A 60,948-nucleotide genomic window follows, 5' to 3' on the forward strand; every position below is an offset into this window, starting at 1 on the left:
CCTAAAATATTTCTCTGTGTGAGCCATTGTTTACCCAAGAATTGTCAATTGGGCTGCGTTTATTTTTATTTTGGATTGCAGTATGAAAAATACTTTTTGCAAACGTTCTTTATCAATGAATAAAAAAGTTCAGTTATTTGAAGCTCATCAAGTATATCAAATTTTTAACACAATACCAATATATATATATATATAATTTCTAATATTGCTATCAAACGAAACTCTTTTTCTCAAGTAGATGGTAGATACAGCGATTCCCCTCTCCTCTCTACATCTAGATATAACGCCCAAACCTAAAAACCGTATATACTTGATTAAGTTACTTGCGTAGAAAGAATTAGAAAAATTCTAAATTTCTCATCCAATGAGGTTCAGCCACGTACTAACATCAAGAGAATCATTATATTAGCGATTTGGGTTTCGTGAAGAAACGAAAACGTAGCGAAGGAAAAATATGAATTTGAGGGTGTGTTTGGTGACCACTATGAATTTGAGTACATAGATTATTTAACAAACAATTTACCAATAAAAAAGTTTAGGGGTCAGCAATTTTATTACATTTTGGTCAGTATGTAACCAATAGAAAAAAATGAACTATTGAATAAAATCTCACACCATCAAATCATCATTGATAGTTAATTGATGACTACTAATCACAAATGTTGCTGCCTTCTAGTATTGCTCTCTACCAAACTTAAGCAATTGACTGCACCCAGTTTATTATGTTACGACACTTTGACTATGTTGATTATTACAAATTTGCCATAACCAACATATCAAACGAGCTAGATTTTAAGAATTTACATAAATAAAAAATTGACGCATACCATGTTAGAATAGTTTCTCAATAACTTTTTGGTTGAGACTTTGATCACTCCACGCTTTCAGAATTAAAATGTATAACAAATCATGTGTATCCAATTAGCGATTTTGCTAACATGGAGAAGAAAGAGTAATATTGGATGTGTTGTAGATTTTTATTTTTTTATTTTTGTTTCCCGACATTGACACCTTACCAAGCTCCTTCAGAACTGGGGGCTGGGCTTCTACTATATGCGTCAATTGTCACAACTGAGGGATGCCATGTGAAAAAGCATAAGAATAATTGATGAAAAATTCTTTCTTTTTGTCTTCTTTACTGCATTTATTATATATAATAATGCAATAATATCATAAATCATAATGTATTCGGAAAATTGATTAGTAGCTTTGCAATTTCTTTTGTCGTATTAAGCAATTTGCAAATGTTGACGCTCATGGTGTGTCAAGTACTCAAGTTAATATGATTTCCACATTTCATCATGTACATATATAAGGTAACTACTGAAATGAAGATGACAAAATATCTTTTTATAAAAATATTTTATTTAAAAGTGTAACTTATTTATTTAACATTTTAAATAAAAGTAATATTTTTATAAATATCAAAATCTAACCATATAATTTATCATTCAAGAATAAAAAAAAATATTTTTACATAAAGATAATTATAAAATTTTTATTGTAGTAACCGCCTATGTATAATTATGTCCTAAACAAGCAAATAAGTGAGTGATTACAAGTCTAGTTGAGGCATGGTAGAAAAGCATGCATCAAGATATGCTAAGCCATAAGGTCATAAAGAGCTAGCAGGGTTGTCACAACTCCCCTCACCAGCAAGGATTAAAAATTCCAACTTCTAAAACTAAGCAACCATATATAGTACACTACCTACAGCCACCAAATAACATAAAGCATAAACATTTCAATCTCATTCTCACACTCAGACTCACTCAAACCCTTCCCTTCTTAATTACATGGTATATATATGTATATGTATATATAACACTCTATTCTTCTTTGTCCCATGACCCATGCAATCATGTAAGTTCCTTTAGCTAGCTACTATAATACCACCCCAAGACTCTTCATCACTACTCTCACTCTAACTAAACATTAACACACAAAATGTCTGACCCAACAACACAACCAACTATGCTCCCTTTCTTCAACCAATCCATGGAACTCGTCCAACTCCCCAACCCAACCGCAACCCGAATCCGAAGCCGAACCGGTTTCTCCCCCACCCTCGGCGAGCTCCTCAAACACGTAGAAGATGCTCAAAACGACAACCCTAACGCACCAACACAACATGTTCTCGATCTCAATTCTACTCCTAACTCCTCTCACCCTTTTGTTCTCTCCTTCGCCAACTTAACCTACAGTGTTAAGGTCCGTCGCAAGATGATCCTGTCTCCATGCTTCACCTCAAACCATGACTTGCTGCCGGAGAACGACGCAACGGACGCAAAAACCGATAACGCCGCCACCAAGATTCTCCTAAATGATATCTCCGGTGAGGCGAGGGACGGCGAGATCATGGCGGTACTCGGAGCCAGTGGCTCCGGAAAGTCTACCTTGATCGACGCCCTTGCAGACCGGATCTCCAAGGAGAGCCTCAAGGGAAGTATAACGCTAAACGGAGACGTTTTGGAGTCCAGGATGTTGAAGGTTATCTCCGCTTACGTCATGCAGGACGACCTCCTCTTCCCCATGCTCACCGTGGAGGAAACCCTAATGTTCTCCGCCGAGTTCCGCCTCCCTCGCTCCCTATCCAGGTCCAAGAAGAAGGCTCGCGTTCACGCCCTCATCGACCAGCTCGGCCTCCGCAACGCCGCCACCACCGTCATCGGCGATGAAGGCCACCGCGGCGTCTCCGGAGGTGAGCGCCGACGCGTCTCCATCGGGATAGACATTATCCACGATCCGATTGTCCTCTTCCTCGACGAGCCAACCTCCGGCCTTGACTCCACCAGCGCCTTCATGGTAGTGAAGGTGCTTCAGCGAATCGCACAGAGCGGGAGCATCGTAATCATGTCAATCCACCAACCAAGCTACCGCATCCTCGGCCTCCTCGACCGCCTGATCTTCCTGTCCCACGGCCAAACCGTATTCAGCGGCTCTCCAGCGAGCCTCCCGCCGTTCTTCTCAGAGTTCGGCCACCCCATACCGGAGAACGAGAACCGCACGGAGTTCGCTCTTGACTTAATCCGCGAGCTGGAAGAAGCTCCCGGCGGCACAAAAGGCCTCGTGGACTTCAATAAACAGTGGCAACTCAAGAACAAGAGAATTTCCGAGAAAACCATAAGCGGAATACCGAAAGTGTCCCTGAAGGACGCAATCAGCGCAAGCATTTCCAGGGGTAAACTCGTCTCAGGGGCGCCAGCTGGCACCAGTACCAGTAACGACTCCACCCAACTCGCAGCAGCATCATCAGTCCACAAGTTCGCGAATCCACTCTGGATCGAGATGGCGGTTATAGCAAAACGGTCTCTAACAAACTCACGGAGGATGCCCGAATTATTCGGGATCCGCTTGGGTGCAGTACTAGTGACTGGTGCCATCCTCGCCACCATGTTTTACCACCTCGATAACTCTCCCAAGGGCGTTCAGGAGCGGTTAGGGTTCTTCGCATTCGCTATGTCCACCACCTTCTACACCTGCGCTGAAGCCATCCCCGTCTTCCTCCAAGAACGCTACATCTTTATGAGAGAAACTGCCTACAACGCCTACCGCCGCTCGTCCTACGTCCTCGCTCACTCCATCATCTCCGTCCCTTCTTTAGTCTTCCTCTCCTTCGCCTTTGCCGCCACCACCTTCTGGGCGGTGGGACTCGCCGGCGGCACCAGTGGCTTCCTCTTCTACTTCCTCACCATTGTGGCCAGCTTCTGGGCGGGGAGCTCCTTCGTGACGTTCCTCTCCGGCGTGGTGTCTCACGTGATGCTTGGCTTCACGGTGGTGGTTGCAATTCTAGCGTACTTTTTACTCTTCAGTGGATTCTTCATCAGCAGGGACAGAATCCCACCGTACTGGATATGGTTTCACTACATATCTCTGGTGAAGTACCCGTACGAGGGAGTGTTGCAGAACGAGTTCGATCTGAATCCGCCAAGATGCTTTGTTAGAGGGACGCAGATGTTCGACAGCACGCCGCTGATGGAGGTGCCGGAGGCGTTGAAAGTGGAGCTGCTGAAGAGTATGAGCAAGACGCTGGGGATTAACATCACGAGTTCCACGTGCGTGATTACCGGAGCAGATGTGCTGAAGCAGCAGGGTGTGACGCAGCTGAGCAAGTGGAACTGCCTTTGGATAACGCTCGCTTGGGGTTTCTTCTTCCGTTTCCTTTTCTATTTGACTCTTCTTTTTGGAAGCAAGAATAGGAGAAGGTAAGATAATAGAAAACGAACTGAAGATTTTTCAACTGAACAAATAAGCAACATATTAAAATTTAGAGAGTAAAACAACAACATATGGGAATTAATGCTTTTGTCACCGTGGATTGGAGTGCTGTTGAATTGATGAAGAGGTAGTAATAATAAGTTACTGAACAGGCATTTGTATTTTAATTAATTTGAAAGAATTGTACTTTAAAAAAAATGTGTATGAATGAAGGAATTAGTTTGTGTACACTACTTTTGTGTGGGTAATTGACTAATTATCCTCAATTACTGAAATTAAAAATTTCATGAACACATACATTCCACATTTTCTACCGACAACACTACTCCATACAAATTGCAATGCCTTTTGGGAAGCCCTTATAATTTTCTTTTAAAAACTTCTGTTATTGACTTATATTCACCCCATATCATTTTCGCGCTGCTATAATTATGCTGTGTTATTTTTATGTTATTTCTATATATTCACCCCATATCATTTCCTCGCTGCTATAATTATGCTGTGTGTTATTCTTCTGTTATTGTGATATATTCACCCCATACCATTTCTACGCTGCTATAATTATGCTGTGTGTTATTTTTCTGATTCTCTTGTTTCTCTTAAAATATTATCTTTCTAAAATTATGACATTCTCTAAACTTATGAGCTATGATTGACGCTATTTGTTAAAAAAATTATAATTAACGAAGGAAAAATTATATGAAACTAAGAGCTTACCAGCTAAAAACTAAACAAAACCACATTAATTTATATTAATATTAAATTTAAATTTTTTAAATTTAAAATTTTAAAAATTTAAAATTGATTAAGTAAATTTAATTAAAACCTATAAAAATTTTCTTCTTCTCTCACATTAACCTACCCACCTCCAACAATCACACATACAAACCTCTCTCTCACTGTCAAGTTCTCGCTGCCTCCCCACCACGACCCACTCCTCCGATCGCTTCCGCTCCCAGCTGGAACTGTCGGGAGTTTGTGATGATATCTCAGTAATGTCTGTGCCACTAAATTTATGTGTATAACGAGTAAGAGCAGAAAGATCGACGTCTTTCGAGATTGGTGACTTCCTCAAGCACACCTTGAAAATGAACTCTCATCAAGTATTTTGGCTGGTTTTTTACTAATACTTTTTGGAAAAGTATAAGGAACCAAAAACTTATCAACCAAAAACTAAACAAAACTATATTAATTTATATCAATAATTAATTAATTTTAAATTCAAAATGTAAAAAATTTTGAATTGATTAAGTAAACCTAATTAAAACCTATAAAAACCTTCCTCTTTTTTTTACATTAATCTATCCACTTCTAACAATCACAAATTTGAAAAATATATAAAAGAACATCCATTTAATATGAAAAAGAAACATTCTAATATTTAGTAGAAAAACATCCATATATATTAACTCGTAAAAATTTTGAATTCATCCAAAGATATTTGGCTGAGTTTTGGCTGATATGCTTTTGGTTCATAGCTTTACTCATACTTTTTTGGTTCCTAACAATGTTCATTAATGAATTATACATAGAACAAGAAGATATAATCAGTAGTTAACCACAATAGTGAAATGAAGTTTTAAAATGATTATGTAATCTTTTAAAAATTTAATCAAGATCATCATCACATGTATAATTAATTCAGTTGAAACAATAGTAACATGAAATAGTAAAAGAAATGTTAGTTAAGCATCCTAATATAAAAAGTAACTACCCATCAAGTATTTGCATAATTCCTTACAATAATTTATTAACGTAGAGAGTTTATCCAAGTAATAATGTTTCTCTTTTCCATTGTATAGAAATTTGGCAAAAGGTACTTTTTGGTCCATTTAAATCTAAATATACATTATTAAAAATGTGTTATTGCAACTGTTAAAAAAATAATTTCATAACTAAAAATAAATTACAGAAAAATTGAATACATGTATTCTTTTGAAGAAATAGTCTTAAAATTTTAATAATAATAATGGTTATACCCTTGCCTAAGAATAAATAAAGTTATGGCTCAAATAAACTATCAATTTCACAGGAGATTTAAAAAAGTCTAACAGTTTCATAGAGAATATGCCAGTTGTTTGCATGGACCACTTGACCGACCTATTTGGGACACAAATAACTTGACTGGTGATAAAAAAGATCTTGTCTGAGATATTTATCCACAACTCATCTGCTATTCCAATGTAGAATAACTACTCAAATATTGGAGAATAACTGTCCATGACTATAAGTGATCAAATTCATGAGCGATATGGTTTAGTCATCACCTACTTTTATAAATACTCCAATAAATTTAAGTATTTATTAATTTCAATTCACTTAAATTTACCTAAAAATTTTGTTAATTTAAATATCAGAGTTGCTTGTAAATACCTTCCATCATCATCTATTTAAAAATGACATTGGACAACTTCACTCTTTTGATATATAACTCGAAACTTTTATTCAAAGTAGTTTAGACCTCACATCCAAACCTAAATCACCTTAATTTCAGATATTCTCTCATAGCATTAGCGCCGTTGTGGCAGATGACCAACAACAAGATGGACACATATTGAGATTATCATACGCCAAATAACATTAAAAGTATTGGTTTCAGAAGATGGAATGTCTAATATTTTTTCACCCAACGAGCTAATTGGATTGTTTCGAGCTGAACGAGTGGGACATGCCTTAGAAGAAGTAATTTGTTACCGAGCTCTATTATTGGGAATAACAAAAACATCTTTGAATACCCAAAGTTTCATATTCGAAGCGAGTTTTCAAGAAACTATTAGAGTTTTAGCAAAAGCTGCTATCCGAGGTCATATCGATTAGTTGAAAGGTCTAAAAGACAACCTCTTCTATTAATTCCTCAGGATTAGATCATAATTTTTGAGGGGGCATTCAACTCTAGAAATGAGTCGAAAAATGAATTTTTAAGCTCAAAATGTAGATTTCAGTAATCATTTATTTGGTACTCGTCAGGAAGTGGAACTGCCATTCTAACATTTCTTGAGGATTCCATCCACAAATACTAATTCAGGATCTAAAAGTGGAGATCATCACAATGATATCGGGCCCTCTAACTTCATCAAGATTCCAAAAAAATTCAAAGGAAACAAGGGGGACCAAGAGTGCGTTTCCAAGTGCACATCCCAAAAGGACAAGGAGAATGGAATGCAGTAGAGATTATGGGACTGGTTCATGGTTTACTACAAGAAAAATGTTGAATACTGTCAGATTTATAAGCAGAATAACAAAAATAATCCGTCGATAACCATATTACCAGTGGATTTATCGTCGGACACAATCCAATGGTATAACCCTCGCCGATAATCAGTTACCGTCGGGAGCAACACATTCATTCATTGCATTCGAAAAAGCTAGTGGGTTAGTGTTGAAGATACAGAAGGACCGGTTGTATTGAATAGTTATTACTTGAATTCTATGATGGTGAATTATTCTGGTACTAAATTGTTCAGGTGATGATCAAAGATTGGAACAAATTTCAGTTGTGTGTGAGTTTCCGGAGGTGTTTCCCGACAATATTGATGAATTTTCACCTAACCGAGAGGTTGAGTTTGCTATTGAGTTGGTGGCTGGGGCTGGACCAATCTCGAGTGCTCCTTATAGGATGTCACCGCTAGAAATAGCCAAGCTAAAGTCTCAGTTAAAGGATCTGTTGGGTAAGAACTTTATCCGACCAAGTGTTTCCTCGTAGGGTGCACCAGTGTTACTGGTAAAGAAGAAAGACGAGAGTATGCGGCTCTGTGTGGATTACAGGCAGCTGAACAAGGTCACGATAAAGAATAAATACCCACTGCTGAGGATTGATGATCTCATGGACCAGTTACAAGGAGCTGGGATTTTCTCCAAGATCAATTTGTGATCCGATTATCACCAGATAAGGGTGAGGGTGAAGATATCCCTAAAACTGCTTTCAGGACTCGTTATGGTTATTACGAGTACACTGTAATGTTTTTTTTGGTTGACAAATGTTCCTGCAGTATTTATGGATTATATGAACAGAGTTTTTCGTCCATTTCTGGATAAATTCATTGTTGTCTTCATTGATGACATACTGATTTATTCCAAGACTGAAGAAGAGCATGCAGAACACTTGAGGACTATGTTGCAGATACTAAAGGAAAAGAAACTCTATGCAAAACTATCTAAATGTGAATTCTGGAAGAGTGAGGTGAAGTTTCTGGGTCACGTGGTGAGTAAACAAAGGATAGTCGTAGACTCATCTAAGGTGGAGGCGGTAATGAATTGGGGGCGACCAACCTCAGTAACTGAGATAAGGAGTTTTCTGGGTTTAGCTGGCTATTACCAAAGATTCATCAAGGGCTTTTCTCAGATAGCGTTGCCATTGACAAGATTAACCCGCAAAGACGCACTATTTGTTTGGACTCCTGAGTGTGAATAGAGCTTTCAGGCATTGAAGCAAAAGTTGACCACCGCGCCTGTGTTGGTGTTACCTGAGCCAAATGAGTCATTCAAAGTGTACTGTGATGCCTTACTGAAGGGACTACGATGCGTGCTGATGCAGCATTGTAATGTGGTGTCGTACGCCTCACGTTAGTTGAGACCTCATGAAGTTAATTACCCTACGCATGATTTGGAGCTTGCTGCGGTTGTGTTTGTGCTGAAGGTGTGGAGGCATTACCTCTATGGAGTTAAGTTTCAAGTTTTCTCTAATCACAAGAGCTTGAAATATCTCTTTGATCAGAAAGAACTTAATATGTGGTAGAGGAGGTGGATGGAATTACTGAAGAACTACGACTTTTAGTTGAATTACCATCTGGGAAAGGCAAATGTAGTGGCGGATGCGTTGAGTCGGAAGTCGTTGTATGCTGCTTGGATGATGCTTCGAGAAGAGGAGTTACTCAAGGAATTCGAGAGTCTGTAACTCTGTGTTTGAGTCGATTATAGATCTCAAGTGATTTTAAATCCGAACTCCTAAAGGCCCATGAAAATGATGACGCGTTATCTAAGGTGTTACCAGCTATTGAGCAAAGGAAATAGTGGAAAGTGTCGGAGGATCAAGATGGGTTATGGATATTCAAGAGTAGGATCATTGTGCCGGATGTTGACACTTTGCGGTAAGATATCTTAAAGGAAGTACACAAAAGCGGATTCTCTATTCATCCGGGGAGTACTAAGATGTACCATGATCTAAAGGTGATGTTTGGGTGGCCGAGTATGAAGAATGATGTGGCGGAATATGTTTCAAAGTGTTTAACCTGTCAGAAGGTGAAGATCAAACACCAAAGACCTTCTGGGACATTGCAACCTTTAGATGTTCCGCAATGGAAGTGGAAAAGCATTGCGATGGACTTTGTGTCGGGATTGCCAAGGACTAGGGCCGGTTTTGATGCTGTCTGGGTGATTGTGGACTGACTGACGAAGTCAGCTCCCTTTTTACCCATTCGGATGACTTAAACCCTTGAGGAGTTAACCCGGTTATACATAAAGGAGATTGTGGGACTTCATGGTGTACCTGCTACTATAGTCTCTGATAGAGATCTTCGTTTTACTTTGAGGTTTTGGGGTGCATTTCAGAAAGCTTTCGGAACCCGATTAAGCTTGAGCACAACTTACCATCCTCAAACAGATGGTCAATCTGAGAGGACGATCCAAACCTTAGAAGATATGTCGAGGGCTTGTGTTCTGGATCAGCCGGCAAGTTGGGATCGATATATGCCGCTAGTGGAGTTTGCGTACAATAATAGCTACCATGCGAGCATCGGAATGGCTCCGTATGAGGCTCTATAAAGAAGGAAATGTCAATCTCCGCTTTGCTAGTATGAAGCTGGGGAAAAAGGCTTGTTGGAGCCAGAGATGATAGTTGAGACCACTGAACAAGTCAAGAAAATCTGAGATAGGATACTTACTGCTTAGAGTCGTTAGAAGAGTTTCGCTGATTAGAGGCGAAACCCCTTGGAGTTTGAGGAAGGAGACTATGTTTTCCTTAAAGTCACTCCAACCACAGGAGTAGATAGGGCAATTAAAGCGAAGAAGCTGAATCCTCGATACATTGGTCCGTTTTAGATCCTGGAGAGGGTTGGACCGGTGGCGTATCGGATGGCTCTACCACCCCACCTTTCGAACCTACACGACGTATTTCACATGTCGCAGCTTCGGAAGTATACTCCTGATGCTAGCCATGTGTTAGAACCTGAATCCATTCAGTTAAAAGAAGATTTGACGCTTTCTGTAGCTCCGGACAAAATTGCTGATACTAGTATCAAACGGTTGCGTAGAAAAGAGGTTTTGTTAGTCAAAGTGGCATGGAGTTGAGCCGGCATTGAGGAACACACTTGGGAACTTGAGTCGGAGATGTGAACTGAGTACCCGCATTTATTCTCAGGTAATTGGATTCGAATTTTGTGGGCAAAATTTCCAATTAGGTGGGTGGAATGTAAAACCCGATTAATTAATGACTAATTAACCCATAAAATGAGAATTTATTTTAGAAAGTCAAAATGTGATTTTTATGCCTTAATACGATAGAGGAGATTAAAACGAGGATTTCGATACTAATTTTATAGAAATTGGACCAAGATTGAATCGAACGGGCCAACCAGGCCAACCGGACCCATATTGGGCCCTTGATCCAACCAAACTAAACCTAAAACCCTAATTTTCAGCACTCTCTCTCCTCTCTAAGACACTAAACACGCTGAAAATGAGAAAGGGAGGGGAAGAACACTCTCTCAAAGTTCTAACCCTTGGTTGATATTCAAACCACCATAACTTTTGATCTAGAGCTCCGATTGCCGCACCGTTTGTAGCCATGTGTTCACCGCGAAGAGATCTACAAAACCCACTACTTTGTTCTTGAGGTAAGCCACGATTTTGGTTCAGTTATTTATCCCTTAATTTCGAATTTCATAGAGAAAAGTATTGAGATTTTAGATTTTTTGATATTATAGGACCCAACTCTCTTGAAGGAGAAGATTAATCTTATCTCCTTGAACCTTGGGTGTGGTAAGATTCTCAACCCTAGTAGAATTTGTTATTCTATGATGTTTGGGTATTGAGTTGTTGTGTTTGGTGTATGATAATTGTGGCTTGGGTAGTGTGTATCTGAATATTGAAGCTTGATTGAGATTTCGAAAAGCTTGAAAAAAAAGATTTGGTGTGATAAAAATCTGTTCTTGGAGGTTTAGAAGCCTTGAGAGCTTGTGAAAAAGTGATTTGGAAGTGCTCCGGTTGAGCGAAGGAAATCGGCTAAGGTATGGTCTCGGTTTCCTGTATCTATAATGTAATATGGTGTAAAAACTTAGGCTAGAGGCCCTAAGATAGAATTTGAATTATTGATATTATTGAATGGTTGGGATAAATTGTGTGGTCATATATGTGATTATGAATATTTACGTTTTTGGTGGTATGATGCATGAAAGATATGCATGTTATGATATATGCTTAAAGATTGGTTGAGATTGAATTATGGATGAAGACATATTGATGGTGAGGAGGATATTAATTGTATGTATTGGTGGTTGATGGGATTGGTTTGTTGGAAATTGAGATGAGGAAGGATATATATATATATATATATATATATTGTGTTTGAAATTGAGTTGTTTGGTTGAGATTGGTTAAAATGGTGGGATGGTGGTTTGTGAGTTTGATAAAAATGTTAATGTATGAGTTGAGGAGGCTTGAGGTTGATTTCGGTATGTTTTGGTTGATTTTAAAAAGGGTTGGAATTGGCTTGTTTTGAAAATGGCACTTTGTGGTTTTGTATAAAAATGTGGTTTTTGGGTATAGTTTGACGGAGTATAACTTGGACTCCGGATCCACCATTTGTGCCAAACTAGTTTAGAAATGAAATTGGATTCGGGATATTTATTCCGTTTGAAGAATGGGTGAAAAATGAGTTGAAATGGAGAAGTTATGCCCGTCGGAAGATTGGGGTTTGAAACTGTGAATTCTGCAGCTTTTAACTTAGAAATATTTTTGGTAGAACATGCACCAACGCGTAAGCGTGGCTGACGCGTACGCGTCATTTTCACTACCCACGCGTGCGCGTAGCCGACGCGTACGTGTCGGTGTGCTGTACCAAATGCCCAGCCAACTTTCCGAGAGTTGTGCGAGAATTGTGCTGATTTTGTGCGTGGGGCACAAAACGCACTCACGCGTACGCGTGGCTGACGCGTAGGCATCGCTTGGCTTTCTTCCATCCACGCGTGTGCGTGGGCGACGCGCACGCGTGACCCTTTTTTCTCTCCAAAGTTGGTTTTTGAGTTTTCAACGCCAAATTTCATACTTCTAAGCCTCTGATCTCACCCCTTATGTCTTAAATCATTATGATATGCCTAGCAATGGGAAAGAAGCTAGGGAGTGTGGTAACTTGTGAACGAAGAAAGGGGAGAAATAACGATTAATGATGATCAAATATGATTGTATGAGATACGGAGAATGGTGGTGGAAGTGCTTTATGTGCCATGAGCCGATGGGCTGTATTTATTAATAAATTGGCTAAATATGGATTGAATTATGAGTCGGATGGCTGAGTTATTGCCGAGTTATGGCAGAGCCATTATTGAATCATGGCCGAGTATAATTGCATATATGCTTATTGCATGAAATGTGAATGTTGCACTTCCACTATCTGAGATACGGGTTTCCCTGGGAGAAAGCAGTGGCTAGCCACAACGTGCTCTAGGTGGAGACTCGATACTCTGCTGACCCTATGTCGTAAGTGTGGCCGGACACTGTGAAAGTTCTGGATGAGCTTGCCCCTGTGGATAAATACTAGTGTGGGTGTTGTATGATTATGATTATGATCATGATTATGTTGAATATATCTCGAGTTGGGGATGCACGACAGAGGGACAGTCCAATGGTTAGCTGCCAGGACTTGTCGGATTAGCTTTATAACCGACAGATGAGACTCATTAGCCATTAGGACAAGCATACATCATATGCATATTATATGAATTGTTTGAGACTGTCTAATTGACTGCATATCACTTGCTAATTGTCTAAAGGTCGTATCTGTTTCCTATTTGTATATCTCTTATCTGATATAACTGTGTTTGCCATATTATACTTCTGCTGGTAGTTGGAAGGTCTGAAGGATTTGAAAAGGGAAGTATTAGTTAGACTGAAGATCTTTAGTCAGTTGCCATTTATGATTTAGCCTGTTTATAAGCTTTGATTTATCTGTTGGAAGTTCTAAGATAGCCTTCGGCTTTTCAGGACATTACATGTTAGATATGTGGGCACTGTTACCATACTGAGAATCTCCGGTTTTCACCCATATGGATTTTGTGGTTTTCAGATGCAGGACGAGAGGCTTCTCGCTGAAGGAAGCTGGAGACTTCTGGATTAACGAAGATCCTTGGTTCTCGGGACTCTATTTTGGTTCATATGTTTTGCTTAGATACTTTTAACTCCACTAAATAATACATACTGTGATGACTTCTCTTAGAAGTGACTTTGGAGAATAGGTTTCGTATTTCGCCCTTTGGGGTTTCCTTTGAGTTTTTTGCTTTATATATTTGTATATACTTTTATGCTCGGACCGGTTATCTTCGCAAATGGATCTTGAATCTTGATGTTCGTGTTTTTGACACTCTTTGTATATATATAATCTCGCGTTAGCTTATTTCTTATTCGTTACGTTATGTTATCGATAGGAGTGTTCCGCTTTTCAATTTACGATTTTTGTTTTATCCCTTTTTCTTCAAAAGTTCCTAGTTATAAATGTTGTTTCCACTACTACGTATACTAAAATTTTTAATTTTTAAGGTCATAATGCCTTGTCATCCCTGTTTTATGACTTAAGCATAAAGACTCTGTATGGTAGGATGTTACAGATATGGGACTGGTTCATGGTTCACTATAAGAAAAATATTAAATACTGTCAGATTTATAAGCAGAATAACAAAAATAATCCGTCGATAACCATATTACCAGTGAATTTACCGTCGAACATAATCCGACAGTATAACCCTCGTTGATAATCAGTTACCGTTGGATTTTTCAATCCGCCAGTAATTACCATCGAATTCTACGGCAGATTCTTCGAAAACTGTTTGATTATCGATAGAATATTTTTGCCTACTCTGCTGGTAATGTTGGCGCCACACTATTTTTTTTTTTGCTTAATTACTGTCAGATTTTTCTCTGATAAATCTGATGGTAACTTCAATTTTTTATTTTTTATTTTTTTAAAATTAATTTTTACCCAATTAGTAGTCAAACTCTAAAAATTAGAAACGAAATAACGATTTTATTAAATATCAAGAGTACGAAAAAAAATAAAAAGTCAAATAAATAAAATACAATGAAATAGTTTAGAACAAAACCCAATTAATCACTATTGATCTTGATAGTGATCATCGTCGTCATCCCCCTGCTCTTGCTAATGTGGTAGACTAGGTGGTAATGTTGGTACCTCTCCAGCAGCACTGCTGCCACTAGTGCGCCTGCTCCTAATACACCGCCATTTGTTGCTCTGTACATCGTAAATTTTTATACTAAAACGGTGTTTTTTGAGATCTTATTTTTCAATGACTAGTTTTAGTTTGACGAGTTGGTTCCGAATCTCGAGATAAAATAAATAATAATATGATATTATTATTACGTTATTATTTTATTTTATATGTTATAATCAAAATAGAGTTTAGATAATAATAATATTTTCGAGTTTGATATCTGCCGATATAAGTGAATATCGGTACTTTTTAGTAGACTTAGTTTCGCTAATGCTTCACCACAGATTTTAGATCCTTGCAATCACCAAGTTACTAATGTCATTTATATTAGTAACTCATATATATTTACCTTCATATGTATTATTACTTGTGTTTTAACGCATCTAACTTTCGTAATTATCCGTTTAAGATATTTATAACTTGAACTGCTAACTCAACAGCTTGATAACACGGCATGTCGCACATTATTGACACATACCCCATAATTAAACACAATATCACCATCTTCAACACCCAATCTCATATTCTTCTCTCTTAATCACCAAACTAAAAGGAAAAGAAAGAGAGAGAACCGTGAAAACCATGAAAGCCATGAACCTTCGGAGCTTGATTTCTTGAGTTTCGTAACTCCCGTAAAAAATTTAAACCGATTAAAGTGTTTGTCTCTTCTTCCTCTATGATGGTACCACTTTTCATGGAAGGAATCACAAGATAAATCTGTTGTCTCTCCAAGCATGGTTTGGCCAAGTTGGTGATTAAGGTGGAATAGCCGATTTTTGATGTTTTCTTCTTAGATTTTTTGGTCAGAAAACTTTATTGGTGCTTCAGTGTTGATGGCTGTAATAAGAAGGTAGGGTTTAGTAATTTTTGTTGTCAAGAAATGTATTAACATTGTATGATTAGTGGACTGTGAATTTGTGCTTGATTTTGAGTGTTATTATGTTGATTTATGTTAAAAGTTTGATAAAATAATTCGGTTCCAAGAACTGTTGGAAAAATCAAACTGAACAACCATGTTTAAAGATGAATGCAAGCTGAAATCATGATGGAAATGATGTGATTTAGTGGCTGAGAATTGGTTTTAAATATTGAGAAAAATTGGTTACCAAAAAGATTGAAAAATTAGTTACAAATCAAGCAAAATTTAATGAATTTTGATGAGTTTGCTTTGGTTCCTTGAAGAAACCCTCATGTTTTAAATATTTCGTGGCAAAATTATAATTAAGAAAGAATTTTGGGCCGAAAGTTAATTAAATGAAATTTGGGTTTTACAATGGAATTTTTAAAAAGTTAAGTGGTTAAAGTAGAATTTTTGAAAAGTTGGGGTTAAAATGAAATTTCAAAAGTTTTGAGAAACTAAATATATATTATGTTACTGATTTTACAACTAAAATGTGTCACATGTCATTATTCTCTCATTACAATTGAAATTAAATCTTTTCCTCCAAAATTAAAGAGTTTTTTCTTCCTCTTCCTCTCTCTTTCTCTCTCTCTCTCTCTCTCTCTCTCTCTCTATCTCTCTCATTCTTTCACTCACTCTATCTCTCTTATATATCATTGGATTCTGGATAAATGATCTGCTACCTTGTTCTCCACGCCCTTTTTGTCTCTAATCTCAATATTAAATTCCTGCAACAATAAGATCCATCTGATTAGTCTTGGTTCTTATTCCTGTTTGGCAAATAGATATTTAAGTGCCGTGTAATCAGTGAAAACAATCACTTTAGAACCAATGAGGTATGATCTAAATTTGTCAAATGCAAAAACTATTGCCAGCAACTCCTTTTTGGTAGTGGTATAGTTTCGTTGAGTGTCATTGAGGACCTTGCTGGCATAGTATATGACATGCACTAAATTTTCTTTTCTCTGTCCTAACACTGCCCTAACTGCGAAATCAGATGCATCACACATCAGTTCGAATGGCAAATTCCAATCAGGTAGGGTGATGATAGGAGCTGAGGATAGCTTCTTTTTTAAGTTTTCAAATACGAGCATGCACTTCTCATCAAAGATAAATGGTGTATCAGACATAAGAAGATTGCTTAAGGGCTTGGCTATCTTTGAAAAATCTTTAATAAACCTTCTGTAGAAGCCAGCATGCCCCAAAAAGCTCCTAATTGCCTTGACATCACTCGGTGGAGGTAATTTTTCAATTAGTTCCACCTTAGCTCTGTCTAGCTCAATACCTTGGTTAGAAACCTTATGGCCAAGGACTATTCCGTCTGTCACCATAAAGTAGCATTTTTCCCAATTCAAGACCAGATTGGTCTCTTGACATCTTTTTAATACCAAGGCAAGATGATTTAGGCAATTAGGAAAGGAATCTCCAAATACTGAAAAGTCATCCATGAAGACTTCAATGAACTTTTCTATCATATCCGAGAAGATGGAAAGCATGCAGCGTTGAAAAGTTGCAGGTGCATTACATAACCCAAATGGCATGCGCCTGTAGGCAAACACTCCATATGGGCAAGTAAATGATGTTTTCTCCTGGTCTCTTGGATTAACCATTATTTGGTTATATCCTGAATAACCATCTAGAAAGCAATAATATGCGTGTCCTGCAAGTCTTTCCAGCATCTGGTCCATGAAGGGAAGTGGGAAGTGATATTTTCTTGTGGCTTCATTGAGTTTTCTATAATTAATACACATCCTCCATCCCGTGACAGTTCTTGTAGGGATTAGCTCATTCCTTTTATTGGGTACCACAGTGATTTCTCCTTTCTTGGGGACCACTTGGACGGGACTGACCCATGGGCTATCTGAAATTGGGTAGATTACTCCTCTCTGCCACAGCTTCATGACTTCCTTTTGTACCACTTTCTTCATAACTGGATTCAGCCTCCTTTGGGGTTGAATGGAAGGTTTGGCATCATCTTCCAATAGTATCTTATGCATGCATATGGCCGAACTGATTCCCTTCAAGTCAGCAAGTGTCCATCCAATGGCATCCTTATGCTTGAAGCAACTTTTCCTCTTGTTATTGGCTGAGGGCTGAATTTATAATCAGTGGATAGCTTTCATTCTCTCCTAAATATGCATACTTGAGAGTGGACGGCAGTGCCTTTAGCTCAAGTTTGGGTGCTTCTTTTCTTTCATCCTTCCCTTCTAGTGTGCCTTGAACATGAACTTCAACTGTTGCAGCCTCTTCGCGTGATGCTGATTCCTCTTCTTCTGTTAACTCCTCAAGTTCTTCTTCTTCAAGAGTCTCTTGCACCACAGCATCCACCGAATCTAACCTCATACATTCTCTCAATGAGTCTTGTGGGTAACTCATGGCCTTGAACACATTGAATATCATTTTCTCCTCATGTAGTCTAAGGACAAGTTCACCTTTTTGGACATCAATGATGGCTCCGGCAGTGGCTAAGAATGGCCTTCCCAAGATGATAGAGGTCTTGGCTCCTTCCTCCATGTCTAATACTACGAAGTCTGCTGGAAAGATAAAGTCTCCCATCTTCACCAACAAGTCTTCTACTATTCCGTGAGGAAACTTGAATGATCAGTCTGCTAGTTGCAGGGCCATTCTTGTTGGTTTGGCCTCCTCAATCCTCATTTTTCGTATCATTGCTAAGGACATCAGATTTATGCTAGCTCCTAGATCACATAAAGCCTTCTCCACTGTGATTTCCCCTATGATATAAGGGATTTGGAAACTCCCAAGATCCTTCAATTTCTGGGGCAATTTGTGCTGGATGATGGCACTACATTCTTCGGTGAGTACCACAGTTTCGTTGTTCTTCCAGCTTCTCTTCTTGGTCATCAACTCTTTCAAGAACTTGGCATAGAGTGGCATTTGCTCTATTGCTTCAGCAAAGGGTATGTTGATCTGTAGTTTCTTGAAGATTTCCAAGAATCTTGAGAATTGGTTGTCCTCTCCCTTCTTCTTTAATTGCTGGGGGTATGGGGCTTTTGAGAAGCATGGTTTTAGTACTTCTCCCTCTTGTTGTGACTTAGGAGTGAAGAGTTGCATTTCCTCTTGTCCCTTTTCCTTTTCATTCGAGTTCTTCTCTTGTGGTTTCTTGTAGGTCTCCCTCAATTCTTTTCCATTTCTGAGGGTGATAGCCTGACACTCCTCCCTTGGAGTTGAATTAGTGTTGCTGTGAATGTTGTGGCCAGGGGCTTGCTTGAATAAGTAGCCAATTTGTGTTTCAAGTTTCTTGATGGCAGCATCTTGATTCTGCATATTGGATCGCACTTCTTCCCAGAAAGCTTTACTGTCTTGAATTTCCTTACATATGCTTTCAAGTAAAGTCTCAATTTTGGAAAGTCTATCTTCAGTTGGTGATGGTGGGTTGAGGTTAGATGGTTGAGAAGGGTGATTAGGTGGGTGTTGATAGAATCTCTGTGAGGGATGTTAGTGAGTTACATTGTTGTTGGGATTGTGGTTGTGGCGTCTCTGGTCTTGGCCTTGGTCTTGTTGGTTTCCCCACCCAAAATTAGGGTGGTTTCTCCAACCAGAATTATAAGTTTTGGAGTATGGATCATGGGTCTGTCTGGGTGAATTTCCAACATAATTGACTTGTTCCCAGTCACCTTCTTCTCCTGCATTCACTCCTTCTTGAGCTGGTAATGAAGTGATGACTGCTGCAACTTGGTTTTCTTCCACCTTCTTGGTAAGATCCGCTAACTGCTTGGTGATCATCTTGTTTTGAGCCAGAAGTGCATCCGTGTGGTTCAGCTCCATCACTCCTCGAGTGTTGCTTCTTTCAGAAGCATAGAAGTAGTCATTCTCAGCCACAGTCTCTATGACATCTATGGCTTCTTCAATGGTCTTCTTCTTATTTAAAGAGCCCCCTGATAAATGGTCTACAACCTTCTTTGACTCGTAAGAAAGACCTTCATAGAAAATGTGCAGTTGAACCCATTCATTGAACATGTCTGGTGGGCACCTTCTTGTTAAGTCCTTAAACCTCTCCCACGCCTCATAGAGAGTTTCACCATCGTGTTGCCTGAAGGTTTGTACCTCAGCTCTCAGCCTGTTGATTCTTTGAGGAGGGTAGAATCTTGCCAAAAATTTGTTTACCATATCTTCCCAATTCGTTAAGCTCTCCTTTGGGAAGGATTCCAGCCATTTAGATGCTTTGTCCCTGAGTGAAAAGGGGAACAAAAGCAGTCTATAGACATCCGGATGAACACCATTAGACTTCACAATGTCACATATTCTCAGGAATCCAAATGAGCAGTTGTTCTGAACAAGGGTGATGAGCTGGGGTTTCAATTCAAAGTTATTGGCATGTATGGTTGGCTTTTGGATGCTACTTCCGCAATTTCCTGGATTTGGATTGATGTAAGAGCCTAGCACTCTTCTTTCTTGCCTAGCATGATTCACAGAGCCTTCTCTGGCATGGTTGTGAGCTTCTTCTTCATGGTTGTTTTCCATGTTCTCCTCCATGTTTGTTTCAAAGTACTCTTCCTCTTCCTCAATACCAACAACTCTTTTTCCTCTTGCTTCCCTCCTTAATCTAAAGAGGGTCCTTTCTAGTTCAGAATCAAAGGAAGTTGAAGCCCGCTTCTTCTCCCTGTCATACAACTAACAGAGCACACAGCAAGAAATAAAATGAAGTGATTATTCTTGTTAGAGTGGCTGTTAATGTGAGTGGTGTAAATTATCAAACAGTTAGTGGGTTAGTGAGCAGAATTGTAAGTAATAACAAAGAAAAAGAAAACAGAGAGGGTAGAGGGGATAAGGGAATAAGATAAATGAAATGAAGGTAAATGACTAGGTAAAATAAACAAACAAAAGAAAAATGCTCAATCTAGTGGTCTTCCAACTTAATCATTGTCGATACAAAATCAATCCCCGGCAACGGCACCATAAACTTGATGCACGAAAACTTGTCTCTCAACAAATTTCCCTTCGGCAAGTATACCGAATTGTCGTCAAGTAAAAACTCACAATAGAGTGAGGTCAAATCCCACAGGGATTGATTGGTCAAGCAACTTTAGTTGGAAGAGTGTGCTAGTTGAGCTAAACAGAAATTTAGTTAAGATTTGCAGAAAATTAAATAGCGGGAAAGTAAATTGCAGAAAATAAATTGCAGAATCTTAAATGGGGGTTTGGGGAGATGAGCATAATGATAAACAGCAGGAAGTAAAGAGAATAGGTAAGATTAGAAATGGGGGATTCATTGGGCTTAGGAGATGTTGCATTCTTCGGATCAAGTTCATTCTCATCTCTTCCTCAATCAATGCATTCATTGATCTCCTTGGCAATCTTAGGTGATTGGATCCTAATTCCTTGGCAACCCAATCTCTCTAAGCTTGAACAATTGCCCAATTCCTTGATTTAATTGCTCATGGGAAGAGATGAAGTATGGTCATTGATTATACCACATGTATTTTCAAATCAAAGTGTTGGGAGGATTACATGTCACTATATCCGTCCAAACCCCAATTTGGTCCAACATGAGAAAGTATTTCTAGCATGATCTCGTCATCCCTTTTCCAAGGCTCAGAGGAGATCCAATTATGGAGAGTTTCTTTTCCAAGACAACTAACCAATTGAACTAAGATCGAAAGCTTTCTAGTAAATCAAGAGAAAAGAAAGAGGTGTAAGAATGAAAACTATAATTGATCCATCAAATTACAACAGAGCTCCCTAACCCAATGAAAGGGGTTTAGTTGTTCATAGCTCTGGAAATGGAAAATGATGAAGAAGAATACATTCTAGAGTAACTAAAAGTGCAGAAAAGTGAATATATAAGGTGTAGTTCTCCAAATTGCCAAGCTTCTCTCTAGTTCAAAACTACTCCTATATATACTACTCTTCTTGCTCTTCTAGTTAGTTCTTCAAGTCTTGGATATAGGCCTTTGATCTTGTGTTGAAGCAGTTACAATCTTCAGTGGGCTCAGCTTTGTTTCCAGAAAAGTGTGACTTAGGCATGGGCATTAGTTAGGACGTTAGTGGTGTTAACATTAAGTGAAAATGTGGGTTCGAGAACGTTAGTAACGATCACCTTTTTCATTAACGTTCCAACCCAAAATGATCCACGTTAACTTCAACGTTAGTGGCACTAACGTGACCACTAACGTTGCCTCTTGGTCCTTCGCAAACGTTATTGGCACTCACCTTTTTCAATAACGTTGCATTTTTCTCCCTTTTCCTTACGTTAGTATAACTAACGTGACTCTTAACGTGGGCATGCCTAAGTTTCGAGAGCGTTAGTGACACTTACCTTTGTCACTAACGCTCCAAACGCCCCTCCTTCCCACGTTAGAGTTCACGTTAATTGGATTAACGTGGCCACTAGCGTAGTAGTGACTGCCATCTCCAACGTTAGTGACAAAAGTGAGTGTCACTAACATTGGCTTATCATGCTTAGCTCCACGTTACTTCTCACGTTAGTGGTCTTAACGTGACCACTAACGTGGGCACTCTTGGTTTGGTCTAACGTTAGTGACAAAGGTGAGTGTAACTAACGTTGGTAATTGATTCCTCATCCCACGTTAGAGTTCACGTTAATTAGATTAACGTGACTCTTAACGTGGCTTAATTTGTGCCTTTGTGGAACGTTAGTGGCATTCACTTTTACCACTAACGTTGGAGCTCCTCTTTTCCTCCACGTTAGCTACCACGTTAATGTAGTTAACGTGGCAACTAACGTGGGCTATGATGGCTTCGAAGGCGTTATTGGTGATCACCTTTTCCATTAACGCTACAAGCTTGTCCCCATTCCACGTTAGTGGTCACGTTAATCTAACGTGGCTCCTTCTAGCTTCCTTTGTCCTGAAATCAAGCAATTAAAGTGCATCAAAGCTTTGTTTCAAGTCATGAGATTATGCATCATCAATTATATCATTCAATTCCTGCTTAATCCTCATGAAATCATATAAAGTTCACAATAATTGCTTGAATCAAGGTGTAAGTGTATTTTCATCCAAAACTTGCTTATTTACTAAGAAAATGCATGAAACTACTCTAAAACAGTAAAGAAAAGGTCAGTGAAACTGGCCTAGATGCCCTAGCATCACAGATGGTTGCTTGAAGCCAATCCATTGCTTCCTTGAGACGATCCTTTGATTCTTGTTCCGCTTTGCTAACATAAGTAGGATCATATTGCTCTTGGATTGATGGACATGGATATTCTTCCATGGAGGGTTGTGGTGGAAAGTAGAATTCATCTTGTGGGTGAAAATTCGCATACATTGGAGGTGGTTCATCTTGGTAATAGTATGGAGGAGGTGGTCCTTATAGGTATTGAGGTTGGCATGGTGGTGATTCTATGTGTGGTTCATATGGCTCACAAGGTAGTTGGTATGATAGATATGGATTAGGATCATATGGAGGTGTTTGGTGGTATGAAACTTGTGAGTATGATGGTTGAGGGCTATATTGAGGAGGTAGTTCATAGACATATGATGGTGGTTGTTGGTAATCACAAGGATGTCCACCATAACCATTGTCTTGGTATGCATTATGGGATGGTTGTTACTCATAGTACATTGGTGGAGGTTGTTGCCAAGAGGGTTGATCAAATTCTTGAGACTCCTCCCATCTTTGATTATTCCATCCTTGATGCATGTTGTCATTGTAATCTCCACCTCCTACAACATAGTTGTAACCACACTCATAGCCAAAATGATGAGAATTCATAGCGAAAAGACAAAATAAAATCAAAAGCTAATAAGAAATAATGAAAGCAAACTCCTAAAACTAGCAACAACTAAGAAATAGCCAACAAGCAAGATATTCATAGTATGAACATATTCACAATAGCCAATAACATAACATCATTGCAACTCCTCAGCAACGGCGCCAAAAATTTGATGGAGGATTTTATGTCGGTAAAGAATTTCACAAAAATAATTACGTTGCAAGTATAGTTTTAAACCAACAATGAATCCTCAAATCAAATTTAATATGGTTGTCACAAGTACAAACCCAATAAAATAACCGAGAGTATTAATCCCGGGTCATTCTCCCTAGGAATTACAATGAAGTGTTTTATTATTGGCTATGAAGAAATGTTTTGGGGTTTTTGCAATAAGAAACAAGAAATGTAAATAGCAAAAAAAAAAAAACTAAAAACTAAGAAAGCTCTTGGCAAGGAATGAGAATTAAAAGTCTTATTCTCATTATCATCATCAAGTGTGACAAGAATTGTCCATTGCTCCCACTTAGTTAACCTCTAACTATGAAGGAAAGTCAAGTGGATAGAATTGGCTTTTATCCACAAGTCCTAGTCAAATCATAATGAAAGACTAGCTTTAGTGGCATTCAAGTCAATGAGCAACTTCCAATTGTCAATCAACAAAAGCCTTTGACAATTCAAGTGTCTCCAATTATTCAAACCAAGGCAAGAGGAGAAAAATCTAGCTCATGACTAAAAGAAATATTTCATCAAACACCTAATAGGCAATAAAAGTAAACATCATAAATTGCAAGAATTAAAGGAAGCTATAACTAATCAAAGTAAGAAATCAATAATAGAAATCAAGGAAAACATTAAAAGACATGGAAATCATAAATTGCATTAAAAGGAAATGGAAATCAACAAAAGAGTTCATAAACTAAAATTAACAAAATAAAAGAAACAACAAGAGAAGTAAAGTGCTAGAACAAATAAAAGTAAAGGAAAACTAAAGCAAAGGAGGGATGAGATCTAGATCTAAAAGGAAGAAAATTAAGAACCCTAATCTAGAGAAAGGAGAGAGCCTCTCTCTCTAGAATTATACATCTCTCTCTAAAACTAAAGTGAATGAATGGTCTCCCCCCATCCTCTTTCACTCCCAGGCTCTTATCTGCATATTGGGCTCAAAATTGGGCCAGAAATTAGCTCAAAAATCGGCCCCAACAATTTCACTTTAGTGAGGCATGTGCCGCTCGTCATGCGTACGCGTTATCCATGCGTACGCGTCGATTGGAGTATGGCGCAATCACGCGCACGCGTCGTCCATGCGTGCGCGTCGGCATCAGCTTCTCAAATCTTCATTTTCTTGTGTTCCTTCCACTTTTGCATGTTTTCTTTCCATCCTCTAAGCGAGTTATGCCCTATAAACTCTGAAATCACTTAACAAACATATCACGACATCGAATGGTAATAAGAGAGGATTAAAAATTAGTGATTTTAAGGCCTCGGAAGCATGTTTTCATTCATAGCATAAAATTGGGAAGGAAACTTAAAACCATGAAAATTGCATGAATAAATGTGAGAATAGTTGACAAAATACACTAAATTAAGCACAAGATAAACCCTAAAAATGGTGTTTATCAGGAAGTATAACTGGCGTGCCATGCCTAGCTCTGGCGTGCAACGCCCATAATAATCCTTCAACTTTTCCTTTATGGAGATAATAGCTAGTATGCCACGCCCAATGGCTGGCATGCCACGCTGATAAACCACTATTTTATGGTTTATATTGTGTTTAATTGAGTAGTTTTTATCAAATTCTTGCCCACTTATTCATATGATTTGCATGATTTTACAATTCCTTCCTAGTTTAGTTATATGGTTGAAAACTTGCTTCCTATAGATCTTTTAATTACGTATTGTAATTCTCCTTTATACCATTCGATGTTGTGATACATGTGTTAAGTGTTTCAGGCTTCATATGGCAAGAATGTCTTAGAGAATGGAGAGGAAGCTTGCAAAAAGGGAAGGAGCACAAGAAATAAAGGAGACAACCAGCGAACAGCGACGCGCATGCATGGCTGACGCGTGCGTGCGATTTGGACAAATCACAGCGACGCGTACGCGTGGATTGGAGTTCGCGAAAACGATGCAAGCGCGTGCTTGATGCGCACGTGTGGAGAGGAAAATCGTCAAACGACGCGTACGCGTGACATGCGCGATCTGCAGAAAATTCAGGAAACGTTGGGGACAATTTTGGGCTGCGTTTTGACCTAGTTTTCGGCCCAGAAATACAGAATAAAGCCAGAAAACATGCAGAGACTCAATTCATACAACATTCATAATTCACAATTTTAGTTTTTAGATGTAGTTTTTAGATAGAGATGTTCTCTCATCTCTCCTAGGTTTTAGGATTAGGATTCCTCTTAAAGGATTTAGGATTTCTATTATGTTTAGGTTACTTATTTTCAAATTACAGGTTTAATGTTCCTTTTATTTATTTTTCCAATTTAATTTATGAACTTTGCCATGTTAGATTTGATTTCTTTTATTAATATAAATTGAGGTATTTTAGATTTGATTTTTCTCCTTATTTTATTTATGAATGCTTTTAATTTAATTTAGATTTATTTTTCCTTTTTGGCTTTGGTTAAGTAATTAGTAACACTTGAGTAATTGGGATCCTGGAATATGTTCCAACATTCAACACCCTGGAAGCCTTAGAACCTGTTTGAAACTGCTCAAGGGCTTTACATGCCTTGTTTGGGATCCCGGAGGCTGTTGGATTTCCAAACACTGGTGGAGATTTTTGGATGAATACAAGTACAAGCCACCATAACAGGAAGCTCATCAAATGTCCAACTTAAGGACTTTAACCAAAAGTGCTAGGTGGGAGACAACCCACCATGGTATGATCGTTCCTTTTTCAATTATAATTTTATTTAGTTTTGTTTGTTTTTGAATTTTATTTTATTTTATTTCATTGAACCTGGAATTATTCATAACATCCGCATTAGCATTGCATTTTGTTCACTGTATAAAAAAAAGGGGTGGAAGCACGCGACGCGCCAGCATCACTGACGCGTCCACGTCACAAGTGCATTAGGAAGAAAAGAAAAGTGAACAGAAAGTCACGCGAAAGCATGGCTGGAGGCGTGCCTTAGGCACTAACACGCCCACGCGAACGCGTCCCTGACGCGTCCGCGTCCTTTTTGAATCCAGCCTTCCATGCGTGCGCGTCACCCACGCGCACGCGTGACCTCGCGAAATTGACGTAAATGGGTGTATGGCAGCAAGTTGTGATGGAATGGGGTTCGAACCATGCTAGAAGCACAAGCCCTACCACGCGAACGCGCCACCCTAAATTTTGGCAAAATGAGTTTGAAACAGAAAGTTGCGCAAACGCGAGGCTGCCCTCGCGCCACCAGCACAAAACATGTCACGCTTCCGCGTGACCGACGCGTCCGCGTCACTTCAAAATCACGCCAATCACGCGAACGCGTGCTCCACGCGTCCGCGTCACCTGCGCCGCACAGCTTATCCAGATCAGTGTCAGAATTCCTATCTTTTCTTCCTCAATCCTAATTCTCTCTTCTCCCTTCTTATTTCTTTCTTCTTTATTCTTTCTTACTTTCTTCTTCTTCATCCCTTTAAATTCTCATCCTTCTTCACTTTCATTCTATTTTTCTTAATTTGCATACTTTCATTCATTATATTTTAATTTTGTGCATATTTTTATTTTTTTCTAAATTTATTATTTTTCCATTGGTGTTAAATTTTTTTATTCAACTGTTGCATATTTTCTTGAATTATTCCAGTGCTTCATGACTTGTTTTATTCTAATTGGGTATTATTATTCATAAGTCAATGCTAACTTTTAATACTAGTATTTTTTTTTTACATTGATATGCACTTATACTACCTTGCATTACCCACACACTCCCTCTCATTATTGCAAATTTTACACCATTGGTATGCCATGTGCTTCTATTGCTTTCTCATGTACATGTTGTAGCTACCATGTAAATGATACCTTTATTATTTGGCATTAACACACCCATACTTTATTTATTTACTTATCTTTATTTCTGGGTTACTTTTTCTTCTTTTTCCTCTTCTTTCAGGCTGGCCACCGAGAAAGGGAAAAGAAACTTCTATATGGGGCAACAGATAAGTCCATCTGTACAATCCTTGGAGAAAAGCGTCAGTTGTAGCAGCCCATCCATCTGCACATCTCAGCATGCACCGAGGACGGTGCAATTTTTAAGTGTGGGGAGGTCGATACCGATCTCCATGGGTTAGTTATTTTCTTCTCAACACCAATGTTTTATTTTATTTAGTACATAGTTGCATTTGCATGTTGCATTTCATGTTTGTTTGATTTTTTCATTTAAGTACTACCTGGTTGAAACATAATAAGTTTCTTTTTAAGACCCTATTTTTGAATAATTTCACTAATTTAAATTAAAACCCTTTTGTGTTAAAACTTGTTTGAAGACTGTAAATTGGAACATGGTTTAGAGGTAAAGAACACACAACCCGTGAGATTTGAGCTTAATTACATGGTTACATTATTTAACCATAATATTTTATTCTTGTTTGTTTCCTTCTCTATGATTACAATCTTTGCTTTGTTCCATTCTATATGTCCATTGTTTAGTATATTTACACGCTTGCATATGATTGAGGCCATATTTAATTATTAACTCACTTATCCCAAATAAGCCTACCCTTCCATTTACCTTTGTTAGCCACTTTGAGCTTTTTAATCCCCTTTTGTTCTATAACCACATCACTAGCCTTAAGCAGAAAAACAAACTAATTACCCCAAATTGAATCTTTGGTTAGCTTAAGATAGAGATCGTGCATCAACTAAGTGTGGGGAAACTGTGGGAACATGGGTTAATAAGGGAATGTATCATGTTTCTAATTTATTTTAATATTGGGAATTTGGGAACCTACTCGTGTAAAACCAGAAAAATTAAAAATCCATGTGCATTGATAAGTTATGTTTCAAAATAATAATAATAATAATAATAATAATAATAATAATAATAATAATAATAATAATAATAATAATAATAATAATAATAATAATAATAATAATAAGTGAATAAGGGGATAAAATTACCCCAATGTTAAGCTTTAATAAAGATCAATGCACATGTGATAAAAGTAAAGAAATATCAAAAATTTGGTACATGAGTATAAGAATTATACAAAAGTTAGAATTATGGGTAGCTAGGTGTGATTTTAGAATTACATAAGTGTGGTAAGAGTTTAGGTTAGTCAAAGATTCATATTATAGCTCACTTGGCCATACATATATCCTTACCTTTACCTCAGTCCCATTACAACACTGAAAAGACCTCATGATGTTTGCATTGGTATGCTAAATATTTGTTGATTGGTTAGATGAAGAACAAGGTTGAGAAAGCATGACTAGGAAAGAGTAGAATGATTGACCCTAGACACTTGAGAGTTAGAGTGATATACACTACCAGTAAGGGTTCAGTGCTTGATTCTATGTTCCCTGCTTTCATAAGCTATCTTCTTACAAGTTTACTTGTTTTCACTGTATAATTTGAATTAGTGCAATTTGGTTTGTATTTGTCTTGGAGAACTTGTTTGCTTTTAACTAAGTAGATAGAGACATATTAGCATGTAGTTGCATTCACATTCATAGGTTGCATTGCATGAGTCTTATTTTTTTCCTACTCATTTATTTTATCTCCTTAAGCTAAGTAGGAGGACATGCTAATGTTTAAGTGTGGGGAGGTTGATAAACCACTATTTTATGGTTTATATTGTGTTTAATTGAGTGGTTTTTATCAAATTCTTGCCCACTTATTCATATGATTTGCATGATTTGACAATTCCTTCCTAGTTTAGTTCAATGGTTAAAAACATGCTTCCTAGAGATCTTTTAATTATGTATTTTAATTCTCCTTTATACTATTCGATGCCGTGATCCGTGTGTTAAGTGTTTCAGGCTTCATAGGGCAAGAATGGCTTAGAGAATGGAGAGGAAGCTTGCAAAAAGGGAAGGAGCACAAGAAATAAAGGAGACAACCAGCGAACAGTGACGCACACGCATGGCTGACGCGTGCGCGCGATTTGGACAAAATCACAGCAACGTGTACACGTGCTTGACGCGTACGCGTGGATTGGAGTTCGTGCAAACGACGCGAGCGCGTGCCTGACGCGCACGCGTGGAGAGAAAAATTGTCAAACGACGCGTACGCGTGGCATGCGCGATCTGCAGAAAATTCAGGAAATGCTGGGGACAATTTTGGGCCGCATTTTGACCCCGTTTTTGGCTCAAAAATACAGAATAAAGCCAGGGAACATGCAGAGACTCAATTCATACAACATTCATAATTCACAATTTTAGTTTTTAGATGTAGTTTTTAGAGAGAGATGTTCTCTCCTCTCTCATAGGTTTTAGGATTAGGATTCCTCTTAAAGGATTTAAGATTTCTATTATGTTTAGGTTACTTCTTTTCAAATTACAGGTTCAATGTTCCTTTTATTTATTTTTCCAATTTAATTTATGAACTTTGCCATGTTAGATTTGATTTCTTTTATTAATATAAATTGAGGTATTTCAGATTTGATTTTTCTCCTTATTTTATTTATGAATGCTTTTAATTTAATTTAGATTTATTTTTCCTTTTTGGCTTTGGTTAAGTCATTAGTAACACTTGAGTTATCAAACTCAGCTGTTGATTGAAATTGGAATTCTTTGCTGATTAATTTGTACTCCAATAACTCTAGTCTTTCCATAGGAGTTGTCTAGGACTTGAGGATCAAATTAATTAGTCCACTTGACTTTTCTTTATTTAGTAAGGGCTAACTAAAGTGGGAGCAGAGTCCAATTCTCATCACACCTGATAAGGATAACTAGGATAGGACTTCAATTTCTTATACCTTGCCAAGAGATTTTATAATTATTAATTTATTTTTCTTGCCATTTAAATAACCTGTCCCTTATTTTAAAAACCCAAAATTATACTATTTTCTTTAACCAATAATAAATCATACCTCCCTGCAATTCTTTGAGAGACGACCCGAGGTTTGAATACTTCGGTTATTTATTTTTATTGGGTTTGCTTAAGTGACAAACAAAACTTTTGTACGAAATGATTCTCTATTGGTTTAGAAACTATACTTCCAATGCGATTATATTTTTGTGGAATTCTTTACTGGCAGAAATCCGATCGTCACACGCCCAGTCAAAGATAGTGGCTTTTGCATGAAGTGGCACATCCAGCACACACGCCCAGCTCCTTTTCTTGCTTTCTTCCTCTTTTGTTGCTCTTTTCACCTGAAATCCAAGCAAGACTCATTTCAAAGCAATGTCCGAAAAATTCATCATATAATTCTTGTAATTGCATCAAATGAATGAGCCAATTCTATGGTTCTTATCGATGAGAGAAAGAGGTAGATGATGCAAGTCATCACTTCTATTACTAGGTCTTTTAGAATTATTAGTTGCATTTTCTTAGTTTGCATATATATAATAAACTTAGTCAAAATAATAAAATTTTTCAAGAAATTTGTCTATAGGGCACCCCAATTGATTTGAGTAAATTTTTTTTTCATTGAATTTGCTTGAATTATATATTGTGGAACATATTTTTTGAGTTAAGAACACATAAGCTTGTGAGTTTTGAACCTTAATATGTGGTTGCATCATATAACTACTATTTTTCTTCTTGTGTGTTATTCTCTCTCTATGATTGTAATCTTTGATTTATTTGATTATTTATGTCTATTATTTTGTGTATGAATGCATTTATATTATTGAGGCCTTTATTTCATTTGAACTCACTTACCCAAATGGCCTTACCCTTTTATCTACCATTGTTAACCAATTTTGAGCCTATTTTAATCTCTTTTGTTCTTAATTTTAACACATCACTATCCCTAAGTGAAAAACAATAAATGTCCCTTATTTGGATCTTTGATTAGTTTAGGCTAGTGAGAGTGTGTATCATTTAAGTGTGGAAAGTTTGGAAACATTGGTTGAGATAAAATTGTATTTTTGAGTTTTTATTAAAAATCTTGGAAGTTGAGTACATACTCATGCATTGAATGTTGAACCATATGCATTAATTTTTTTGTATATATTATGTTATTAAAAAAAAGAGAAAAGGAAGAAAAAAAAGAAAAAGAGAAAAAAGAAAGTAACAAAAAGGGGGACAAAATGTCCCAAAGTAAAGTAATAGTAACAATGCATATGTGTTATGATTAAAAAAGAGAATGAATAAGTGTGTGAAAAAGTGAATAATTGGTAGTTAGGTTTGCATTTGAAATGTATAGGTTGTTATATGTGTTAGATGAGAGTTTAAGCTAATCAAAAATTCAAATTTTAGTCCACTTGACAATATACATCCTTACCTTGACTCTAGCCCCATCACAACCTTTGAAAAGTCCTCATGATATTTGTATGTATGCATTGAATAATTGTTGATTGTTAGATGAAAAATAAATATTGGAAAGCATGATTAGAGGAGAATTAAGTGAATCAACCCTATGCACTTGAGCGACTAGAGTGGATACACATCCAGTGAGGGGTTCGAGTGCTCAATTACATGTTTTCACCTATGATCATCTCTTTCTTGCAAGTTGTTAAATTCTTTTCAATAACTCAATTCAATTGTGGATTTGATTTGATTATGACTGCTTTAGCCCTTATGTTCATATATGTATTCTTGGGAATTGACTTATTTTGACCAAGTAGTTGTATGCATATAGATAGGTTGTATTTAGATAGTTTGCATTGAATAAATGTTGATACCCCTTTCTTATATCTTTCTTGGTTTAGCATGAGGACATGCTTGGTTTAAGGGTGGGGAGGTTGATAAACCCCAATTTTAGGGTTTATCTTGTGTTGAATTTAGTGGATTTTATCAACTTCTCTCACATTTATTCAATGAAATAACATAGTTTTGTGAATTTCTCCTAATTTGTGCTGAAGAGTAAAAACATTCCTTTTAAGCTCTTAAATTGCTAAATTTAATTTATTTTAATTATATTCGATGCCCTGATGTGTTTGATGAAGTGATTCAGGTTTAGAAGGCAAATATTGGATTGAAGGAATAAAGAAAAAGCATGTAAAAGTGGAGAATTCATAAAGAAATGAAGTTTTGGAAGTTTGCCGCGTACGCGTGACCCAGGCGTATGTGTGACACTTGTCACGTGACCTCATTAAAGAAACATGCTAGGGAGATTTCTGAGCTCACTCAGGCCCAGATCCAACTCATTTATGAAGTATTTGAAACCAAATTTAAGATGGAACAGGGGAGCAATTAGTGTAGTGTAGAAACATGTTTTAGGGTAGTTTTCTAGAGAGAGAAGCTCCCTCTTCTCGCTAGAATTAGGGTTCTTAGATTAATTTTCTTTTTAATTTCTCTATTTAGTTCTTATTTTAGTGTAGTTCATTTATATTTCCATGCTCTAGTAGTTTAATCTTCTTAGTTGTTCTTGTTAATTTCCCTTTTTATGTCACTTTTATGTTTATGAACTCTTGTTGATTTTCACTTTCTTTAATATAATTGATGTCTTTTTATGTTTTTTATTGTTTAATTGAATTGATATTATCGTTATCTTGATTTTGGTAGTTTTAGATTTTATTATTCTTAAAATTTAATATGCTTTTCTTTTATTGCACACTAAGTATTTGATAAAATGCTTGGGTTAGTTTTAGAGTAGATTTTTTAGCATTCTTGTCTTGGAAAGAGAAGTTTGGTAATCTTGAGTCATTGATACCCAATTTATATTGGTGATCTAGAGTTGTTAGTTAATCTTGTTTTCATTAACATTACTTATGGATTGGGGTTAAGTAGGCATATTTGACTTTCTTCCGATGCGAAGATAACGTAATCGGCTTAACTCTTGGTAATTATTATGTTATGATTAATTACTAGGATAGAAAACCTTTATTCTCAATCCTTGCCATGAATGACTTTTTATTATTTGTTATCTTTAGTTGTTTGATTTACTTCCCCGTCATTTAAATTTCATGCCATTTTTATCAACCCACCCTATGAATCTCATAACGAATAACTGAGTACTCGATTGTAATTCTTAGGGAGAACGACCCGAGAGTAATACTCTCGGTTATTTTTATTGGGTTGAACTTGTGACAACCAAAAATTAAACTTTGATTGAGGGTTGTTTGTTAGTTTAGATCTATACTTCGACGAGATTATTTTTGTGTGAAAATTCTAAACCGACGGTAACCCTCACATCAATTACTAATTACAAATTATATTATATTTTATATTATATATTATTAATTTTACAACCAAAATGTGTCATATGTCACACTCTCATTACAATTGAAATCAAATTTTTTCTTCAAATTAAAGAGTTTCCTCCTCCTCCTACTCTTCTCTCTCTCTCTCTCTCTCTCTCTCTCTCTCTCTCTCTCTCTAATTCCTTCACTCATTCTATCTCTCTTATATATCATTATCAATTACTAATTACAAATTTGACAATCAAAATGTACAACATAACATTTTCTAATTGTAATTAAAATATATTATATTTTACTAATTTTACAACCAAAATGTGCCACATATCGTTCTCTTATTACAAATGAAATTAAATATTTTCCTCCAAAATTAAAGAGTTCTCTCTTCCTCTTCCACTTTCTCTCTCTCTCTCTCTCTCTCTCTCTCTCTCTCTCTTATATATCATTATCAATTACTAATTATAAATTATATTATATTATATTTTATATTATATATTACTAATTTTACAACTAAAATGTGTCACATGTCACACTCTCATTACAATTGAAATCAAATTTTTTCCTTCAAATTAAAGAGTTTTCTCATCCTCCTCCTCCTCCTTTCTCTCTTTCTTTTTTTATCTCCCTTCACTCACTCTATCTCTCTTATATATCATTATCAATTACTAATTACAAATTTGACAATCAAAATGTACAATATAATATATTTTAATTACAATTAAAATTAATTTAAAATTGAGATAGAAATATAGCTATATTATGTTATTAATTTAACAACAAAAATGTATCAGATAACCCTTTCTTATTAAAATTAAGATGAATATTGCTCTTCACAATTAATAAACTATCTTTCTCTATCCTCTTATCTACCTCTTTTTTCTTCTCTATTTCTCTCTACCGTTCGCATTTCTACTCTATATATAGCTTATAATTTGTATCTTATATTACTAATTTGACATACCAAAATGTGCAATGTAATATTCTTTCGTTATAATTAAAATAAAATATTTTTCTCTAAAATTAACAAACTCCATCTTCTTCTTCTTTATCTTTCTCTCTCTTTTTTCTCTCATTTTCTATCTCTCTCTACCTGTATGTTCTATAACAAATAAAATTAATAAAATAATATAGTTAAAATAAATTCATAAAATTATAAATAATACATTAAATTTATAATTAAATATAATTAAAAAATATCCAGTATATTATTCACATAAAAAAATATATTATTGTTATTATTATAATTATTTACTAAGACATTAGTCTTTTTAGCTGATGGAAACTTTTATCTCTTACGACCTTTTTGTAAAAATAGTTTGATTTTATAAATTTTTTGTATCATAATCTATAATGTTAGGATAAAGTTGACGTAGTTTTAAAAGATTCCTGTAATGTTGTTACGGATAAAAATACTAGTTATTAACTAAATTTTAACTTTAAAATATTATTATTATTATTATTATTATTATTATTATTATTATTATTATTATAATAATAATAATAATAAAAGATATAATATAACTAAAAGTGGTAAACAGACAAATTTTTCTAAAAGTTTTAGAAAGACAATCTAAGCTCAGGATTGTATAATTTTTTCTTTAATAAAATGTTTTGGAAAAAGAGAGGGAATAGTGCAAAAATAATATGAGATGTTGGAAGAAAGAAATTAAAAGAATAGTTAAAAAAAAAAGAGAAATAATAAAACCTTGTTGAATGTCTGTCTGCTGCCAGAAGTGCAGTAGAGATATGGTGGTAAGCCCACCCAGAGTAGTTTTCAAAAGTAAAATGTTCCATGCTTCAGCTGGAGAGTAGTGCTTGTAAGTACTTACAGAGGTCATGTTTGGCATACTTTAGCTTGATAGCAGCACCTGTAAGACAGAGGTTCTTACAGATGTCATGCCACTGGAAGCCATGCCTAGATAAAGGTTGCTGGGTTACGTCGGAAATGGATAGAAACTGATAGATAAGCTAATTATCTGCACTAGGAATAGACATGCATCATACTTGTTTACATATATTTTTTTGTTATATGTTTCTGTGATTCGTGTGTATGTGCTTTTTGATTAATTGTTTCTCTGTGTCTTTGGTTGTTAAAGTTTCTATGTATCCTGTGGTTGTTGTTGTTGGCTAAATATAACATAAAATGAACCTAACTAACTACCCTAACCCTACTAAGGACTCCCTAATTCTTACCCCCATCTTTCCTACCTTTCAGTTACAGGTGCGAAGACTTATTGTGAAGTTACAGATGCGTGAAGGAGTTTGTTTGCGAGTTTAGAATTTACTTATTTTTCCTTCACCTTGTTAATTAAAATTTTATTCAAAGAAGTAGGCTTGTATTTGTTATTCATTTGAATAACTATAATGTATTACTATTAATTATATGATTATTTTTCATCGGAAGTCTTTGTTGAAAAATTTTTAATGAATAATAAAAGCAAAATTCACTAGGTTTTTCCTAAAATTAGGAACGTATTAACGTCATGAAGGCTCGATATTAAATAGATAATAAAGGAGAATAGGTCATTAACACATTACTTTTAGTATGATTATGACGTGCTAGAAGTTGGATCGTTACATGATCCATCCGCTAAAGCCACTCCAACTCTTGCCTAAGCTCCAGACTGAGAAAATCTATGTCTGACACGCATGCGAGGATCTCGTTATACCTTCCTCAGACTGTTGCAGCTGCTGAGGCTATTGGTGAAGGCATTGGGTGAGACTCATCACCTACTCCCTCAAATCGATGCTGTTCTCAAGATCGATAGTGCTACTGGTAGTAGAAGCAGATAAAGTCCTCAATGTAGAGGTGTGGAGGTTGTTAATGAAGAATGATCCCAACCCGTAAATGTAAACCTCAGGTAATTAGTAACTAATTAACTAATAAATTAATTTATATTTAAAGAAATTATAAAATTAACTAGCTGTTGTTTGTTGGTGGCCATCACTTGGCTGATCTCCTCATCATTTATGTACTCTCTTGCCACACCTTGTATTTATTGCATCGTCCAGACAGGTTTAGTGGTCAGGTATTTCCTGAAGTCCTCGTTCACTAGGCCATTAATAAGGCATAAACTGGCCACGGAGTCTGTGAGGCCGTTAATCTCCAAGCACTCGTCATTGAATCGGTCCAGGTACTTCTTCGTGTGCTCGCTAACCCGCTGTGTTACCCCAACAAGTTGATCGGGTGTTTTGCTTTGGTGATTCGAGTGGTGAACTGGGTGAGAAATTTTTGAGAAATATCTGCAAAAGCCGTTATGGACCATTGTGGTAGGGAGTTGAACCAACGCATCGTCAGCCCCGCCAAGGTCATCGGGAACGTGCGACATCTGACTTCATCTCCCCCGTCGTGATGTGCTCTTTTGGGTATTTGGTGCCATCGTATCCCATGTCCGTTGATTTATCATAGTTCTTGGGTAGGCGGACTTTGAGGATGAAAGAATAGAAAGGGGTAACTCCGATCACAACAGGATCTCGACGCTTTCTTTTTCGTTCTCCTTTCTGCTCGTCCTGGGCTCTCAACCTGTCTTGAGAGTATGTGAGGGTGTGACTGTTAGTCTGGTCGTGCCCATCATCCTTCTCCCTGCTCTATTGCCGCTCTTCCGATCTATGTGTCAGAGACCTGGTGCGAGAATGAGTCGCACGAGCCTCTGTGAATGTGGGAGAGTTTCGACTGTGCTCGGGGTGATAGCGATCTCTTTCTGTTAACTCCCTCTTGAGGTTCTGGACCCTGTGTCTGAGTTCTTGCATGATCCAAGAGTTATTGTTGTCGGTACCGCCGAACAGAAGCTTTTCTAGAGATCGATCACGGGAGTAGCCTCGGTCAGAGGGAGTTTCTCGGTGCCTCTGAGAAGTCCTGGTGCTCACTCTGCTCATAAGACGACCTCCCTGGTGTTCGTGGCCTCCCTCCCCCTTTGGCCCATCCTCAGGGCGAGGGAAAACCTCCATTTCAGACTCGCATTAGGTCCCCATAGACGGCGCCATTATTCGATTGTTCGCTGAGTCGGTTGGTTGTGAGAGACGGACCTGAATGCGAGTGCAACGGAGAGGAATGATGCCTACAATTGTCGGTAGGCTAACGGGTGGGACCACCTGCAAGGACACTTCGATGCCAAAGTAAGTGTCCGTACGAAAAGGCGACAAATTAGGGTAAGATGTGATTAGGGGTGGCAATGGGACGGGTAGGGGCAAGTTTTTGCCCTACCTGACCCCGCCCCACCCTATAATAACCTGCATCGGACCCTCCTCTGCTTCTACCTACGGATAGTAAAAAGATAAACCCTAACCCACCCCTGCGGATACTCGCCCGCACTACCCACCCCCTATAATTATTAAAATCCAACAAATAAAATTAAATTTTAAAATTTATATAACCATCATTACACACATATATAAATTAAAGTAAAAATTTAAATATGATGCAATATTATTAATCATTTTACTAATTATTTTATATATATGAGATATATTAAAAGTATATCTACCGGGACGAGTAGGAGCGGGTTTAACCTAAACCCGACCCGTCTCCGTTCTGTGCCCGTTAAAAACCCGCTCCGGTGCGGGGATGGAATAGGTACCCACGGGTTCGGGTAGTGTTGCCACCCTTAGATGTGACGTACCTAGGGGAGGGATAGGTTCCTCCCTTTATTCTTGCTTCTCGAATGGGCCCTTTTGCTTAGGCCCATTTGTCAAGAAGCTTCCGCCAGCTGTCTAGACCTTTATTATGGAATTGCGTCACGCGAGAGACACCTTGGCTTAAGCGAGTCGGGTGCCCGTCAAGTCTTGAGTCCGTTAGATGCACCTCCGTCTCTTATTGAGTTGGGCCAGAACACATTCTTAAAGATCAATTTAGTTATTAAAATATATAAAAATACTATATGTATTCTAAAAATTAGCTATATGTATTTATGTATAAATATGTGTTGTTTGATTTATTTTTATTGTATATTTTATATTTTAATATATATTTTATATCAATAATTGATTTGATAGTTAATTTTGTACGTACACTGTAAAAATTATAAAGTATATAAAATATATTACGGACAAAATGTTTTACAAAATTTAAGAATTACTTTTTAATGGGCTTTCAGACATCAGCTGGTTGATTCTAAATATTCAGGGCCGAATCCATCTAATCTATCTAAATTCTTAAAGACATTACTGGCCCAACTCCGCCGTTTTTAATTTTATTTTAAAATCTGATAAGATTGCGAAAAAAAGATAAAGATAGGTACAGATTTTTGTATAAATAGTTAGACAAGGGGTGGAGCCGATCCACTTTGAGAGGGTTAGGTTTTTTCTTCTTCTTCGGAGGTAACTCTCTCCCTCTTCGGCTTGCCTTTCGATTTCCGGTTTTTGTGTTCATTAACTCGCTATTCTGTAAATCTTGCTTCGCTTCATCAATTTACGTGCGCTCTTTGATGTTATTATGATCAATTTTATCGTTACAATTAAGAATTCATCGAATTTGGTGTTGAAGTTGAATTGGACCTGATAGGGTTTCCGGTCATCCATTACCGGAACGAAGCAGATTTGTGTTTGTATTTGTATTTTCGGAATTAATGGATCATTCCGATCTTAAAAAGATTTGTTTTTTAGATTTTGGATAGATTGCTTTCTTTTTTGAAATTGGGAAGGGGGTCTCTTCCTCAATTGATGTTGCAGTTTCAGTTTTGTTTTTCACAGCTATAACGAATCAACAATGCCTCGCTATGAAGATAAATACGGCAACACACGCCTCTATGTTGGTCGATTGGCTTCAAGGACGCGTTCCCGTGATCTGGAGCGAGTTTTCAGCCGATATGGAAGGTAATTACTCCCCCTATCATCCCTATAACTAATCAACAAAACGAAGCGTTTTAAGGAATTTGTTGTATTCTATTGTTAAGCAGTAATTTGCAGGCAGATCTGCTCTGATTTGTTTGTTGCCATAGGTCTCCCATGTTTGATTGTACTGTCATCTCCTTGTGTTGAATGGCAGTGTTTATATGGGTCCCTTTTCTCTGTGAGAGTGGATGGGACCTTTTCTGGTTTTTACCCCATTTTATTGCCTACGCGATTAATTTGTGTCAATTTATGTGTGGAAAACTGATGGTCATGTCTTGGTTCATCTATCTTTGTGAATTGGCAAGAGGGCTTAGTTAGTGTGTGAGCGTCGTCCCTGTGTTTTGCTGAAAGTTAGGGATGTCATGCAGGTGTTCCCCGGGATTTGTTGTGTTTAGATTTATGTTGGTTATTCGTCATCTTATACGTGGGAACCATTATCCCCTAGGTGTCATGTTTTAACTTGAATGATCTTGTTGAAGGTTTCTGGGGTTTTGCCTAAACCTGGAGGTCTGTGGTGGGAGGGTGGCCTTGGTGGAATTGGTGGAAATTCCTGCCGAGTGTTGACTGTGGCGATTCTTTCTGTAATGTTATTGCGTGTTTTAATGGAAATGGCAAGAATCACAAACTGGTGTTTAGTTCGTCTTTTGAGGGGCGAAGTATCATACTCTTGCAGTAGTTAAGTAATGATGGCCTTACTGTTTCTGGAAACCATTTCCGCAGAGTTCGAGATGTGGATATGAAGCATGATTACGCCTTTGTTGTAAGTTGCTGCCCTTTCTTTGTCTCAATTACTTTATTTTGTAAACTTTGTTTGTTTTCTCCTCATGACTTGGCTCAAGCCTCAAAGGTTGCTTCTAGCATTTTCTTGGAGGATATTCACTTCTATGTGATGGTAAGCCTTCTTTGTTACTTTCCTTGCTTGTTCCCACATCTTTGTGCAGGAATTCAGCGATCCTAGAGATGCTGATGATGCAAGATACAACTTGGATGGCCGTGATGTTGATGGAAGTCGTATTATTGTGGAATTTGCGAAAGGGGTATGAGTTATCTCCCTATGAAATTATTCTGTGTGTATATTCTCAATTCTATTACATTTTTAATTAGCTTCAAGATGATATTTGCTCTGGAATGTTGGATTACTTAATCTTAATATATTTGCTGACCTATAGTGTTGTTAAAATCTTATTTGCCTATTTTACAGAGTCATTTTCTAATATTATAATGTAATTTGGTGTAGACCCTCAGTTTTCGCTTGTAGAATTCCCAATTTCTTCTTTTTCCAGTTACTTTTTCTATATATCACCTCTGACTAGTCCTATTCTCTCATTATAGGATTGATCCACTGACTAATCATTGAAGAACGTATCTATTATTTTGTTGTTGAAATGTTGGCTTTATTCTTTTGGCTCCCTTAGCTTTCATTCAACCAACCTATATCTTATAGCATCTGTATGAAATACAGTTTTAAATGACACTCTTCAAGTGTAGTTGGTATTCATTGCTCTATTAACTACCAACTGTCACAAATTCTTATTACAATGTAGCCAATTGATATTGGATCCTGGTTTTCTGATACTATAGCTATTGCATTTTGGCTTGTGAGCCAATTTTGTCAGCTTTTAGTTGCACGTTAATTTTATTTTAATTTCCCCCCATTTTTCTAATTAATCAGGTTCCTCGTGGTTCCCGTGAATATTTGGGTCGTGGTCCTCCTCCTGGAACTGGGCGTTGCTTTAACTGTGGTATTGATGGCCATTGGGCCCGAGATTGCAAAGCTGGAGACTGGAAGAACAAGTGTTATCGTTGTGGTGAGAGGGGTCATATAGAAAAAAACTGCAAGAACAGTCCCAAAAAGCTGAGGTATCGTATAATTTTGAAGCTAACACTGAATTTCTCATTTGCCTAAAAATGGTGGTTGATTTCCAATGGAATCTGAGTGTTAAACTGATGCTGTGGTATTGACTTGTTTGTGCAGTAGACGTGGGCGTAGTTATTCCCGCTCTCCGGTCAGGTCACGTTCCCCAGTCAGGTCACGCTCTCCTCGTCGTGGCAGAAGCAGGGACAGGAGTTACACCCCAGAACGCAGTTACAGGTAGATATCTTATATAGTCCCTAATTGTTTTATGTTTGGTTCTGTTGCAATGTTGCCTCCGTGTGTTCTGTAGATGTAGTTATCTATTGTTGTGAGAGGTATATTTCTTACTATCAATTCAACTCTCTTAAGCTGATATGCTTGCCCTCTTTCTAATCTTCTCCAGTCGATCAAGATCCCCAGTTAGGGGGGATCGAAGCCCAGTTCGTGATAGATCAGAGAGCCCACGCTCTAGAAGCCCTGAACCCAAAGGTAGCCCTCAGCCCTCGAAGGCAAGGAAGCATAGTCCATCACCTGATGAAGGGAGTCCACAGAAGAGAGGTGATGCATCTCCTGGCAATGAGAGGATGGTTACACAGCAAGATGGATCTGATTACAGTGATGGCCCCAGAGGAAAGAGCAGAAGCCCCACTAGTCCAGCAGGGGATGACAGCCCAAAGGCTAATGGTCGCAGCCGCAGTCCTAGTCCCAGAGATGATGACAGAAGCCCCATTGATGACGAAGAAGACAACCAGCGTAATCTACCAAGAGGCAGTGAGTCCCCTTAAAATGTCACTTCTGAGAAGATAACAGACTCTGCCCTAGAATTTGTATGCTTTTATTTTCATCTGCACTCTGTCGTGAACTGTGACATTTACCATAATTATTATATACTCCTCCCTGAAGAAACTTGTAATGTTTTAAATTTATATATTTGTATTTAGAACATCTTTATGCGTGCTGTTTCCCAGATTATTCATGGTTGCATAATGTGGCTTGCTATTATGTGCAATATTTTCCTTTTGTAATGTAGTTGATAGATCAAGTTGGTATTATATGAGAAAGTAAAAAAACCATGTTCGTCATGATCACACATAGAGCCCTCAATTGCAATTGGTTAAAAATCAGATGGTTGTAAGCGTTTTACACCGGAAATATGGAACGAGCACGAAACAGGGCTAATCAAGGCTGGTACGGCAAACATTTTATTATTTGGAATTGATAAGATGCAGCAAGTATATTTAAGTGCTTGCATCCTCTTGCATCCCTTGATTAGACACCGGATACCAAAAGTGAGGGATGAGGAATGGGGCTAAGTTTTTTTATATTGATTAAATGTGTGTAATACGCTGCTGATGGAAGTTTGGGTGTTTTATGTGATATGGAGTTATTCTTTTAATTAATATTAATCAATCAAATTAGGCGGTTTGATTTGTTTAGGAAGGAAAAATAAGTTATAAATTAGAGGGTGTAATTTGTACTTTCAAAATTTTTTATTTTTAAAAACAAAAATTAGAAAATTTGATTTTAATATTTTTTTTAATTTTTAGAATCCGATTTATGATTCTTTTTAAGAAAATTAAACAACATAAATCGGTAGGTCTGGAGAACACTGCAACTAAACAATGAATCGGAGGCAATGATTTCTTTTCTCCTATACCATTGAAAAAAGAATAAGCGGAGGAATGGACCATTGTGCAAGACTGACAGAGATATGATCTCTATTAAAGTTGTGTAGCAGATTTCATCATGTCCACATGTTATTGACTACATCTTTAGGGTGCTGAAAATGTGGTTATTGTTTAGGCATACAGCGCCATAACATCCAAGTTTAAATTTCAAAGCCCACCGCATTAATTTATCATATAACTTCCCTAGGAGAACTTGCTAAGTAGTCCAAATCTCACTAAGGCAACGAGGTACCATGTTGGCACGGTGATTGAGTGATTGGAGGTTCAGTGCAGCGTACGTAGAAGCACGACTGTGGAAAATCAAGCCGTTTGACGCATGGTGTAAGCAAACGTGTCTCGAAACTCGAAATTGGAAGAATAAATTAAAAAAAAACGTAGCTTTACTTGATAATGTAGTAGCTAAGAAGCCCTATGGTATTAATTATGTACAGGAGAATATGAACAATAACATAATGCTTTCCAGTTGAAACCGTAAAACCTCTTGTCATCTTATCGTCATAAACAAAATTGTGAGAGGAAAAACCTACTGTACAGGAGAGATTTTGCTCGATATCATATGATATGATCGAGGTGGAGCTCATCCTCAATGTCATCTCCTTCTTCAAATAATTTCAAGAACCGAGCTTGATCTTGCTCCCTCTTCCTCTTTTGCCAGAACTTAAATGCACCCACTGCTGCGACAATCAGTATGGCCGATCCCAAAACACTTACTACTACAATAACTGCTACATTCTTCCTTTGTCTCGCAGGCTTTTCTTTTCGCAAATTTTCATCATTCGCGACAGGTGGAGAGGCAGTAGAAACTAGCCAAAGGACCACAATTGGTTTTTCAGTAACATGTTAAGTTGCAGAAATTTGTATGAATAGGTGCATACATAAGGGAAAATAATTTGAACAATATCAAAAATACAAGCAAGTGGAAGAAATGAGAAATCAAATTTGAGCAAGTCCAGTAGTTCCAATAGATTGACTAGGTCATACAGAAGCTTGAAGATTATGATAGATACGATTATATATACTGTCTCTTAAATTATGTCATGTGCTATACAGATATGATTAATTTAAGCTTCCAGGAAATCTATGCTGAGAATCTCAGAACATGAGGTACAATAGATGATTAATATTTGCCTTTTTTCAACATAAATCCATTGATATCAAAATGCATCACCAGTGCAACCACACAATTTCAATAGTAGCATAAATATATTTTCAACTATGTTACCTAGAAGGCAAAAATAGTATGATTGCAGTAAAAGGAATTTTAAGAGCAAGACACTCACCGCCAGACAAAGGTAAGCAATCCGGGCACAAAAAGCTAGCATTAAACTCTTTATCACTGATATACTCATATTTGCCAAGAGGAGCAGTGAAATCGGAAGGACAAAGCTCCCACTCATCAAACACATCATCTGCAAGAATTTTGTCTTCCTCATACAGTCCGCATCGCTTGCATTTTTTGCTCGAAAAATTAGTCAATGGCTGCAAAGCACAATGAGAGATTCAGTAGTAGCTTCAAAATCAAGGCTTTCAACAATAACGCCAATGATGTGTTTGGATTTGCATTCTAACCATGTTGACAAACCAAATCCAGTTGGTGGTTGTTGTTTGGCAACATTTCACATTAACATTAACATTTTCACACCATTCTCTGGATTCCAAACCAAGGTTGGAGTCAAAGAAACCATGTGTTGTTTTTATAGTGAACCGGAATCATATTGAAAAGATGGTTCATGAATGTTTCAGAAAATCAAAGTTGATCCATTTCAATATTTTAGTAATTTTAGAAGTAAACGAAATTTAGTCTACATGATCAAAACACTATGCATTTTGTCAAACTTATAAGTTTCCATCCATAAATCACATCATACTAAACACACTTCTGAGTAAAAATTAATATAGAAAGAGGTAATCCAAACACACACAAAGCTTGCTTTTACTAAGCAAACTATTCAGAGTTCAAGCTTGGAGAACTGAATAGTAATAGTGATAGAGTAATAGTTCCTTGATCATGATAGGCATGGATTCAAAAACTTCCAAACATGGCCATAACAATAGTACTTGAAATTTAAATGTCACAAGTCACAAACAACACAGAAACGGTTTGGCATGAGGAACCTGCCAAGACTCTTCACCCCTGAAGACATAGATGACATTCTTTTTCTTGACATCAGGCAACACAGTCTTGTTCTCTCCGTTGCATTTGAAATACACAGTTGGGGTGAATTTCAGCCACTCATGCGTTGTGAATATCTCAATGGAACTCAGCGTCACAACCGCAGAAAAGACCAATCCTGCGCAACCCCAGTATTTAAGTTTAAAACTTTTTCGTATTCCAAATTACATAGATAGATAAAAAGGCAGAATTTCACAGCTAAGAAATAGACCTGGAAAATAGGCGAAAAAGAATACAAGGAGGTGAGAAACCGACATCACAAGATAAAAAGCGCCAAACTTGGTGTGCACAAATGAATGAAGGAGTTAGGGATTTGGTTTAGGGTGTTGGATCAAGAAAAAGGCGGCGTTTTGAGAAGGAAATGGGAGGAATGAATTTGCAGAAAAGAAAGACGGAAAGGGAGATTGGATTGGAATTGGAGGGAGGAATGAATGGAAGCAAGCTTAGCATGGCATCTGTATCGGAATCTGATTCCGATTATCAGAGGTGACGTGCTGCATTTTGATGCGGTAAGATTACACTCTCATTTGTAATTGGGTTAAGACGATATGGATTTACCTTAAAATCGAAATCGTCTCTAATATTTTATTTTAGAGTAAATATCCAATTAGATTGTTCTCTATTTTAAAATACGATAAGGTAATTCCATAATTTACACCTGATTCAATCTTTGTTTCTATAAAAGTAAAATAAGGCGGTCCTTTCATTATAATTCTTCACCAAAATTGATGGAAAAATCTTATATAATATTTGTTGGTGCTGATATAAAGGGTTACTTAAAGTTAAGTGTTAATTTAGAGAGAATAGATAAGAGTTGATTAGTCTCCCTCTAGTCTTCAAAAACGACACTGTTTCTGATTCTTTATTGAAACAAAATTTAATAAGATCATGTGTAACTCCCAAATCCTAATCCTTATTTACAGCAATACCAAATTCTTGTCTTCTTTTTCACCCAAAACAAAAAACGTTTCATAGAATATCTGGCGGTTGTGCTGAGTGTGTTGCTAACAAGACTGCTGACAGTCCCAAACGACAACTATAACTGCACAATTAACGGTGTTATTGGCGACGTTGAGTGGAGGTAGCTGTTATCACAATTCAAGTTGGTGTAAGATTTTATGGTTTCAAAGTTTAGTAGTATTCACTTTTTTTTTCCAATTTCATGTTGATGTTGGAATGTTTAGTGAATGTGTTTTTTTCCTTTTTTTTGAATGGTGTTCTAAAGCTGGCTAATTAATTTGTTACCTAAATAATGTTGCTTGTTATTAGTTTAGATCATTGTCATAGGTGGATAATTAGTGTGTTGAAATAAAATTTGATTAGATGTACATATTTGTAAATAGATGAGTTTGAAGTAGTTTCTATTTTTTATTAGGAGAAAATTTCAAGAGAAATTCACAAAGTGAAATGGATTATGGTAATGAAAAAGTGAAGAAATGGCCACCTCTTGATATGGATTTGGTGAACTTCGATCTGGAAGCTTTACTGAGGAAGCTTGATTATACAATTTACAAGACCATGTATTGGTTTGATAGCATGATCCCTAACTTTGAGTTTGGCTTGCATGTAATGAAGGATGATATTGAGATAAATGAAATGAGGGATAACAAGAGTAGAAATAAAGAAACTAATGAAATTCACATCTACTTTGATAATCCAATTAGTGTATTGAAGTTGTGGATAATGAGGAGTAATTTAAGAATGTTATTCTAAGTGACTTATAATCTTCAGGTGATGGATATAAAACAACTGAAGATGAATCTTACAAGCTTCCTTCTCTTGGATATGAAGATGCAGATAGTAGTGAAGACAATAGGGAACAAAGAAAGAATGGGAGGTTGAAGAAGAGAATGATGGGTGCTGCAAGAAAAAGAGCTACTCATGACCCAAATGCCGAGATGAAAGATGATAAGGCTGACCTAAAAATTATAGATAAGACTGTCCCAAATTAAAAAAATGATCATGCTGGTCCAAGTAAGAGTGGTCAAACTCTTTTTCCTAAGACAACCAAAAAAGGACTTCAAAGAAGTATTGTGAGAAGAGGAGGACACATGTTCTTAGAGGTGGAAAGAATGAAGGAGGTAGTGTAACTTTGGATGGGGTGATGCGGTTGACACAGGAGGTGGTAATGGGCTTGAAAATGCTTTAGAAAAAAATTTGGTGGGAGCAACAAATGATGGAAATGGAGTTGAGTTAGATTCTGATTATAAGAAGCCATATGAGTATGAAAGTGAGGCATTTAACAGTCCAATGTCAGATGATGATGAAGGAAGTACTGCATTTGATGCATTCAATGAGGAGACAAAGTATGGAGAGATTGAATTTAAGGTTGGACAAACATTTGTTACAATGAAGAGTTTTAAGAATGCCTTGAAGGACTATTTTGTGTTTGGGGGGAAGGATGTGGTATATCTCAAGAATGAAAAGAAGAGGGTTAGGGCAGTATGTGCGAGTGAGCAGTGCCCTTGGTTGATCCCGACTTCTTGGAACAGTGCAGAAGATAGTTATCAAGTGAAGACCCTGGTGAATGAACACAATTGTGCTAGAAATTATGGTTCTAACCTAAGTTGTCTACAAGACCCAAAACAGCAGCCTAAACCAGAGTGAAGAAATTTTATTGTCACAATCTGTACCACAGGTTGAAGAGGTAGTATATTCATTATTTTGGGTATTTAAGAATTAATACTCTATACAAATCAATTAGGTTGACACACTGTCTTGTCAATTTTCACTACTTGTAACAGGTTAAAACGCATAACTCCAACAACAATCCTACAACATTTACAAAAAAGCAACAAATTGTTCGGCCTACATCTCCATGTTATGTACCCCCCCGGCCTATACCAGTTCCAGGACAAATTTTATGGTTCAAATCTCAGCCCTCACCATCTCAACAACTTGGGCCTCGTAACTCATAGAATCAAGGCACTAGGCCAGTAGTTGGTACAACAACTCCAAGAAACACAGGGAACACAATATCTGCCGAGACAATGGCTGCTACAAGTTCAACAACTATATCAAAGCTGCTGAAATTTGTATCAACACCAGGCTTTAGGCCTTCAGGCCTCAAGCCTCCAAAAAAGTTGTGATAATGATATAGGAATTAAAGAAGTGTGTTTTGTTCTTTTGGTATTTTAGCTACTTATTTTAGTTTTTTGGCTACTTATTTAGCTTCTTCAAGAATATGTTTAAGTCTTTTGATTTAGGAACAAATGTTTAAATTTTTTTGTTTAGAGACAAATGTTTTAGACTTTTGATTTGGGGCCATGTTGCTGTCCATGCAATGTTGTCTAAACTATGAACCTATGGATTGCTTGTGCAATATCAGCATGAGTATAATATATGAACTTCTGTGCTTTATTTGATATAGGTGAACTTATGGATTGCTGCACAACCAGCAGATTGCATTTACAAATATTTCATGCACAAATTTTTTTGCACATTTAATTCATAGAATAAACTATTAAAAAAGATAATAGGAAGTCATTTTCATTTATCTTCAACAATATTCAAATACATGATTTCATCCCAAGTTACAAACAACCCCAACCAACTAAAGTTAGGACATCAATTTTTCTACAAAGTTAATCTGAACAAGCAGGCAATCACAACCCCACCAAGAAATGCAAAAAAACTACATCTGAAGTCTAGACATGTACTTTCACTCATTTTTAATCTACACTTTTCCAATTAGTTTTCTAATCCAATCAACCTATCCTCTAGCTCTTTCACTTTGTCATCCATTGCATCATTCTGTCCTTCAGACGGATTCTGCTTTTGCAATAATACCCGCTTTGACATTGTCTTTCTAGCATACTCATTAAATGAAGCAACATAATCATCTAGCCACGCAAAGAATGAGCAATAAACTTTCGCAATCTACAATATGAATTAAGTTTGTAAAACTAACAGTGAGTACAAAACTAAACCTGGACATTATTAAACCTATCTGGAATCAACACATTATTAAACCTAACATACCTTGAAATCAGGACAACGAAAGAATAATCTATCTGGATTGTTTTCAGTCCCAGACATGAATAGAATAACATGAGACCCGTAATAGCACTTTGGGGAGAATTATCTCTTCTTCCTCTGAACCCCAATGCTCTCACTTGAGTTCATATTGCAACTCAAATTATCACCTCCAATTTGCAAGTTCATCTTGTCCTAAGATTTGTCTTCAATTTTACACACCAGAACGTAAGAAGAGGCTTAGGGTGCAATCATCCACTCAATTTAGGTTTTGTTTCAGTAGAGAACCAGAAATGATATCGTTTTTGAAGAATGGAAGGGGACAAATCGACCCCTGTCTATTCTCCCTAAGCCAACGTGGCACATAACTCTAAGTAACCCTCCACATCAGCGCCTGTGAATGCCACAAAAGACTTTTCCATCAACTTTGGTGAGGGGTTATAATGGAGGGGCCGCCTTGTCTCACTTTTGTCAGGGACAAGAGCTGGATCAGGTGTAATTTATTAACAAGGGTCGCTTTGTCCTATTTTAAAATAGACAGGGACGACATAGTTGTAAGAACCGAATCGGTGATCAAACCAGTCAGACTACTGGTTCACTGGTTTATTGGTTCAACCAACAAATTACTGGTTGAACCGGTAAATCTGGTCCTACATAAATAAAAAATATAAAATAGCTAAAAATTTAACAAATTTAAAATACACATCTTCAGTATTTTAAGAACAACCAAGTCTCAAATTTTAAAGACAACTAATTTCAAGATAGACATAAAATTAGTTAATACTACTACAGTAGTATCTTAATTTGACACAATAAAAATAATAATCCATAATATCAGTAAATTTTCATACTAGTATCAAAACAGATAACTTTAATCACAACACTAACATTGAAATAGATAAAGTAAATTAATAAATTTTTAGTAAAGTTTATATTTCTATTAATAATGGCAAATAATGATCAAACTTTTGTGTGGTTTAGAATTCACAAATATATTCTCATTGAAAGTATAGTTTCTAAACCAACAATAATCCTTTCATACAAAAGTTTGGTTGTCACAAGTAACAAACCCCTAATAAATTTGATAACTGAAGTATTTAAACCTCGGGCCATCTGATGAGTGGATAATTTATACGCTTTTTGGCATTGTTTTTAGGTAGTTTTTAGTAAGTTCAAGCTACTTTTAGGGATGTTTTCATTAGTTTTTATGTTAAATTCACATTTCTGGACTTTACTATGAGTTTGTGTGTTTTTCTGTGATTTCAGGTAATTTCTGGTTGAAATTGAGGGACTTGAGCAAAACTCTGAAAAAGGCTGACAAAAGGACTGCTGATGCTGTTGGAATCTGACCTTCCTGCACTCGAAATGGATTTTCTGGAGCTACAGAACTCCAAATGGCGCGCTCTCAAAGGCATTGAAAAGTAGACATCCAGAGCTTTCCAGCAATATATAATAGTCCATACTTTATTTGGAAATTGAAGACGTAAAGTGGCGCTCAACGCCAAGTACATGCTGTTGTCTGGAGTTAAACGCCAGAAACACGTCACAACCCGGAGTTGAACGCCCAAAACACGTTATAACTTGGAGTTCAACTCCAAGAAAAGCCTCAGCTCGTGGATAAATCAAGCTCAGCCCAAGCAAACACCAAGTGGGCCCCGGAAGTGGATTTATACATCAATTACTTACTCATGTAAACCCTAGTAGCTAGTCTAGTATAAATAGGATAAGTTACTATTGTATTAGACATATTTTGACAGTTTAATCTTTTGACTTTGTAGTCTTTGATCATTCGGTCTCTTGATCATTCAGGGGGCTGGCCATTCAGCCATGCCTGAACCTTTTACTTATGTATTTTCAACGGTGGAGTTTCTACACACCATAGATTAAGGGTGTGGAGCTTTGCTGTACCTCAAGTTTCAATACAATTATTATTACTTTCTATTCAATTCTCTTTTATTCTTATTCCAAGATATACGTTGCACAACACTTTGATGAATGTGATGATCCGTGACACTCATCATCATTCTCACCTATGAACGCGCGTGATTGACAACCACTTCCGTTCTACCTTAGGCCGGGCGCATATCTCTTAGATTCCCAAACAGAATCTTCGTGGTATAAGCTAGAATTGATGGCGGCATCCATGAGAATCCGGAAAGTCTAAACCTTGTCTATGGTATTCCAAGTAGGATTCTGGGATTGAATGACTGTGACGAGCTTCAAACTCCTGAAGGCTGGGCGTGATGACAAACGCAAAAGAATCAAGGGATTCTATTCCAACCTGATTGAGAACCGACAGATGATTAGCCGTGCTGTGACAGAGCATAGGACCATTTTCACTGAGAGGATGGGATGTAGCCATTGACAACGGTGATGCCCTACATACAGCTTGCCATGGAAAGGAGTAAGAAGGATTGGATGAATGTAATAAGAAAGTAGAGATTCAAGAGGAGCACAGCATCTCCATACGCCTATCTGAAATTTCCACTATTGATTTACATAAGTATTTCTATCCCTTTTATTTTCTATTTATTATTAATTTTCGAACTCATCATAAACCAATTTAATCTGCCTAACTGAGATCTACAAGGTGACCATAGCTTGCTTTATACCAACAATCTCTGTGGGATCGACCCTTACTGACGTAAGGTATTACTTGGATGACCCAGTACACTTGCTGGTTAAGTTGAACGGAGTTATGATCACACTAGGGATTATTAGGATCCCAATTTATCACACCATGATCTCTTTGGGGTATTTTTGATTTCATACAAATACAAAGAGACCAACTTTGAGGATCACAATTTCGCCCACCAAGTTTTTGGCGCCGTTGCCGGGGATTGTTCGAGTATGGACAACTGACGGTTCATCTTGTTGCTCAGATTAGGTAATTTTCTTTTCAAAAAAAAAAAACTTTTTCAAAATTTTTCTTTTCTTTTTCGTTTTTCCAAATATATTTTCGAAAAAAATCAATAAAAATCCAAAAAAAAAATCATAAAATAATAAAAATAAAAAATATTTTGTTTTTCTTGTTTGAGTCTTGAGTCAATCTTTAAGTTTGGTGTCAATTGCATGCTTTAAAAAATTTTCTTGTATTTTTTTCGAAAATTTCATGCATTCATAGTGTTCTTCATGATCTTCAAGTTGTTCTTGACAAGTCTTCTTGTTTGATCTTGATGATTTCTTGTTTTGTGTCTTTTGTTGTTTTTCATGTGCATTTTTGCATTCATATTTTCCAAGCATTAAAAATTTCTAAGTTTGGTGTCTTGCATGTTTCCTTTGCATCAAAAATTTTTTAAAATTATATTCTTGATGTTCATCATGATCTTCAAAGTGTTCTTGGTGTTCATCTTGACATTCATAGTGTTCTTGCATGCATCTTGTGTTTTGATCCAAAATTTTTATGTTTTGGGTCATATTTGTGTTTTTCTCTCTCATCTTTAAAAATTCAAAAATAAAAAAAATATCTTTTCCTTTTTTATCTCCTAATTTTCAAAAATTTGAGTTGACTTAGTCAAAAAAAAATTTTAAAAATTAGTTGTTTCTTACAAGTCAAGTCAAATTTTCAATTTTAAAAATCTTATCTTTTCAAAATTTTTTTCAAAAATTATATCTTTTTCATTTTTTTTTCTATTTTTTCGAAAATTTCAAAAATATTTTTTCAAAATATTTTCAAAACCTCTTTCTTATCTTTACATCTAATTTTCGAAAATTACACTAACAATTAATGTGATTGATTCAAAAATTTGAAGTTTGTTACTTTCTTGTTAAGAAAGGTTCAATCTTTAAGTTCTAGAATCCTATCTTGTAGTTTCTTGTTTGTGAAGTAAGTAATTTTAAAATTTTTGAATTAAATCTTTTTATCTTTTATCTTATCTTTTTAAAAAATTTTATCTTTTTCAAAAATTTGATTTCAAAATATCTTATCTAACTTCTTATCTTCTTATCTTTTCAAATTTGATTTTAATATCTTTTTCAACTAACTCTTTGACTTTTTGTTTGTTTCCTATCTTTTTCAAAACCAACTAACTACCTATCCGTCTCTAATTTTCGAAAATACTTCTCTCTTTTTCAAAAATTCTTTTTAATTGTTTTAAATTTTAATTTTAATTATATCTTATCTCTGATTTTCGAAAATCACTAACCACTTTTTCAAAATTATTTTCGAAATTCTCCATCTCTTTTCTTATTCTATTTAATTATTTATTTACTAACACTTCTCTTCACCTCTCTCCATCTAAATATCTGAACCCACTCTTCTTCACTCTTATCTCCTTTCTTCTTCTACTAACATAAAGGAATCTCTATACTGTGACATAGAGGATTCCTCTTCTTTTTTTGTTTTCTTCTCTTTCATATGAGCAGGAACAGGGAAAAAGGCACTCTTGTTGAAATTGATCCTGAACCTGAAAGGACTCTGAAAAGGAAACTAAGAGAAACTAAGTTACAACAATCCAGAAACAACCTTTCAGAAATTTTCGAACAAGAGAAGGAGATGGCAGCCGAAAATAATAATAATGCAAGGAGACTGCTTGGTGACTTCACAAAGCCAATGTCCAAATTTGATGGAAGAAGCATCTCCATTCCTGCCATTGGAGCCAATAATTTTGAGCTGAAACCTCAGCTAGTTGCCTTAATGCAACAAAACTGCAAGTTTTATGGACTTCCATCTGATGATCCTTACCAGTTTTTAACTGAGTTCTTGCAGATTTGTGAGACTGTAAAGACAAATGGAGTTGATCCTGAAGTCTACAGACATGCTTTTCCCTTTTGCTGTAAGAGACAGAGCTAGAATATGGTTGGATTCACAACCCAAGGATAGCCTGGACTCCTGGGATAAGCTGGTCACTGCCTTCTTGGATAAATTCTTTCCTCCTCAGAATCTGAGCAAGCTAAGAGTGGATGTTCAAACCTTCAAACAAAAAGATGGTGAATCCCTCTATGAAGCTTGGGAAAGATACAAGCAGCTGACCAAAAGATGTCCATCTGACATGTTTTCAGAATGGACCATATTAGATATCTTCTATTATGGTCTATCTGAATTTTTGAAAATGTCATTGGGCCATTCTGCAGGTGGATCTATTCACCTAAAGAAAACGCCTGAAGAGGCTCAAGAACTCATTGACATGGTTGCAAACAACCAATTCATGTACACTTCTGAGAGGAATTCCGTGAATAATGGGATACCTCAGAAGAAAGGAGTTCTTGAAATTGATGCTCTGAATGCCATATTGGCTCAGAACAAAGTGTTGACTCAGAAAGTCAACATGATCTCTCAAAGTCTGAATGGATGGCAAAATGCATCCAACAGTACTAAAGAGGCAGCTTCTGAAGAAGCTTATGATCCTGAGAACCCTGCCATGGCAGAGGTTAATTACATGGGTGAACCTTATGGAAACACCTATAACTCATCATGGAGAAATCATCCAAATTTCTCATGGAAGGATAAAAAAAAGCCTCAACAAGGCTTTAACAATGGTGGACGCAATAGGCTGAGCAATAGCAAGCCATATCCCTCATCTTCTCAGCAACAGACAGAAAATTCTGAACAAAACACTTCTAATTTAGCCAATCTAGTCTCTGATCTGTCAAAGGCCACTTTCAGTTTCATAAGTGAAACAAGATCCTCCATCAGAAATCTGGAGGCACAAGTGGGCCAGCTGAGTAAGAAAGTCATTGAAACTCCTCCCAGTATTCTCCCAAGCAATACAGAAGAGAATCCAAAAGGAGAGTGCAAAGCCATTGATTTGATCAATGTGGCCGAATGCACAAGGGAGGAGGAGGACGAAAATCCTAGTGAGGATGACCTCCTGGGACGTCCATCAAGCAAGAAGGAGTTTCCTATTAAGGATCCACAGGAATCTGAGGCTCATATAAAGACCATAGAGATTCCACTAAATCTCCTTCTGCCATTCATGAGCTCTGAAGACTATTCTTCCTCTGAAGAGAATGAAGATGTGACTGAAGAGCAAGTTGCTCAATATTTAGGAGCTATCATGAAGCTGAATGCCAAGTTGTTTGGTAATGAGACTTGGGAAAGTGAACCTCCCTTGCTCATTAATGAACTAGATACCTGGATTCAGCAAACTCTACCGCAAAAGAAACAAGATCATGGCAAGTTCTTAATACCTTGTACCATAGGCACCATGACCTTTGAAAAGGCTCTATGTGATCTAGGGTCAGGGATAAATCTTATGCCACTCTCTGTAATGGAGAAGCTGGGGATCATTGAGGTACAACCTGCCTTGTTCTCATTACAATTGGCAGACAAGTCATTGAGACAAGCTTATGGAATAGTGGAGGACGTGCTAGTAAAGGTTGAAGGCATTTACATCCCTGCTGATTTCATAATCTTAGACACTAGGAAGGAAGAGGATGAATGCATCATCCTTGGAAGACCTTTCCTAGCCACAGCAGGAGCTGTGATAGATGTCAACAGAGGTGAACTAGTCCTTCAATTGAATGGGGACTACCTTGTGTTTAAGGCACATGGCCATCCCTTTGTGACAAAAGAGAGTAAGCATGAAAAGCTTCTCTCAGTTCAGAGTCAAGAAGAACCCCCACAGTCAAACTCTAAGTTTGGTGTTGTGAGGCCACAACCAAACTCTAAGTTTGGTGTTAAGATCCCATATCCAAACTTTAAGTTTGGTGTTGGGACTATACAACATTGACCTGATCACCTTGTGGCTCCATGAGAGCCACTGTCAAGCTATTGACATTAAAGAAGCACTTGTTGGGAGGCAACCCAATTTTATCTAATTTTAATTTTATATTATTTTATTTTTATTTTGTGTTTTATTAGGTACATGATCATGAGGAGTCACGAAAAAAAAACATAAAAATTAAAAACAGAATCAAAAACAGCAGAAGAAAAATCACACCCTGGAGGAAGCACAGGCTGGCGTTCAATGCCAGTAAGGAGCATCTGGCTGGCGTTCAACGCTAGAACAGAGCATCAACCTGGCGCTGAACGCCAGAAACAAGCAACACTCTGGCGCTGAACGCCAGGAATGTGCCTAGAGAAGAAAAGCTGGCGTTGAACGCCAGTAACAAGCATGAAACTGGCGTTCAACGCCAGAAACATGCTTTACATGGGCGTTGAACGCCCAGAATGTGCACCACACGGCGTTTAAATGCCAGAATGGTGTGCAAAGGCATTTTACATGCCTATTTGGTGCAGGGATGGAATTTCTTGACACCTCAAGATCTGTGGACCCCACAGGATTCCCACCTACTATATTCCCACCTTACCTCCTAATCCTATTTTGTGATGAGTATTCCCCATGTCACACTTCCCAACACTCTTCACCAATCACCTCAATCCCTCTTCCCAATCACCCCCTTCACCACTCACATCCATCCACTCTTCCCCATAAACCCCACCTACCTTCAAAAATTCAAAACCATTTTCCCACCCATTCCCACCCTAAATGGCTGAACATACACTCCCCCTCTCCCTATATATACCCTTCCATTCTACTTCATTTTCACACAACACAACCCCCTCTTCTTCACCTTGGCCGAACCTACATCTCTCCCTCTCTACCATATTCTCTTCTTCTTCTTCTTCTTCTCTTCTTTCTTCTATTGCTCGAGGATGAGCAATATTTTAAGTTTGGTGTGATCAAAGCACAATATTTTTTGTTTTCCACTACCATCAATGGCACCTAAGGCCGGAGAATCCTCTAGAAAAGGAAAAGGGAAGACAAAAGCTTCCACCTCCGAGTCATGGGAGATGGAAAGATTCATCTCCAAGAGCCATCAAGACCACTTCTATGATGTTGTGGCAAAGAAGAAGGTGATCCCTGAGGTCCCTTTCAAGCTCAAGAAAAATGAGTATCCGAAGATCCGACATGAGATCCGAAGAAGAGGTTGGGAAGTCCTAACCAACCCCATGCAACAAGTCGGAATCTTAATGGTTCAAGAGTTCTATGCCAATGCATGGATCACTAGGAACCATGATCAAAGTATGAACCTGAATCCAAAGAATTATCTCACAATGGTTCGGGGGAAATACTTAGATTTTAGTCCGGAAAATGTGAGGTTGGCGTTTCACTTGCCCATGATGCAAGGAGATGAACGTCCCTACACTAGAAGGGTCAACTTTAATCAAAGGTTAGACCAAGTCCTAATGGACATATGTGTGGAAGGAGTTCAATGGAAGAGAGACTCCAAAGGCAAGCCAGTTCAACTAAGAAGACTGGACCTCAAGCCTGTGGCTAGAGGATGGTTGGAGTTCATTCAACGCTCCATCATTCCTACTAGCAACCGATCTGAAGTTACTGTGGATCGGGCCATCATGATTCATAGCATCATGATTGGAGAGGAAGTAGAAGTTCATGAGGTCATCTCCAATGAAATCTACAAAATAGCCGACAAGCCCTCCACCATGGCAAGGCTAGCTTTCCTCACCTTATTTGCCATCTATGTTACTCAGCTGGAGTTATCATAGAAGGAGACATTCCTATTGAAGAGGATAAGCCCATCACCAAGAAGAGGATGGAACAAGCAAGAGAGACCCTTCACGGTTCTCAAGAGATGCATGAGGAAGCTCATCATCAAGAAATCCCTGAGATGCCTCAAGGATGCACTTTTCTCCCAACAACTATTGGGAACAACTCCACACTTTCCTAGAAGATTTGAGCTACAATGTGGGACAATTAAGGGTGGAACATCAAGAGCACTCCATCATTCTCCATGAAATAAGAGAAGATCAAAGAGCAATGAGGGAGGAGCAACAAAGGCAAGGAAGGGACATAGAAGAGCTTAAGGACATTGTTGGTCCTTCAAGAAGAAGACGCCACTAAAGGTGGATTCATTCCTTGTTCTTATTTCTTTCTATTTTTCGATTTCTAATGTTGTGTTTATCTATGTTTTTTGTCTCTACTTCATGACCATTAGTATGTAGTAACCATGTCTTAAAACTATGAATAAAATCCATTAATCCTTCACCTCTCTTAAATGAAAAAATGTTTTAATTCAAAAGAACAAGAAGTACATGAATTTCGAATTTATCCTTGAATTTAGTTTAATTATATTGATGTGGTGACAATACTTTTTGTTTTCTGAATGAATGCTTAAACAGTGCATATTTTTTATCTTGTTGTTTATGAATGTTAAAACTGTTGGCTCTTGAAAGAATGATGAACAAAGAGAAATGTTATTGATGATCTGAAAAATCATAAAATTGATTCTTGAAGCAAGAAAAAGCAGTGAAAAAGCAAAGGCTTGCGAAAAAAAAGAAAAGTGGCGAAAAAAATAGAAAGAAAAAGAAAAAGCAAGCAGAAAAAGCCAATAGCCCTTAAAACCAAAAGGCAAGGGTAAAAAGGATCCAAGGCTTTGAGCATCAATGGATAGGAGGGCCCAAGGAAATAAATCCAGGCCTAAGCGGCTAAATCAAGCTGTCCCTAACCATGTGCTTGTGGCATGCAGGTCCAAGTGAAAAGCTTGAGACTGAGTGGTTAAAGTCGTGATCCAAAGCAAAAAGAGTGTGCTTAAGAGCTCTGGACACCTCTAACTGTGGACTCTAGCAAAGCTGAGTCACAATCTGAAAAGGTTCACCCAGTCATGTGTCTGTGGCATTTATGTATCCGGTGGTAATACTGGAAAACAAAATGCTTAGGGCCACGGCCAAGACGCATAAGTAGCTGTGTTCAAGAATCAACATACTTAACTAGGAAAGTCAATAACACTATCCGAAATTCTAAGTTCCTAGAGAAGCCAATCATTCTAAACTTCAAAGGAAAAAAATGAGATGCCAAAACTGTTCAGAAGCAAAAAGCTACAAGTCCCGCTCATCTAATTATAATTAATATTCATTGATATTTTGGAATTTATAGTATATTCTATTCTTTTTATCCTAATTGATTTTCAGTTGCTTGGGGACAAGCAACAATTTAAGTTTGGTGTTGTGATGAGCGGATAATTTATACGCTTTTTGGCATTGTTTTTAGGTAGTTTTTAGTAAGTTCAAGCTACTTTTAGGGATGTTTTCATTAGTTTTTATGTTAAATTCATATTTCTGGACTTTACTATGAGTTTGTGTGTTTTTCTGTGATTTCAGGTAATTTCTGGCTGAAATTGAGGGACTTGAGCAAAACTCTGAAAAAGGCTGACAAAAGGACTGCTGATGCTGTTGGAATCTGACCTCCCTGCACTCGAAATAGATTTTCTGGAGCTACAGAACTCCAAATGGCGCGCTCTTAACGGCGTTGGAAAGTAGACATCTAGATCTTTCCAGCAATATATAATAGTTCATACTTTATTCGGAAATTGAAGACGTAAAGTGGCGCTCAACGCCAAGTACATGCTGTTGTCTGGAGTTAAACGCCAGAAACACGTCACAACCCGGAGTTGAACGCCCAAAACACGTTATAACTTGGAGTTCAACTCCAAGAAAAGCCTCAGCTCGTGGATAGATCAAGCTCAGCCCAAGCATATACCAAGTGGGCCCCGGAAGTGGATTTATACATCAATTACTTACTCATGTAAACCCTAGTAGCTAGTCTAGTATAAATAGGATAAGTTACTATTGTATTAGACATCTTTTGACAGTTTAATCTTTTGACTTTGTAGTCTTTGATCATTCGGTCTCTTGATCATTCAGGGGGCTGGCCATTCGGCCATGCCTGAACCTTTTACTTATGTATTTTCAACGGTGGAGTTTCTACACACCATAGATTAAGGGTGTGGAGCTCTGCTGTACCTCAAGTTTCAATACAATTATTATTACTTTCTATTCAATTCTTTTTTATTCTTATTCCAAGATATACGTTGCACAACACTTTGATGTATGTGATCATCCGTGACACTCATCATCATTCTCACCTATGAACGCGCGTGATTGACAACCACTTCCGTTCTACCTTAGGCCGGGCGCATATCTCTTAGATTCCCAAACAGAATCTTCGTGGTATAAGCTAGAATTGATGGCGGCATTCATGAGAATCCGGAAAGTCTAAACCTTGTCTATGGTATTCCGAGTAGGATTCTGGGATTGAATGACTGTGACGAGCTTCAAACTCCTGAAGGCTGGGCGTGATGACAAACGCAAAAGAATCAAGGGATTCTATTCCAACATGATTGAGAACCGACAGATGATTAGCCGTGCTGTGACAGAGCATAGGACCATTTTTACTGAGAGGATGGGATGTAGCCATTGACAACGGTGATGCCCTACATATAGCTTGCCATGGAAAGGAGTAAGAAGGATTGGATGAATGTAATAAGAAAGTAGAGATTCAAGAGGAGCACAGCATCTCCATACGCCTATCTGAAATTTCCACTATTGACTTACATAAGTATTTCTATCTCTTTTATTTTCTATTTATTATTAATTTTCGAACTCATCATAAACCAATTTAATCTGCCTAACTGAGATCTACAAGGTAACCATAGCTTGCTTCATACCAACAATCTCTGTGGGATCGACCCTTACTCACGTAAGGTATTACTTGGATGACCCAGTACACTTGCTGGTTAAGTTGAACAGAGTTATGATCACACCAGGGATTATTAAGATCCCAATTTATCACACCATGATCTCTTTGGGGTATTTTTGATTTCATACAAATACAAAGAGACCAACTTTGAGGATCACAATTTCGTCCACCACCATCTCTCAAGGAATTGCAGGGAGGTGTTCTTATAATTGGTTATGAGTTTTGTGATGAGCGGATATTTTATACGCTTTTTGGGGGTAATTTCATGTAGATTTTAGTATGTTTTAATTAGTTTTTAATAGAATTTTATTAGTTTTTAGGCAAAAATCATATTTCTGGACTTTACTATGAGTTTGTGTATGTTTTTGTGATTTCAGGTATTTTCTGGCTGAAATTGAGGGAGCTGAGCAAAAATCTGAGTTAGGCTGAAAAAGGACTGCTGATGCTGTTGGATCCTGACCTCCCTGCACTCGGAATGGCTTTTTTGGAGCTACAGGAG

At 37.2% G+C, this 60,948-nt stretch overlaps 3 protein-coding genes across 10 annotated transcripts; 2 read left to right on the forward strand and 1 right to left on the reverse strand.

The window, feature by feature from the left end:
• The first annotated feature begins 1,501 nt into the window (after nucleotides 1-1,501).
• On the forward strand, nucleotides 1,502-4,446 carry LOC112696454 (ABC transporter G family member 20-like). Its single transcript, XM_025749229.3, has one exon. It carries the CDS (start codon nucleotides 1,948-1,950, stop codon nucleotides 4,207-4,209), a length of 2,262 nt encoding a protein of 753 aa, XP_025605014.1. The 5' UTR covers nucleotides 1,502-1,947; the 3' UTR covers nucleotides 4,210-4,446.
• A 34,151-nt stretch (nucleotides 4,447-38,597) lies between these two features.
• Nucleotides 38,598-42,117, forward strand: LOC112696455 (serine/arginine-rich splicing factor RS2Z33). 8 transcript variants are annotated; one of them, XM_025749230.3, is made up of 7 exons: nucleotides 38,598-38,804; nucleotides 39,162-39,299; nucleotides 40,038-40,077; nucleotides 40,259-40,354; nucleotides 40,990-41,177; nucleotides 41,293-41,409; nucleotides 41,576-42,117. In XM_025749230.3, the coding sequence occupies exons 2-7, from the start codon at nucleotides 39,193-39,195 to the stop codon at nucleotides 41,955-41,957; spliced, it is 930 nt and encodes a 309-aa protein (XP_025605015.1). In that variant the 5' UTR covers nucleotides 38,598-38,804; nucleotides 39,162-39,192; the 3' UTR covers nucleotides 41,958-42,117. The 8 variants fall into 8 exon arrangements, with proteins under 8 accessions (XP_025605015.1, XP_025605018.1, XP_072052967.1 ...); XM_025749233.3 differs by having other exon boundaries at nucleotides 41,296-41,409; XM_072196866.1 differs by having other exon boundaries at nucleotides 38,630-38,804; nucleotides 39,797-40,077.
• A 1,105-nt stretch (nucleotides 42,118-43,222) lies between these two features.
• Nucleotides 43,223-45,711, reverse strand: LOC112696456 (uncharacterized). Its single transcript, XM_025749236.3, has 4 exons — nucleotides 45,245-45,711; nucleotides 44,976-45,151; nucleotides 44,141-44,339; nucleotides 43,223-43,663 (listed from the first exon to the last, which is right to left on the reverse strand). Exons 1-4 carry the CDS (start codon nucleotides 45,288-45,290, stop codon nucleotides 43,413-43,415), a joined length of 672 nt encoding a protein of 223 aa, XP_025605021.1. The 5' UTR covers nucleotides 45,291-45,711; the 3' UTR covers nucleotides 43,223-43,412.
• Nucleotides 45,712-60,948: the final 15,237 nt, after the last annotated feature.

This window comes from Arachis hypogaea, chromosome 6, assembly GCF_003086295.3.
Source record: "Arachis hypogaea cultivar Tifrunner chromosome 6, arahy.Tifrunner.gnm2.J5K5, whole genome shotgun sequence".
NCBI classification, from domain to species: Eukaryota; Viridiplantae; Streptophyta; class Magnoliopsida; order Fabales; family Fabaceae; genus Arachis; species Arachis hypogaea.

What these genes read in the sequence shown, in the direction of transcription:
- LOC112696454 (XM_025749229.3), top strand. Translation starts at nt 1,948, where the DNA reads ATGTCTGACCCAACAACACAACCAACTATGCTCCCTTTCTTCAACCAA.
- LOC112696455 (XM_025749230.3), top strand. Translation starts at nt 39,193, where the DNA reads ATGCCTCGCTATGAAGATAAATACGGCAACACACGCCTCTATGTTGGT. An exon ending in TTGTGGAATTTGCGAAAGGG is followed by an intron (nt 40,355 to 40,989) that starts GTATGAGTTATC and finishes CTAATTAATCAG; the next exon opens with GTTCCTCGTGGTTCCCGTGA. An exon ending in AACAGTCCCAAAAAGCTGAG is followed by an intron (nt 41,178 to 41,292) that starts GTATCGTATAAT and finishes TTGTTTGTGCAG; the next exon opens with TAGACGTGGGCGTAGTTATT.
- LOC112696456 (XM_025749236.3), bottom strand. Translation starts at nt 45,290, where the DNA reads ATGTCGGTTTCTCACCTCCTTGTATTCTTTTTCGCCTATTTTCCAG. An exon ending in GGGGTGAAGAGTCTTGGCAG is followed by an intron (nt 44,340 to 44,975) that starts GTTCCTCATGCC and finishes TGTGCTTTGCAG; the next exon opens with CCATTGACTAATTTTTCGAG. An exon ending in TTGCTTACCTTTGTCTGGCG is followed by an intron (nt 43,664 to 44,140) that starts GTGAGTGTCTTG and finishes TCCTTTGGCTAG; the next exon opens with TTTCTACTGCCTCTCCACCT.